The sequence below is a fragment of the Emydura macquarii genome, unplaced genomic scaffold (genome assembly GCF_026122565.2).
Source record: "Emydura macquarii macquarii isolate MOO-44397 ecotype Brisbane River unplaced genomic scaffold, CSIRO-AGI_Emac_v2 contig_2768, whole genome shotgun sequence".
In the NCBI taxonomy this organism is placed as follows: domain Eukaryota; kingdom Metazoa; phylum Chordata; order Testudines; family Chelidae; genus Emydura; species Emydura macquarii.
The window spans coordinates 1,194,875-1,266,609 of NW_027132905.1; the positions used below are offsets into that span (position 1 = coordinate 1,194,875).

At 44.4% G+C, this 71,735-nt stretch overlaps 2 protein-coding genes across 2 annotated transcripts; both read left to right on the plus strand.

The window, feature by feature from the left end:
* The first annotated feature begins 5,929 nt into the window (after positions 1-5,929).
* Positions 5,930-15,173, plus strand: LOC137165237 (hepatitis A virus cellular receptor 1 homolog). Its single transcript, XM_067566413.1, has 7 exons — positions 5,930-5,978; positions 9,210-9,554; positions 10,622-10,672; positions 11,940-12,028; positions 12,659-12,785; positions 13,260-13,299; positions 13,790-15,173. Exons 1-7 carry the CDS (start codon positions 5,930-5,932, stop codon positions 13,881-13,883), a joined length of 795 nt encoding a protein of 264 aa, XP_067422514.1. The 3' UTR covers positions 13,884-15,173.
* Positions 15,174-19,262: 4,089 nt separating this feature from the next.
* LOC137165238 (T-cell immunoglobulin and mucin domain-containing protein 4-like) lies at positions 19,263-43,589 on the plus strand. Its single transcript, XM_067566415.1, has 10 exons — positions 19,263-19,440; positions 25,764-26,108; positions 27,979-28,188; positions 28,914-28,988; positions 31,553-31,639; positions 33,131-33,250; positions 38,554-38,609; positions 39,743-39,833; positions 41,449-41,488; positions 42,743-43,589. The coding sequence occupies exons 1-10, from the start codon at positions 19,392-19,394 to the stop codon at positions 42,879-42,881; spliced, it is 1,212 nt and encodes a 403-aa protein (XP_067422516.1). The 5' UTR covers positions 19,263-19,391; the 3' UTR covers positions 42,882-43,589.
* The last annotated feature ends 28,146 nt before the right edge of the window (positions 43,590-71,735 follow it).

The window sequence follows — 71,735 nt, forward strand, 5'->3', positions numbered from 1 at the left end:
AGCTTGTGTCCTGTGTCCTGTCCCCATGTCAATCACTCTTGTATCTTTGTCCGCAGGTCTCGCGGTATCAGGCCCTCCAGTGAGAGGAGCGGTGGGTCAGAATGTCACTTTGCCCTGTAAATACCCTGTTAATAACCGAAATGACATCACAACAATGTGCTGGGGCCGGAGCCGCTGTCCTAATTCTCAATGTTCTCAGCCAATTCTCTGGACTGATGGATGGAGGGTGACAGAGCGTCTGTCCAACAGATACCAAGTAGAAGGGAACCTCGCTCAGGGGGATGTGTCCCTGACCATAGTGAATGCGGCAGAAGCAGACGGAGGGGTGTACTGCTGCCGTGTGGAGATCCCTGGTTGGTTCAATGATCAGCGGATTGATCTGGAAGTTGTGATGGAGAAAGGTGAATATAGCTTTTCTTTTTTCTGAACGTCCTTGAAGGGGTAAAAGATGGGTATTGGATAAGACTCAAATCATTTAAATGGTGTTGAACATCTTGCGATGATAAACAAATAGATGGACATTTACTTTAGACATTCAGGGAAGTAGGGGATGATTAGCTGCGAATAAGGGAAGAATTGTCATCTGTATTAAGTGATGTTTATTTTCTATTTGTGTAGTTACTGCGACTGCCACCCCGGTATCCTCTTCTGTCACACCACGCTGGCTATCAGTTTCCAGGTCAGAAGCCCCTTGGGAAGTAAGTATCTCTGTTGTCAATTAATGTATCAGTATTAAATGGAGAATCTTCCCTACAGGTAGTGCTCTGCTTTGACTGGAACAGAGAAATGTTCAGAAGTAGTCTTTTATTGAACAGCTTCTGTTGGGGAAAGAGAGAGGCTTTTGAGCAACGCAGAGCTCTTCTTCATGTCCCCTGACCTTGAAGGCTTGTCTCTTGATCCATTAAATGATATTACTTCACCCTCTTTGTCTGTCTCATATCCTGGGACCAAGACAGCTCCAAGAACAGGGCAAACCACATATTTAGTCTGTCCATATAGTTCCATGTATCACTTCTGGTAAAGCTGTAAGCTTCTATGGTCTCTAGGCTGAAACCACATATTTAGTCTGTCCATGTGCTGCCTGGGAAATACTCCCCATGGTTTAATTATCAAAAGACAAACCAACTGCAATAACAAATCTAAGAGTCTAATCCTGCAGTTCTTCTTCCATCCTTACTAAGGCAAAAAACCAGAGATGTCAAGACTAAAATTAAAATAAATATTTAACTCTGACTCGTGGTCCATGTAACCTAAGATAGCAACTTGATGGAAATAGAGCATTTTCTCAAGGTGTGTGCATCACCGCAAGTGTATTCCGACCATATTCTCCCAAGACACCCAATGGCTTTTGAAGCACATATATGCCACTAACACCCTCATGTTTTGTGTTTCAGTTGAATGTGTCGTCATCAGTCCACCCATTGGAGCCTGAATCCACGAGGACATGGATGTATGTTAGAATTTGCATCATTCTGTCACTTTTAGTCATCCTAATTTTGGCCCTGCTTCTCTTCACATGTAAGTAATTCAGAGAGAGAAATTTCTCTGACTCGACCGACAGCGTTTTGGAGGGGGATGCACTGAATGACCTTTTCCCCCTGCTGCACGGGAGATGGCCCTCCCCCAGTCATTGCTGCCCCCTTTTCACGCTGTGCTGTTGTGGGCCTACCCAATCATAAGGGCAGCTGCTTTGTGCAGCTACGGACACTGGCTTCCCTGGGCAGCTGGCCATCGGGGTCCCAGAGGAGTCACTCTTGGGTGAATTTGTCCCTTTATACTTTGAGGACCTGGGTTTAAATCTCCCTTATTTAATGTCTCTCACTTGACCCTTTTTCTTATCCTTGTTGCTTTTTTAAACCTTTTTTGTTCTAATAACCATCTGGGTTCCCTCCCACATTCTGGATAATCCTAAGGGTATTTGCACGACACACAGAAGCTGAAGAATTTGGCCAGTTACGTGCTATTCGCTTTGTCTCTACTGTAGCTATAATAAGAGGCCAATATTGCTATATCTTTGTTAGCACACAACTGTTCAAAAGAGAGCGTCTCATGCACATGCTGGTTGCTCACTTGTGCATTCTTTGGAGTGGCTTTTTCATATCAGGATAGATAAGCTTTCTTGAATTGTTATCTACAGTTTCATTAAATATGGCATGATCGTTGCCATGTGTTGTTAATTAGTAAACAAAAAATGAGCATAACTGTTTTTGCTTGCATTGTATTAAGAAGCAGATCTTTGGCTTGGAGTTCCTTATACATCCGCAAATGTTAATTATAAGTCTTGTTTAATAAGTTCTGCTGTGGTTCCCACTTTCCTCGTGAGCTGGTTGATTCCGCTATGCAGTCTGTTGTGTTTCTCTCAAGACATTGTTGTTTAGTGGTCTGGGTTTATTACACTCTCTCTAGCCCAGTCTCATTTTCCAGCTCAAAGCATGGAGGGATCTGAAGCACACTGGAAGCTGGGATCAATGCAGAGGAAAATACGTGTATGATGGACTTGCCCTTATAGATACTCTGTGTGACTGTTCTGGGAATGTCAGTGTCAGATTATGAACTTCATTTTGTTTTGTGAATATCATTGAAGGTTGTAAACCTGCATTCTGTATTATAACCTCCATTTTGTGAATCACCCTACAGTCTTTCCTGTGCTGAGAAGAAGTCTGGACAGGTGTATGCATAACTTGAGGTGACGATCAGCATGGAGGCGGTCTTTCTCACCTTATGCAGAACTAACACAAGACGGATCACACAGATGGCTGCAAAGAATTGTTGAATTGCTTATGAGTCTTCTCAACTTCATCAGCCTCTCTGAACTAAGGGGGGTGAGCACGTGAACTGCAGCCTGGCTGGGTCATGAGGTGACACACTGGGGCTCAAGACCAGGTTCGTGTCTAGAAAAACTGCGAGCTTCTATGCAGAGGGGGCCACATAGTTCCATGTATCACTTCTGGTAAAGCTGCAGGCTTCTATGGGTTCTAGGCTAAAACTTCCCCCGTCCATCCCAGGCTCCAGCCTCTTAGTTTAAGAAACCAAACCATCTTTCTCGGGATTCATTCATTTAATCATGGAGCCTATGAGTACATATGTTACCAGAGGCAAATTGTCCCTCCTTTTATTGAACGAGAGCAAGTGCCACAGTGACTGAGCAGCCGAGAAGAGGAATCTCCAATGCTCATGTCCCCCCACAGGGAACCCTGGGGATTTCTGTGGAAGTCAAGACAATCAGCACAGAAGCACTGTATCTCCACACTGACTCTGGGTTTCCAGCAACTCTCCAGCTCTCCAGATGGCAACCCGGCTCTTTCTCATATACAGACTCAAGCTGTGTATAAGGACAGCAGGATTTAAGGCAATAATACCTGCTATTTACATCATGAGAACCGTAACTAAACCCAAGACCAACAAAAAACATATAGACTTGTGCAAAAAGATTTTCATACTCAGTTGAGTACGGGCCTAATCTGGTTCCTGTCAAAGTCAATGGGAGTTGGCTCAGGATCTGATACAATGACAACTGTTGAGCAACACACAGATGCTCTTTTTGCAGCTATTTCTCAGAATGTCCCAGGTTCCCTTTATCCCTCTCACCCGTGCATGTCCCTATGATTCGCCTCGCATCTCTTTGAGGCATCATAGATTTTTCAGGAAGCAACGTCTGTGCAATATCCCCGTGCCCTTCTCCGTGAAACAGCCCTGAGTGCTATTCCCCAGCTAAGAGTGGAGGAGCAGACAGCATCAGATGTTCCGCTCCTGTACTCCACCCGCCTCCTAACAACTTGCCCGCCGTTCCCGTGCAGACAAGAGAAGCAGGAAGGTTCCAGAATCAAACAATTTACATTTGCAAGCAGATGAAAAGACTTGTGAGGCTTCAAAACTCCTTGAGAGCCTGTCTCTGATTAAAAGCTTTCTTCTTGTGGAAATCTAACAATGTGCAATTTTTAACAATGTCACCCTCTGTGTTTTGGGCTTGAGGAAGGACTTGGGTCATTTCAGTGACATTGTGTATAGTTTAAAATATTAAAGTGACTTCTGGTGGATGTAAAAGTCTTCCTAGGTGGACAGACTGTTGTAGAATTAAGTCCTTCACCCTGACCCTCCTCCCACTGGAGTCGAGGAGAAATCTGCCACTGTAGGACCTTGGTAGGCGCAGGAGCACGCAGTTTACTCAGACGTATGCTACCGGCAGTAATACAGCTCTCCAACACAGCCATGCCCCAGCTGCAATAGTGAGTGGAGGCCCAGGCCGGCCTCTACTGCCACAGCCAGTAGAGTGGTCAGTCGCCATGGTGATTTTTCTGTGGTAGGCAGTTGCTGAAGTTAAAGCTTTTAATTGGTCTGTAGCCAATATCTGGTAGCAAACAGAATGAAATAAAAGTCACTTAACTGGGGAATATATTAACTTGTGCTTTTGGTATAAAAGGAATGTCTTGGTAAGCCCCTTGTTTGCTTTTTAACCCTCGTGAGAGGGGCCTGGAAGTGTTTGTGGTCACAGCGAACAAGAATGACTAGATCCTGATCTTTGACATTTAAGCTTCAAAACCAAATGGCATATGTCTACTGGTACTGGCGCATGATGTCGGTTATGACTGAGTTTGAGCCCCTCTCTGCATCGTGGTTTCAAGCGAGCTGTACATAGCAGCGTTTCGCACTGCTCTGACACCTCAGCTAATGAAGTATCAAGGTGGGTGGTTCAGAAATATGTTTTTGTTAATCTAAATCCATGGTAGAGGTTTAATTTAATTATAAGAAATTTGCTGCACAGTCACCTAACTGACGATTACTGGAAAATTTGGGGGGCTAAGAGGTGCTATAGGTAGGTATTTTTAATTAAGATAATACAATAAAGCTTCTCACTCTGTTTATCATCTGGTAACAGCAACTTTATATGCCATTTACTGACCCTGTGAGGAAAGAGATTAGAAGCAAGTAGCATCTCCCTCCAAGATCCCACCCAAAGAATGAGAAAAGTAAACCGGGGGCCAGGTTTACAAAGGTATTTAGGTGTCTAAAGATACAGACAGGCATTTCCTGTATCCTGTTGAAGGGGAAAATGGGTTAGCAATGATCCTGAGACGTCATCCAATAGGCCGGTCATCTTTCCTGTCACTTGAGTGTTTTTAGTGACAATATGCTACAAACTCCCTTTAGGCTACTGCAGTAAAACGGCGTGGGTCATCCAGTATTGTTTGGTTGTGGGCCCTACAGTCTTCTCTGGGTGGTTCATATGTGGAGAGTCAAAGTATTTTTGCAACATCATCCAGCCAGATGGAAATAGTCAAGAATACATTATCCCCCAAAATGAACACATTTTAGGGTACTATGAATTGAAAAATCTTTGGACTCCATGAATACCAATGTTTCTCCTAGGAATTCCCTCCACTGTGTCTCCTTTTCATCTGTCTCTCTGCAGTACATATTCATGTGAACTCTTCTGCTATATCTATGCAATGTGGCTAACCAAAGGGGAAATATGGGGCGGGTGGGAGTAGGGAGAAACCTCAGAAATATTCTATACGTCACTACAGTTTCGGGGTAAGAAAGAGGTGCAGCTGAACCAATGCTGAACAGTGTGTAGCTGCAAGTGTTAACAAGGACAAGTGTTTCAGATACTGTGGTCAAGCAGGTTGTAACCGGGGCTGATGAAATGCTTCTCAGCAGTTTGCTCTTGCAGTTAAACCATGTGTGCACCCCTTGTCAGCAACAGCTAGTTGCTAATGTAGGCAAGGAGAAGTGGAGGCAAAGGCTAACCACCGGAAAAATTGAGCCTGATTAGAGCTCTGAGCAATATTCAGTGTGCTGAGTGTGACCGACAGCATTTGTGACATGAGGGAAGTGAAAATAAAAGACTGTGTCGGAAATGAACATTTTTTCCTCAGGCCCTTTAAAAGTTTGAAGAAGACAGTTCTCTGCCTACTCTTCAGTTATCACCATGGCTCCTTGTTTCATCCTGAAGTGGATCCTAATGCTCCTATTTCCAGGTAACTACAGTGACTAAGAATAACTGATAGTGGATGGTGCTTCTATAGGCAACTACTGCTTAATACTTACTGAAGTTTCCTGTAAAGTCACTGGTCATGTGTCAGTGCTGTAATTTCTGCAATGTAAATAAAAGCCACAGCAGCTCAACAGCCTTCGGTGGGACTCCTCGAGCTTTCATTTTGTTTTACAAAAAGGAAATTTCTGGGCATTATGGTAGCAAAAATAATCCTGCAAACATGACCCATGAGCAGCGGTGTCCGAAAGTGCTACTGAGAAACCGTGTACCGGCACAGAACTTCTGTTTCTTTGTATATTGTTTAGAGCTGAGCAGAGATCTATAAATCCAGGTCATCTGGAAATGTATTTAAATCCAGACCTAGTTTACCTTTTGTGAAGGTTTCATCCGTGTTCTGTCTGTATTATGGATTTTTCCTATTTGAATGAATTGAATGTTTTTAGCGAACTTTTAAAACAAACAGTTAATATGTTAGGAAGAAAAAAATGAGCTGCAACTTTGGGTGGGGGAACCAAAATTGTGACTTTTGCTGTGTCTGTCACAACAGAGCTATGATTTTTGTAATTTTACCCTGCCATAAACCATCGGCTTTTACTCACAGGCAAACAGTGAGAGCAACAGTGGTTAAAATAATATACTACATAATGTCATGAGTCCAGGGAGCTCTGCTTTAAATTAAAAATTAAAAAATGGCAGGATATGGTCTATATGCTTTAAAGTGAGATTACAAGTTCTGTCTCCTTCAGTTTTTTATTTCCAAACGTTCCTTTTTGCTAAATAGAGGTGGTATTGAAAAGTGTTTCTTTATTAACTAGTAATACAGTACGTTGTCAGAACTGAGAGTTTCTCGTACGTTGGTTTGTGGGGTTTTTTGGGTTTTTTTGGAAAATTGGTTGAGATTAGATAACACGTCAACCTTGACCAGCTAAATCAGCGTTAAAGGTGTTAAACTGTGTTTTCCCTGGGAAAAGGTCAGGATTAGATTAACAAATCTCTGCCTAACCTTGATCTTCTTTCACATACAAACCCTAATTTATAGTGGACCTGTTTGGAAAAATTGCATTGGGAAGTATTAACACACACGGCAGAGCATTCTACCCCATAGCATTAGTAGCTGCTTGAATGAGGGATTAAGGCTGTTGATACCCTATTATTTCATGTGATAAGAATTTATAGTACCTTTTATTTCAAAACCAGAGCTTCCTTTGCAATGTGAGGCATTGGAATGAGTACCCAAAGCTCCCCTTTTGGGTGCCCGGTTAAGGGCTGGCTTTGATTGACATCTGGATCATCTGACCCGGAACGTCTTTGATTAACACCCTTAATGCATTTAAAGCATGGGAGATGGAGTAAACGCACAGTATCCTGAAACGGTTACAGAGCGAAACAGTCCAGCTGGCATGGATATATGGCTGCTTCCTAAGCTCTCTGCTGTTGGCTGTATCTGTGAGAACACTAGATGTACAAGGAAACTGAAAGGATTTTTACTACTGAATTAGATGACTAGACAAAAAACTTTTATATTTAATTCACAGACTGTGTGTCTGAGAAGTTAAAAAGCAGGGTAGATTGAAAGTGTTTTGAAATCCCTGTTCGTGTGAATGGGGAAGCTGTGTAATCTGGTGGGAGTGGAGTATATTAGATTCATGGTAACTCTAAAAGGAAATGCAGGCTGATCCCATGTATTCAAAGACGAAGACAGGGTTATAAGGTGCATGGGGGATTTCCACAGCATTTTTGAAGTGAGTTCTGTATTTTTCCCGTTGTTCTATTGACTAATAGTGGGCGTGGTCATGCACATGCCAAATCGAGGCAAAAGAGAGTGAGCTAGCTCACTAAAAGGACATTTTCAAAGGGGTTATGCCCCCTAACTGGCTGCCTGGAAACACAATATCAGGTGCATGTGCAAGTTTCCGGCCCAGCATTTTTCAAGGCAGGTGGAACTGAAGATCCAGGGTGAAGACAGGCCTGTGCAGAGGAGCAGCACAGGTTTGCTCTTTGATGAGAGATGAGATTCAAAGTGAGTAGCATGTAAGAACTGCATATACTTTGTGCTGGATGTCTGAATAGGGGTGAATGTCACATACCCTCAGGGCTATCTTGAGCCTCTAGCCCAGAATAAGGGTCCACTAGCAATTTTCAAATCACAGCATCTTCAGGCAAGTGGAAGTCAGCTCTAGATGTCTGTGCCACTATTTTATCCTAGCATTGCCTCCACCAGGAGACCAGCCCATGACAGCTGCCCTATGCTAGCTCCTTGGAACAGCCGTGTTACCCTCCGCAGCCAGGGACACAGGCTGTAATCTGGTTTGTGACCCTGCAGCAGTAACATGCTCCCACCTCACGTTGTGTCCGGGCTCTGGCTCAGAAAGGACTAGGAAAGGGAGGAGAAGATTGTGGACTCAGTAGAACCCAACCAGATCCACCCAGCTAGAAGTCCAAGGTATGGGTTAGCAGTTCCTGGTACTGCAGGAGCAAGTCTTCCAAAGATGCTGTTGAGGCCCATGCACTACCCTGAACCCCTGTGAGCGAGGAGTCACGAGGGGGTCTGGAAAACTCTATCCGCACTGAAGCTGTATCATTACTGGGGTGGTTATAGTCATCACTGTCGGGTGATCTGTAACAGGTGCCTGTGAAAACCATCCAGGGACACCTAGGGGTCAGAAGCCACTGTCCCTCTTTCATTAGCATGGAGCAGTTTGAGAGCCACTGTCAGGAGCATTAGTCAGTTTATCTTCCCGCACGACCAAGCGACACCAACACCAAGACAGACTTGTGCGCCTTAACAAGGTTTCCAAACTGTCCCGAGCTCTGACAACTGAACTCTAGTTAGGTCAGGGAGCTGCACACACGGCTGCAGAGAGAACCGCCCTTACGTAGGTCGGGCAGACCAAAGAACTCTTCTCCCTCCATCTTCCTGGCTAGGGTCAGGAGGGTGAGACTGTGCAACTGCCGGGTGCACAAGTGCTTCCTTGGCTTGGACAGAACCACATCTTGGGCAAAATTACCATGGACGTGATGTGTGTCCTGCTGTCATGCTCTCCTGTTGTGGGGAGAGGGGAAACACGCACATCAGTGCACCCATCTGGAATGGAGATATGTGGAAAGCTTATAGGGACAGTGTTGTGGTGTGACTGCGATGCCAGGCAGGTACAATTAGCTTGTGTCCTGTGCCCTATCCCTGTTTCAGTCACTCTTGTATCTTTGTCCGCAGGTCTTGCAGTATCAGGCTCTCCAATGAGAAGAGTGGTGGGTCAGAATGTCACTTTGCCGTGTAAATACCATGTAAATAACCAAAATGACATCACAACAATGTGCTGGGGCCGGGGCCAGTGTCCTAGTTCTAAATGTTCTCAGCCAATTCTCTGGACTGATGGATGGAGGGTAACAGAGCGTCTGTCCAGCAGGTACCAGTTAGAAGGGAATCTCACTCAGGGGGATGTGTCCCTGACCATAGTGAATGCGGCAGAAGCAGATGGAGGGGTGTACTGCTGCCGTGTGGAGATCCCTGGTTGGTTCAATGATCAGCTAAATGATCTGGAAGTTGTGATGGAGAGAGGTGAGTGTCTGAGCTTTTTTGAAGGGTAAAACTCCTGCCATCTGATTGCGTTTCATAGCGTGTGACAGAAACAATAGAATAATGTCCTGCAGTGTTTACCATTATGAGTTTGGAGATCTACCACTACCCGGGTCTCTGCCATCACTGTAACTTCAGCAGAACCAGCGTGCTGGAATGGTGATTTTGTTCCCTTATGCCAAGGCATACATCTCTAATTAGCAGTCTTAGCACATATCACATGTAGTGGGCCGTATTTTATATGCTTCTTTCATTAATTAGGCACAAGAATCACCTCTTATAGGTCGATGTGTCCCATTCCACTCTAGAGTCGATCCTGCGCCCATTAAAAAGAGTGGAAGGATTCCCATCACCCTTAATGGGCTCTGGGTCAGGCTCTAATTCATGCAAATTAAGAGGATACTGTTGTGCCTGCTGCTACGAGACATCCCAAACTTCTGCAGGAATCCTGTGCCCTCAGCCCTTGGTGATGCATTCTTTGGAAAAGCTGGCGCTCTGTTGGAGCCAAGGCTCACCAACATAAGTCAAATTTGTACAATCAGGCCTTAGGTAATGCTGGATATACGTGGAATTTTAATCTCAGCAGAGGCTCCCCTACAACTCTGTTATCTGACAAATAACAGATTTTAAAATGCACAACTGCAGTTGTGGCAACTAGAAAATCAAAACCTAAATCTTACCCCAAGCAGATATTTTATCTGGAAAAGGTGGAAGTCCAGATGCTCCAGGACTTCTGTTGGGACCTTAACTATTGATGGTACGTGGAAGGTGGTCAGAGGCTATGGTGAGAGGCGGCAGGATAAAACCCTAAGACAGATACATTGATAGTGTAGCTGTGACTTTCATTCTCTCTCCTTTTCCTTCCCTGTATTGTCCTGCAAATAAAGGTTTCAAAGTAATTTTCTTCTTCTTGCAGTAGACCAGGCAGATAACGGGATATGGTTTTATTGCTGGTGATATGTTGCGGTTAAAACATTTTATTTCTTTCCGTTTATTGGCACATCCTGCTGACTGTTGTAATATGTGTGGTTTTGTTTTTTTAACACCAGCTAGGAACTCCACGGCAGGCCCCCACACTTACACATCTGAACACACCTCAGGTAATGTTTATCCAAATATTCAGCCCCACTGGTGTGTGTGAGCCCCTTTGTAATGGAATCCCAGAAGGGGAGTAGAATAACAAATGGACTAATACGGTAGCTGAACTGATCTGCTCCAGAGGTCAGAAGTGGGCTGGTAAATATTCTGTAAACATTACGCGCACACACACACACAGAGCAAAACTTTGTTTTAATATTAAAGCTCTATTTTATTGCTGTTGAAAATACTATTCCCTTTGACTTATGTATTCTAAAATATGGTCCCCTGTGATCTGGGAAAGTCTGCAGGGGCCTTTCACACACTGTGCAGCCCACAAAAACTGTTTTATGTTTTAATATTTATTCTTTATATTTTGCTTTGGAGCCTTGTGAGGTTCAGTCAGCTTTAACTTGAAACCAAAAATGCCCTCTTCATTCATCTGGATTTTGTGAGCTCATGTTCTCACATAGTTATATTTCTCTCTCAGAAGAGGAAGTGAAAGCTTTCTCAGTATGTCATGTGTGTCTAGCTGCAGAGGGACTTGTATGCTTACGTGTATAATGGACGCATCCATGAAGGAGTGTCAGAAAGAGACAGGCAGTCGTGTTACTTGGATGTCAGGAAAATGCCACCTTTTCCCAAGCATAGGGACCAGCTGCAGCAGACCATCACATTTAGAATCAGAGCATTCAGGAATGGTTTTCAATTGCAACAGAGGAGACACCTGCGTTTAAACGGGGCGGCGAGGGGGAGGGGACTCCATTTTTGTTGGCTGTAGATCTTCAGATAACACATTTTGAGTCTTGGGATTGGTGGGTTGGATTTATTGCTGGGGGGGTGGGGTTATTTGATAATCAAATGACAAATTCATCAAACCATTGTAGTAAAGAGATTGCATTTTGTAGCCCTGTGTTTTAAATGTTCTAAGGTGCCTTAAGCCAGGAAATAGGCACTGCATCAAGATGCTATCGCTGTGGCGTTTGCAAGTTTGTCACGCTATGACCAGCCTAAATGCTACATAAACGTGTTCTAGGCTTTGTGAAGTCTTGTATGCAACGCCACGTGCGCTTTACAATGCTGCATGGCCTATTTTTTCAGGGCCATCTAAAGCCCATCCATTATCAGGAGAGATCGGTTTAAAGAGTCAAAGATGTGGGAAAGTTCCAGAGGGGTTAGTCTGTACACAGCAAAAACAACGAGAGTTCTGTAGGAGTTGTCTAGCTATGAAGAAGGAAAGAATTATTAACTGTGCTAAGTGATCTGTTGGTTTATCTTATCGTTGCTCAGCTGCTGTGAATGCCAGTGACACATCTTCCACCATCATTGCACGACGGCCATTGGATGTCAGTTCAGAAGTCCCTGAGGGTGTTCCAACAGTAAGTGGTCAGGTCTGAATGGTGACGACCTTGTCTCTGCAGATCACGTTCCATGATGCTCTCTTCTGTTTGGCAAAGAGAAATATTTATGTTGAGCCTGTCCGTTTAGCACCTGGGAAATGGTGCTGATGCCACAGTTACCAAAAGGCAAACAAACTACAGTGACTTGCATAATGGGCTTATCCTGGAGTCCTTACTCCCTCCTTATTTAGGCCAAAAAACACCCCTACCTGAGCTGAACGGCAGTTCTGCCTAGTTACAGACCGAAGTCAATAGGAGTTGATGGCACACATCACTTCTCAGGATCAAGGCTTGAGTAAGGACTGCAGGATTTGGCCCTAAACACAGGCTTTGGGAACTAAGCGCTTTTTATTCAAATCATAAATAAAATATAAAGCAAACACATTTGACATACATGAATGGGATTTGGACATCTCATTCCTTTTAGGAACCTTTGAAAGCCCCAACCAAAATTCAGCTGTCTGGAACCTCGGCAGTGACTCAGTGGAAATAGCACCCTCGCTCAAGCTGGATGCGTTATCTCAAGTGTGTGTTCACCAGTTGGTTGCAAGGCAGATTTTTCAAGTCCTGTGTGTGATTTCTATGACTGCCCTCATATTTGTCTTTCAGCAAACTATGTCTACATCAGTTGATGAGCTGAAGAACACAGAATCGACGGAGACAGGGATGTATGTTGGAATCAGCATCTTTGTGGTACTTCTAGTCATCCTAGTTTCTGTCCTACTTACCTTCAAAAGTAAGTGATCTGAGAGAAAGGATAATCCAAGAACATGTATAGTTTTATTTCTCTGATTCCCTAGGATCTTGGCCGATGATAGATACTCAGGGGATGCTCTGTATCAACCCATCCCCATGCTGCACTTGTCATGCCTCCACCCCAGACAGTGTTGCCCAGTTTTTACCCTGTGCTCTCCTGGCCTTTCCTGCTCACAAGGGAAGCTGCAGTTGCTTTGGGCAACTATAGCCACTGCGTTCCCTTTTGCAGACTTTCTTCCCTGGAGGCTCAGGGCATGCAATCAGGTAACTCCTGGGTGAGTTTGGCCTCATGCAAATAATGGGTGTTTCACATATTTAAAGGACCCACTTTAAAGCTTACTTATTTACATTTTTGCACTTGACTTTTTCTCATTGAACCTGCTGCTTTTTTTTTTTTAATGATTTTAAAACTCTCATTCCCTTCTCCTCCTTTCTTATTCTGAATGATCCTCAGGGTATCTCCATAACAGACAGAAGCTGAAGACTTTGGAAAGGTAAATGCTATTCACTATGCTATTTCTGCTGTAGCTATAATAAAAAACTAGGTCCCAAAATTTCTGCGCCTTTGCAAGGACAAAAAGAAATGTACCAAACAGATATTCCTGGACACATGCTGATACTTCCATAGGTGCATGCTTTTAATTTGACTGGCTTTTTCATATCAGGCCAGATGACTAGAAATAACATTGCAAAAAGAAAAATTCATTATCATTGCTATTCGTCATTGCTTAGTAAACAAAAATGAGCGTAACTGTCGATCTGGCTCCTGGTTTGTATATCTTGATATTACATTAGGCAGCAGGAAGTCTTCAGATCCTGGGTGCTTTATAAAATACATAATGATTCATTATTATTGGTCTTTAATAGTAAATGGTACTATGGGTCATATTTTTCCAGTGAACTGGTTGTTTTGGATATTGGGTTTCTTGTGTTTCTGTTTTGTTCTTTATTTTTAATGGTCAGGATTTATTACTCTCTCCACAGCTCAGTCTCATTTTCCAACACAGAACGTGGAGACATCCAGAATGCATTGGAAGCCAGGGCCCATGCAGAGGAAAATATTTATACAATGGACTAAGGAATGATTGAATGCTTGCCCTTATCAACACTGTGGCTTTAGCCAGTTACTACAAAACTATCATCGCTTATAGAGCACCCTAAACTATATGCTCCACTGACCACTTTCAAGCATTGATATACCTGAGAATATGTAGAAGCAGCTAATCAAAGAGGGGCACTTGTGGTGGTGGGCAGATTAACTGACAAACTGTTACTTGTATCCCTCCAGTAAAGCAAGAGGTGTCTATAAATTCTAGGCCAAAACGTTACTTGACTATTGCGGACGCAATGCTCCCACCGTTCAGTGTAACAAACGGAACCATCAGTCTCCGAATGGGATTAATATGAGCATTTCCTTTGTTATCAGCAGCAAATTGCCACTTCTTCTATTGAATGACCGCAAATGCCACATTGCCTAAGCAGCTGAGAAGAGGGACGCTACAGTCTGCTTTCATATTTACCTGTGTCTCCAACATTTTTGTCTTTACCTTGATGCTGGATTTCCTGGGGCAGGATGACACAGCCAGAAACCATGCCATGCCAGCTGCAGAGATGACCGGGCTGTGGTGGCTCTGATGACATAGATATAAAGAGGATTTATTTATGTGACTGTTTCAAGAAACAAATGTTTAAGTGCATTTTTTGCTAAGGCAAGATGTATTTATTCTTGGTTACCAGTGCAAGTTCAATCCTGCTCGGTGCTGAGTGCTTCCAGGAAGATGCTGAAACTTCTCAACTTCTAGAGAAGTCAGTAGGACTGGAGAGTACTCAGCACTTCTCTGGAAGCACTCAGCATCTTGACAGATGAGGCTCTGTAGAATACTTACATTTTGTTGTCTGAGATAATTATGACTAAGCACGTTTTACTCTGGAAACAACACATCCAGTTCTTCCCCTGTGCCTTTTAAAAACTGACATGATTCATACCATGAACTGTGATAGTGAGGATCTCCCATTTGCAGAACTCTAGGAAACTAGAAGAAACATAGCCATCCTGCAAGAATAAATAATAAATTCCTCTCACTGCTGTTACTAAGGGGAAAGAGTCACGTTGGAAGGGTATGTCGGAGATCTTGGCAACACAACAAATGTTGTGGCAAATTCTGTTCTCCATTTACATCAGTATAAATCCACCCTAACTCTGTTGACTGTACGGAAATTTTAATTGGATTTACAGCCGTGTAAAGGGGGCAGCAGGCTGAGACAAATTCTGCTTCCCCCATACACTGTTGTAACCAGCACCTCAGTTAATGGTACTGGTATTGAACATGTGATCCCCAGGCTTTTTGGCAGAGGGATACTGCAAAAAAAAAAAAAAAAAAAAAGAGGAAGTTCCATAATGAATTGGATTGGGGGGAGCCAGCACATTTCATGCTGTCAGGCAATAGAACACAACCTTAACTGATACAAATTTGGGCCGTTCTGGTGAGAAGAACAGTTTTGCTCAGCTGCATTGCTTTCAATGGAGTTACAGAGGCATGACCTTCATTCATCTCATCGTCCACCAAGCCATAGAGAGAGAGTAATGCTGAGCAATAGATACTGTGGTGACAGTGTTGGTTTTAATCACATCATGTATTTGGAACTCACCTGCTCACAGTGTTTAGAATTTAAAAAAATAAAGGTCTAGGGTCTCTCTCCCAAAGTCTGGGTTAAGATAGCAGCAGCATCTGTCAATGAGACACACAACACAGGACGAAATTGAGTTTTAGAGAAACTTCACCTTTCTGGTCATCATAATTGTAATAGCTTCATTATTTTGCTATATCACTGGGGTTGTCAGAAAATCCGATTTATTTCACTGAAACGTTAGAATGAGCGTCTGCTCTCACACCTGCATTACTCCTGAATTACACTGGTGCAAGTGAGGTCAGAGTCTGTCTTCGAAAGTCGAGAAGTCAGATCCTCTCTGTAGTCTGACCGTGGGGTTTACAGGAGCACTTGGCACTGGCCTACCTCTGCTCCCACTGAGATCAGCTTACTGCTGACTTCCATAGGAGCAGTTAGGCCAACAATGATTTCTAAAACCCCACTCTGAAAGTCCATGGCAGAACAGGCTGTTCTTTGGATCAGCTGCGTGGTGCACCAGACTAACAATCGGGTCTGCTCGGCTCTTACCAGAAATCACCTTGACTGAGAATTGCTGGTCTTTATCTTTGTTTGTTTTTAATCAAAATTGTCTGTGTGAAGCACCTTAGAGGATCTTTGTCCATAATTCTGCTATAGGCTATTTGATAACAAAAGCTATGGTTACTGCAGCCTTCCTGTTTGTCTAGAACACAGTTAGCTGTAAAATGGAGCTCTGCTAATGTTGGGAAACAGTCTGAGATTATATTGTATGCTTATAAAAATGTGCCCAGAGTTTACTATTCCTTCTGCTTTTGCATACCAATTGCAGGACTTCTCTGATCCTCTGATACCTGGAAGTTACCTGGTAACAAGACAGGGTGGTTCCAACCTGCAGCTTTGTTCACTAAACAATTAATGCTGCTAAAAATGGAAAAGTCAATCCCCACCAAATATTAATGCCTGGCTCGGTGATATGGCTGGGCCTCGTAGCCAACCAACAACGGGCAAGCCGCAGGAGGGGAATGCTTGGAAAATTTAAAGCTGGCTTTAAATGGGCTGGCTTTTTAAGGGGTCTATGATGAATGTGGATCCTGAAGATAAATATGTCACTTCTTTCCCTCTTTTATCATCACCCTCTTTGCTTACATTGTGTATGATGATGAATCTGGTATTTTGGTATATTTGTTGTATTTAGCAGAATAAAACATTTTACATATACATTTAAAAAAAAAAAAAAAAAAAGGCCCTGATCTCTAACCCACTGTAGGCAATGCAAGTCTTTCACCTGCTTTCAGTTGACTTTGGATCCGGCCCTTAGGGTATGGGTCTACACCAAAAACACCCCAAAACTCACAGTGCCAAGTCTCAGTGTCCAGGTCAACTGACTCAAGATTGTGGGACAGGGCAGGGGATAAAAAGGAAAGATTGCAGGGCCCATGCTGCAGTGCTGAAAATAGCAGTATAGATGTCTGTGTGAGGGGGTGGGTCTCAGAGCCTGCTCTCTGAGACTCTCTGCTAAGCAGGTGTTTTGCAGTGTAGACGTACCCCTAGTGATTAACGAGAGAGATGTCCGAGTCTCACCAGCACACTAGACCATGGTGATTCCAACTGTGAAACATCATACCTCTGGCAAGAGCTTATTCAAAATTCAGGACGAGTTAATCACTTCTATTTACATCCAGACATAGGAGCGCTGAATCCAAACCAGCAAAAATGAAGTTCTCATGGACAGTTCCAATTTCCTTGTTTATTATGATATAGTGCCTAGGGGGTGCAACCCACAAGGGTGCAAGGCACTGTACAAACAGAGTAATAGGTCATGTCTGTCCCTGAAATTACCAGCTGCAAAGCAACTCACTTGAAATGAAATGTGAATGGGAAGATCAGGAACTGACAGACCCCATTTTATTTTTTCAGAGGCCTTTTTTGATACCAAACCACATACCTGGCTAGACACAATTCTCATTTCAGCTGGACAAAGAGCTCCGACCTTAAGAACAAAAGAGAACAATTTACAAAACGTCCCACTATGCAAGGAAAGCTAGATGCACTTTGCTCACAATCCCAAGTCTCTTTTTAGCCAGAACTCTACCCAAAAGCTCTCTCTCTCTCTTTAGCTACATCTACGTTACGAGCTGCGGGGCGAGGAGGGGAGTGATTTCCCTGTTTGTGTACACACACTTGTGCGGCTCTCATTGAGCTAGCATGAGCATAAGTAGCAGGGTAGCCACAGTAGAATGAGTAGGACTACATACCCCCCTGGTTTCAGTATGCTCCCATCGCTACACTGCTATTTATACTCGCACTAGCACCGTGAGAGCTAGTGCTATTGTGTGGACCCGAGCAGGGCATCACACCCCTCTCTCATAGTGTAAACGCAGCCATAGGTGTTTTCTCAGGGCCCCTCTACAAGTGCTTCTCTGGGACTTCCTTGCTACCTTCTCTGTCTGCCTCTGATTCTCTTTCACACAACTCCCTCAAAGAATATCCGGGCCCCTGCATTTGCATTCAGCCCTTCTTCCACATAGCTAAGATTCCTGACTGGTCTGTAATTTGGCTGTTTCAGCTCTTTAGTCCAAAAGAGCTTAATTGCTTTTTTACATTTATCTTGAATGGAGAGCGGCTGTTACGCCCGGTAGCCACAACAACGTTTCATCCAGGCCGGCATAACAATCATTTTCACCCCACCAGTGTAGACAGAAATATGCCTGTTGTGCCTTTAATAGTCTGTGGTTGAGAGTTTCAAAGGAGCTTAAGGGATTTAGGTACCCATATCCCATTGAAAATTGATGGGAGTTGGGTGACTATGGCTCTCTGGAGGCTTTGAAAATCCTAGCCTGTAGTATTAAACAGGTAGGCCATACATCCTCTTCGGAGACAAGCCCTGAGGTAAGTGAATCTCTGCGAACAAGGCCTGAAAACCAGAGTGCTGTAAACCCGTCAAAAAGAGCAAAATCACTTCTTTTCACGTATGTGCCTTGGTGAGAGTTTTTTGAGGAAGGGCTTGAAGCAGGTGAGGAAGTGGCTTGGTGAACAGGTTTTGAGAGATCCTCGAGGCATGGAGAATGCTGTGGAAGAAAGCTTGGAGGCAGGAGGAGGAAATGCAGGGGGCATCAAGCAGAAGGAAGGCAGCATTCGTGCAACGGAGGGGACAGGGAAACTCAATAAGGTGGCCTTAATAAGGTGGAATCTTTCGCTTCCAGATTTAGCCCAATGTGCTTCGTTGCCTCTGGCCTTCCCTGAGCAGCGGCAATAGAGTTGAGCAACAGACTGGTCATGCCTGCGGGAGGGTGGAGGGCCAATGTTTCAATAAATACTCTTAAAAACGCTCAACCCTTTAAAAAAAAAACATGGACAATAAGAATTGAAAATGAGGGTATTTACATAAAATGCATCATTGTTTTACGTACCCCATAGCTTTGCAGCAAATATGAGGATCGATGGTACCAAAAAGCGTCTAATAATAGATAGCTATAGATATGTACTCCGTATATGGATACGAAATGCCCAACTGGAAAAGAAAACCCAAACATTTGGTAAGGTCACGTTTGCCTCGTCCTATCCAGTAGGTGTCACCCTCAGCAGAGCATGCTCACTCATCATTCCATTGTGCAACAAAACATTCCAGAAAGAGACAAGTTCAGAGGCATAGACTGGGCTGAGGAGTCGTGAATGCAAGGACTTTGCTCTTCAGACCCCATGCAAAGGGGACCTAGTGGAAGGACCTGAAGAGGAGGGTGACGTGGTCAAGGAACAAGTGAGGACGGTAACTGTGGTGGCAGCATTTAGGGCGGACTGGAGAGGGGAAGTGTTCCTGCTGGAGAAAAGGAGGTTGCAGCAATGTGTAAAGCCTAAAAAAAGAAACGACACACCAGTGTGCTTACTCAGCATTTCTGAAAAGCATAAGGCCTGATCCTCTGTCAGTTCTGGTATGTGCCTGGAGTTTCTAACAGCCTAAATGGCCCGTTCCCTGTTGCTTCGCTGGATCATGCTACAGCTCTTTATAGGTGAGTGTTTGCTTGCTTTACCAGTGCATTGCTTCAGAAAACAAAGTGAAATTCATGTTGTTTTTGGAATGTTACAGAGCAAATGGTATTCCTTGTTTCTATTTATATACACGCCCCTATCAGGTTGTAAATATGTATATGACCCACATTCATTGTTTCTATCTGTGTGTGTATGTCTGTATATATCCCTATACAAATATAAGATTGTAAATATATATGTGACCTTTTAGAAAATTTTAAAAAATATTTGAATTAGTGCCGATGCAATAGAAGTTATTTGTTAATTAGTTTATTAGTTATTCAGATGTAGTATTTGGTTCCCCTTTATTTGCAAAAGTCATGTGTAGGTTCTGCTGGTTATTAAGATATTTTTTTTAAAATCTTTCTTCGGTGTTGTTGTTGTTGTTATAGAAAGCTAACTTTGCCTGCCTCCCCCCGCCGAGCTGCCATTAGACAAAGTGTGGGATTTTGTAAAGTTCTCAGGCTCTGTTCTGATTAACATCAACAGTAAAACTCCCAACGGGAGTAAAGTGGGAGCAGAGTTATAGCAACACTGAGCACTTTCAGAAATCCCACCCAAAACGCTGAATTATCCTCCACGTAAAATCTGATGCAGACATACAAGAGAGGCACGGTACAAGAAGAATTAGAGAAGTCGAGAGCCTGGGTAGGATGCTAGCCACAATTTGCAAACCTGAGTGCCTAGAGGTAGGCTCCTAAATCCCTATTTAGGCATCTAGGAGGAATTTCCAGAAGAGCCTATCTGCCTTAGGAGCACAAGTCTAACTTTTAGTGGGCCTTGTGCTCCTAAATCATTTAGATCCTTTAGAAAATTCTTCCCTAGGTGACTAAATAGGGACTTAGTAGTGTGACGGGGCCAGCCCTGATGGCTATAGGAGGGTGCTGGAAGGCATATATATCAGTCCCAGGCTTAGCAAATCCTTGTTCCCAGGAACCCACAGCCAGGGTTATTCCAGGTTAATTGGGGCACCTGAAGCCAATTAGGGAACTGGCCACTGCAGGTAAAAGCCTCTGTTTCAGGCAGGCAGGGGCAGCTGAGAGGGAGTTGAGTGGAGGAGCGGAGCGGAGCTGCTACAAGGCTTGGAGCTAGTGTGGGTGTGGCGACAGCACCCAGCCACGGGAGTTAAGGAGAAGCCCAGCCAGGCCAGGCCAGGAGACGCCAGCCCCAAAAGCCTGAAGGAGGACCACAAACAGGGGGGCTGCGGACAAGTGACCCAGAGAAGGTAGTAGCCCATGGACTAAGCTGTTTGAGGCTATCCTCGCAGGGTCCCTGGGTCGGGGGTCGGGGTAGAGGGTGGGACCAGGGCCCCCCCCGCTCCCACCCAGCCACACCACCAGCATAGCTGTAGGGAGCGCAGACCCACTGGGCCAAACAGGCCCACCTCACCACAGCAGCCGAAGCTTAGTCACCGAAGTTTGGAAATGTTATCCCCAGGGTTTGGTTAAAATGCCAGCCGGAGCGAAGTAGCTATTCTAATACTCACTATAGCAACGCGAGTCTTAAATCACTGTTGTGCAGCGAGGGAAGGATTGGGATATTGGTAGGAAACAGTGAAGAACAAGAATTAGTTTCTGCCCCTTCATGGATCCCATTGCGATTCAGCAGGCACGATAACATTGCACCAGGTGATAAGATGCTTTTTGTGGAGCCAGAATCGCACTGGGATTTGCTGCAGCCCCAGGGAATCCAAAATATTTCTAACCTGTTACCATGTCCATTACTGAACTGAGTAGGAGGCCCTAGAGGACTCTACTCACAACACCTTCAGCCTGAAGATGTTTTTATGCCTTCATCTGTGGTTGTTTCAATAATATTGTTATATGGAAACACACTTAAGGGTCAAAATGACTGTTAGTCTCTTCTCACCCGTCTTAACCTGGCTCAGCATTGTGCAGTCCTGGAACTGCAAGGTTTCGACACCACACAGCGAGAAGTCAAGCACGACTTAGCCTTTTATCCTTAAATCAGCCCCTGGAGAACCCGTTACTCAAGCTATATCTCGCTGGCGCTAGGCAAATATGAACAATAGAGCTGGTAGGGGAAAAAAATCAATATTTGTCAACAAAAAAGGCAAAGATTTTTGCAAAAATGATCAGGAAGAATTATCCCCTTTGCAACCAGCTCTAATGTACAACCCACACTAAGAACATATATGCATCTTTGTGTCCCCTCTAGTAACTAGTCTGCCTAAGAGGAGAAGTAGTACAGGTACCACCCAGTTGGAGTTACTCCTTTATATCAAGTCGCAGAAGTGTGTGCTTTTGGCACTGGAAGCCATAAGGTCAATGACCCAAAAGAGACGTTGAAATATATGGCGTGAGCTGCCAGTTATGAGCTCCGTTGTGTTTTGACCTTTGTGTGACTTCCAACATATGGGGGCAATTCATCAACGCTGGCTTGCCACACGGACTTCAGAGCTGCTCAAATAAGCAGTGACTACTGCACGTGCATTCTGGGTATAGAATCAGGCCCCAGTGGAGGTATTAGCAGTGAAGCTGAGGGTAGTATGGACAATTGCTTGCGCTACCACCCCCATACATACTCCGTGGGGTGCAGGTGGGTTTGTACTCAGGCTAGTCTGAGCTGCCACCCATGCTCTCTCCTCCCCACCCCCAGCTACACGGCTATTTTTAGCACGCTGGCTCGAGCAGAGTTAGCATGTGTCTGTCTGCTCCAACTGGGAAGCACCATCCCAGCTGCAGTTTAGACGTCCCCTAAGCTTAAGATATAATGTTACAAGCCGCAGAAAGCCCTTTGCTAATTTACAAGGTGGTTATTGGACTCAGGTTCTTCCATCTTTGTGGGTCCTCTCCGGAATGTTAGCAACACAAGAAGAAAAGAAGGAATTGAAACTCCAGGCACCACATTTTTCTAGCCCCTGTGTTCTTTGGAAACAACATTTTAGACTTTCTGGCGTCTAATTCCATTTTTCATAAGCTCCAATTTCTGCTGCTCTTAAGGATAGAGTGTGCAAACGAGAGCCTTTGTTCCTCATTGAAAGCATTTGCCCAACAGAGCTCCCTTCATGGCATGCAGGGCAGGACAACGTGATGGCAGGTGAACAGAAGATGTTCACGTCCCCAGAGCTATAGGGCTCCGACTTCCTTGCAGCTTGGCAAAGAAACAGGCCACGCCATTCTGCCTGGTCTCATTTTCTGCACCCCTGAGCTGGGTTACTGAAGACGTGTTAATGTTTTCAGCTAACTAGCCCCTCCTCCTGGCTCACCACCTTGTACCGCCAAGGCTGGGTAAGTGAGCTCCTTTGCTGTGAAACCACGGCAAAGGGGACTGAGTTCTCCATTGCTACGCATTGCATTTTGCTGTGTATACTGCATCAAGGCAAATAAATTTAGGCTGCCCTAGGAGTAAACTAGATCATCATCTTACAAGGTCTTATGGCCCATAAGGATGCTCCTCTGGGTTCCCACTAACATCATTTTGAAAGGCCGAAGCCCTTGCACTACCCTGCATTCTGTGCTGCTTTGTCTGCATTTCTGACTGGACCATTTGAATTTAGAAACCTCAATTGCCAGCGGGGTAAGTAATACCAGAGCTAAAAATGCCATCCCAATAACAAGTATGGTGGCAAAATGATACTGACAAAATGTCACCCGGGACTTGTGCATGGAAAAAACTATGTAAGCTTATTTGGAAGAATCTCTGAGTTACCTGGGAGTCGTGCTAACAGGAAAGGACATTCACTGAGCTTGCAAAGATCTGCTGCGCAGAATGAGGGCCAAGGCTGCAGGTAACAGCACCAACTGCCTCTGGTTCGCTTTGAGATAAGTAAGCTGGAGTGGGACTAGAACCGTGGGGTCATCCTGCTTCTACGGCTGCTGCAATAGCTAGATACCGGAACTGAGGTGCAATGTGTTATGGGACCGGTTCTAAGGAGACCAAGTCATGGGTGGTCTGGCCTAGTGGTTGGATCAGGGGTCAGCATCTAAACACCCAGGGTCAAGACAGTGTCAGAGCCAGAAATCAGGGCCGAGGGTCAGAACTGAAGCCGGTTCAAATGCCGGAGCCAGGAATTGAAGCCATGGGTCAGAACTGGATTACATGGAGTCAGGGAAGGCAGGAATAGGGCTGATTAACCGGTCAGGTGGTGCCGTCAATCAGACAGCTTCTCTCAGGATCCGCTGCGCTCGTGCTGCAGGCTGGCTCCTGACATCTGTGACAGATGTGCTAGTTCTCATGGCCTATGTTCAGCACGAAGTTAGAAATGACCAGGACAGAATACAAGGAAAGTAGAGATAAAAATTAACATCTCAGGGAGTACGGGGAAGAATTGCAAGGCACTGGTGAGGCCGCATTTGGAGTATTGTGTCCAGTTTTGGGCCCACCCACTATAGAAAGGATGTGGACGAGTTGGAAAGAGTCCAGCAGAGGGCAACAAAAATGATGAGGGGGCTGGAGCACAAGACTTATGAGGAGAGGCTGAGGGAACTAGGCTTGTTTAATCTGCAAAAGACAAGAGTGAGGGGGGATTTGATAGCAGCCTGTGACTACTTGAAAGGGGGTTCCAGGGAGGATGGGGCTAGGCTGTTCTCCGTGGTAGTAGATGACAGAACAAGGAGCAATGGTCTCAGGTTGCAATGGGGGAGGTCTAGGTTGGACATTAGGAAAAGGTTTTTCCCTAGGAGGGTGGTGAAGCACTGGAATGGGTTACCTAGGGAGGTGGTACAATCTCCATCTTTAAAGATCTTTAAGCTGAGGCTTGACAAAGCGCTGGCTGGGATGATTTATCTGACGTTGGTCCTGCTTTGAGCAGGGGTTGGACTAGACACCTCCTGAGGTCCCGTCCAACCCTCATCTTCTATGGTTCTATGATTCTATATACATGAAGGGGCAAATTCTGTGCTGGCTAACGTCCCCTCAAGCCAGTGGAGTTAGGCCAGCAGAGAATTTGCCCCACGACGTGTGCCCCTTCTTTTTACTCTAGTGCCTTTGGCTAACAGGCAGAATCACACCAGCCGCCATCAAGCAGGGGGGTGCCGTGTGGCAGGCAGTCCCACCGGGGACTAAAGGAGGTGGGTCTGTCTCGAGCTGCCCAGTAAAGCTGTACAAACTCACAGCCGTAGCCTGCTCTTGCGGTCTCGCGCCAGTGGAGTTACTCCAGGCTTACAGAGGTCTACGTGAGGCGTGTCCCCTTCAGTCGTCTTCGTGTTCCTGTGCAGGCAGGGGCCAGGGAAGGCGCTGGCCCGTTTGATAAATGGGGCGGGCGGTGGAGCCCGCGCTGCAGGATGAAAACCTTTGTTCGCAGACCAGGTTTCCACCACTGGCCTGCCAACGTATCTCAACCCTGAATGGAGAGACCACGTCTAGACACAAGTGGGTGATTTCTGGCCTTCCTACTGAGACAGGCAGCTAGAGCCAATTGGATCAGCATATTTGGGGAGGAGGAGAAGGCGACAGGGGGAATGGACTGAGAGTGCCAAAATCATTTAACACCGGGTCACCACATCGATGGCAACCACGTTCAGCCATGACCCATCTGGGCTGGGACTGAAATGGTGAGTGACACGCTTTTTCCTGAGGCCCATTTTCTCAGCTTTCCTGTGGAATCTGCTGTGTTCAGGTAAAAAGCTGTTTTTTTGTTCACTCCCGAGGGTAAGTACAGTTGCCTCCATTTCCATTGACATGCCAGTTGGCCGCCCAAGGGTTTTAAAAGATGGTTGCCGTCTTCTGCCTCCTTAGCCATCCCCTTTGCCAGGATGCCTGCAAACATTAAATAATTATAATAATAATAATAGAACTTTCCACAAGTCAGGAGAGATGGGAGCGTTTCCTATCTTTGTCTCCCTCCCTTCCCCCAGGGCAAGTGGGTATTAATCTCCCATCACCTTGTCGCTCCTCCTCCTCCACACTGGAGCCTTTGGCTCGGTTTTCCTCACCTTGTTGGTTGAGTCGAGAGCATCCTGGAGGTCAGAACTCTGCTCATCCCACTACAGGCTGCAGGACAAAGAGAGCCAAGGTCTCTGGTCAAGACTGGGGAGGCTGACATCTTCTTTGCTAATAGCACTTGCTTATGTGATTTCCCAGGGTATCTTGGAAGGTCTCTCAGGCAGGAGGGCTTCAGACTGGGATGAACCAAAGGGGCCACTATTCCACTATTAAAACAACATAACTAATGCAAGGTGCACGGGGGAAGAGGCCAAAGGGGCGTTCTCTCATTCTCACTGAAATATTTACCCGTAGCATCCTGGTCTCAGGATACGGTACTGCGTGCGCTTGAGGAGTAAGGCTATGTATCCAGGCAGTAAAAGTTCTTGACTTTACTTTCTCTGCTCTTCTTCCCCAGCACACAGTGTGTCTGACACGTCAGTGAGAGCGATGGTGGGCCAGTCCGTCAAGCTACCTTGCACCTACAGCGTTAGACAAGAAAGTGACCTCACTACCATGTGCTGGGGCCGGGGGATCTGTCCGAACTCTAAATGCAACAGTGAAATTGTCCACACTGATGGGCAGAAGATGGCATTTGCAAAGAATGACAGATACCAGCTAAAGGGTCGTATCACCAGAGGGGATGTGTCTCTGACGATAAGCAATGTGAACCGCGAAGACAGAGGGGCATACTGCTGCCGCATAGAGATCCCTGGATGGTTCAATGACATCAAACGAAACCTGAATTTGGAGGTTTACGAAGGTGAGCAAAACTCTCTTCTCTCTCTTAAGACAGAAATCCATTCTTCTGCCATTGAGGCTTAGACTATGTGCCTTAGAGAACAGTAGTAAAAAGAAAATTCACTGAATGACCTAGCACAGGGCTAAAAAAAAATAAAAAATAGGCCCCATCTGTCACTTTATAGCCTCAGAGCAATGCCCCAATAACAACTCTGTGGGTGACAACAGACGATCACGACGCTCTCGAAGGAATTGACACAGAAAAATGATAAAAGACAAAACACCATCTCACTCATGGGTGAACAGTTTTCACAAAGAGATCACTGCATATCTGACCTCTCGGTCCTCATCTTCAGCGGAAACCTGCACAGCATTTTCAAAAGACAAGCCTGGGAGCCTAAATTCATAACTTTGCTAGGCGCTGAAAATCATGGTCTTAATAAAGACAATGGATTTATGGCTTATTACAACAACTCATTAACCCCCCTTTCTTTGTCCGATGACTTCAGAGGTGTTAACGGGTCACTTCACCTTGAATGGTCCCTTAGAATATGTGTTATGTTAAACAATCTGTTCCACCTTGTATCTAGCTGTGACACTCCGAGTACCTTTCCCAGACCTGAAAAAGAGCTCTGTGTAGCTTGAAAGCTTGTCTCTCTCACCAGCAAAATAAAAGATATTTTACCTCTTTATAGAGAAACAGAGGTGAACTTGATGACTACTGAATATTCAAGGTAGTGGTTTGTGCTGTGCTCTAAACTACAAATGGGCATGTGCAGGGTATACAATAGTGAACAATCCTACCTCATCAGGCAGGAGCTGGGTAGGAAACAGTTTCCGATCCCACAAATATTTTCAAGAGTGAAATTTTTTCATGTCTCGAATCAGGCCGAAAAGTCAAACTCTCGAAAACATTCACAACCCAAAAAATGAATTTTTTTTTTCATTTCAGGTCAATTAAAACACTTTTGTTATGCACATTTTGAAATGTTTCTTTTTGAATTTGACCTTTTTAAGGCTAATTAGCCTAAATGTCAAAATGGAAAGGCATTCTGAACTGGAAGATTGGAATTTTTTCATTTTGAAAAAAAAATGTTTCCTTTTGACTCTTTTGAAATTTTTTGACTCAACACTTGGTTTTTTTGGAGTCAGGAAATTCATCAAACCCAATCCAGTTTCATGAACAGTTGATTTTGATGATTCAGCATTTTTGACAAAAAACTATTTAAAAAAAAAATCACTGCTGCCGCTAATCATGGGGAGGAACTAATGAAGTCCTTTTCAACCTCAGAGTCTGAAGTGCACGATCACATTACAACACCCTGGGCAGATTCGGTATAATCAGGTGCAATTCCACTGAAGTCAATGGAGTTACACCCGCTCACACAACATTAAATTTGATCTCATTGCTTTAGCACCAGAGGTCGTTCAGTGAATTTTCTTTTTTTTTTGTTTCCACACCACGAAGAAGGCAGCAGCGCGACTTGGGATGAGGACTGATCAAACGTTTTCTATCAACTTTTTTTTGACAGAAAATTAAGGGTTTTGTTTAACTAAACACAAATATTCATGGAACGTGTCTGCTTTCCTTGAAAAAAATGATTTTTCATCAAAAGATGGAAAACCCAAAAATATTCAGCTTTGGGGATTCTGGCTGTACATTTTCAGTGTTTGGATTGTCCATTTTTTGACAAAACATCATCCATGGGGAAAAATGTTTTCCAACCAGCTCTACTTGGGACATAATTAACTGGCCTTTTAAAGTACCTGTTCATCAACCTTTTTTCAGAATTTTGGCAAATAGATCGTTTAAATTCAGTAATGGTTTGGCTTTGTTTTACTCAAGTTCTCTTGAAGATGTTCTGATCCGGCTTCTCTTTATTTTGTTTCAGCACCAACTACTCCACCAACGACAACCACTACCACCCGCCCGACACCCACTACTCTGACAACCACTACCACCCTCCCAACACCCACTACTCTGACAACCACTAATGGCCTCCCTACAACCCTTCCTTCCCTGACAACCCTTCAAACAACTACTGTGTGGACTGAAGATGGCTTCAGTTTTTCCACAACAGAGCTTGTTCTCCCACCTGCAGGTATGAAAAGCAGACAGCTCTGAGCTGAGCTGTGCCATGGGGAGAGTGGTACAAAAAGGGCAGAAAACCACACCTCGATACGGAGTGCTCCCATTATCCCACCACACGCTGACTAATTATCTCTTATTTTATCTGTTAACTGAGGCATGGTCTCAGTACACTTTGCCACCGGTTTTAGTGCTGTGCTTGAGCTCTGAGCTCACGTACATACTTAAAATGAAGCACCTACTTCAGGGCTTTCCTGAGTTGGGGCCTTCATTATTAATTAGATGGCAGCACCGATAAACGACTTGCCCTTTCATCCATTCTCCAAACGCTGATTTTGGTCTTTATCACCACTTTTATCTGTGTCAATGACGTCATTTCCCCAGACTGATGTTTGCACGCAATGCTGCTTGCAGCTGTTTCCAGTCTGTACCTTCTTTGAAACTCGTTGTGATGTGAACATTTTGGAACAGATTTTCACAAATGGCCTCCAATGCTGCACAGTTAACTGCAGGCCTAATTGATTATGCCCACCACTGAATGCATTTAGATGCCTAGCCCCTAGAATTGCCAGGGAAGCAAGTTACCATAGTTAGGCACCTCAATCGCAGACATAAATGGTGCCTACAAATTTTCCCCCCACCACATTTAGACAGAGGTTCAAAATTGCACCAGCAATTTGGAACACCTTGTTTAATAAAGAATGGTCTTCATAAACATCTTATTTTGTTTTGGCTCAGTGACGACAGCTCTGATCTCTGAAAGGACTGAAAATGTCGATACTTCTCTAATGACAGAAGGTGCTCTCAGGACAGGTATGTATGATAATAATACAGGTGCAGAAGACATTTGGTCACTGGGCTTGGACCTCTGACAGATCGTCATAACCGAAAGCGTTGGCTGTTCTTGAATGGGTATCAAAGGCTCATTTATAGTTATTTAATTATCTGGAAGCAATCTGTGTCACATGTCCCTGTGGATGCTGACTCAGATCAAAATGTTACAGCTGATAAGGAAATCACAGTGTGATGGGTGAATCCATGGGGGAGAAAGGGTTAAAGGTCAGTTATGTACATTCACTCCACCTGGCCAGTAATTCGATAGTTACTTCTCAACCAGAGAGTGTGGGACTAAAGGAGGATCAGCTGATGAACTCAACCTGGACCTTATAAATAGGCTGAGGGAGATCAGTATGGAAGGAGAACCTGGAGACTGGCTGGTTCCTGTGAAGGGCCAAAGTGCCAGAGACTGGAGACCTCAGGAAGACTTAGGTTGGGTGGGACAGTGCTTGATACCTGGGCCAGGGAAGGCAGTGGAACCTCTGGCTGGGATTGAGCAGAGGGCCCAGAGGACAGGTTGATTCCTTGGGAGTTTGGACTACACTTGCACATTTTGTTACCCTGGTAGTAGTTTGAACTAGCTGCTTCTCAGCCAGTGTGCTGAGTGACATGCAAAGACAGATGGCTTGCAGGGGGTGCTGGAGATGCAAACCTCTGCAACATTGTACCCTGACACAAGGAGCGCTCTGGAGGTGACAATGCATCATTACGCACAGTTTCTACTATCCCAGAAGGGGACAGAAGGCAGCAGTTAACTATCGTAGGGTCGCTAACGCATGCCAGTCTCTGACATACTACAAAGTTCACTCACTTTGCTAACTGGAACGTGCCTAGTTTTGTTCCTGAATCCTGTCCTTATCCAAGGTGCTGCTTTCTCAGATTTGATCTGACAACAACCCAAGTGTGGTGGCAGCCACCTTCTCGGCCAACATATCAGGGACCTCGGGAACTAAAGGCACAAGCTGCTACGGCTTGTGTTTAAGAACCAAACCTCTCTAAGTAGGTGCGGCAGCACCCTGCATGGATCGGCACAAAGGGCAATGTGTAACACACGCTCACCAGTCAGTCATGCAGGGTCACTGAGGATCTTATCCAAAGCCCATTGAAGTCAAAAGGAAAACACCCATTGGCTTTGGATCTGGCCCAGAATGCTCAGCCGCACAGAGTATGCAAGCGACACTACTCAGCATCGGTCCCCTCCGTTCTAAACTCTTTAACCCCTTGTGACTATGGAAAGCAGCAAGGAGTTACAACAGCCCTCTAATAACGTCACCTCCTTTTAGGTAGAAATAATTGGGGTGCAAATTAGACCTTTTGTCTCATAATTCAACAGACTAGGCCATGCTAAGTTTAACTGCGCTTGATGCTTCCTTTACCCTGGCTGATCATGCTTCAATGGGAGCTCCCACTGCTACATTTATTTGCATATGAGCTCATTACTTTCTCGTGAGTCTCCATCAACTCGTTCATCTACTGCATATAATAATATAGAGGCTGTGATTTCAGTCATACTACACCATAGTTTTTCAGTGACATTGATTAGGAACAAAAGATGAAAGAAACGTCAGAAACTGGAATTTTTTCACAGCACAGTTAAAGTTCACAACCTGCCGCAAAGGCCAGATTAGAAGTGTGACACTCAAGACGAGCGACCTCTGGTTTCCAGTGTAAATTGCTTACTTGCAGAAATTTCAGCAAATAAGGGCTTAAAAAAGAGGAAACCCAAAGTTCAGGAGTGACATTACACCCGCAAGTCATTACTCTGACCTCCAGAAAATCATTGTTGTGAACTCCAGCTAGCGCCACTCTGTTTCCCAAGGCCCCAAGAACAAAAGATCTGAGAGCTATTCTCTGGTCGTTCACTTCTGGTAGGCACATTTTCTTTCCTTTTTTTCAGCAATAGACGATGTGGAAAGAGAACGTGGGCGTTCTAAAAACACTGTCTGTCTTTTTGAGGGAAACATTTGTTCCTGCATTGTAGCTCTCTTGCTGGTTAAGACATAGTGAATAGACGTTTGTCTGTTGTGGATATTCATCCATGCCACATAGCTGGTTTGGCCCCATTAACAGGCTTTGCACTGGATCACATCACTTGAGGAAAGAGGAAGGTCTGATATGTAGATCTGGACCCGAAGTGTATCCGAATGGCGAGCTAGAACTGGATTTCAGTCTAGCCACAAAATCCAGAGCAGAGTTAGCGTCAAACACCTCATCTCCTCACCCTGTATTTGAATCTAACTCTGCTCCGAATTTTGTGGCTAGGCTGAAATCCGGGTCTGCACTGCAATAAAAACCCCATGGCACCAAGTCTCAGAGCCCGGGTCAAGTCTACACAGCTATTTTTAGCCCTCAGCCTGAGCCTGCGAGCCTAAGTCAGCCCTCTCTGTCTGTCTCCTTCTGCGTTCCATGCCTGAAAAAGGCAGCAACAGGACTGATGAAATCACGTGTGCCATCCTTCCTCTTCTGAGTTTCTGCATTCCTAAGCATTGTTTGCTAGAGGAGCTGCTTTTACCTTCTCTTCTTCTTATGCGTTGTTTCAGTGGCTGCAGTTTCCACTGCCCAAACATCGACTTTGAGGACTGATGATGGTGTCACATCTCATGCAACAGAAAGTCCATTGGCTACGGGTAAGGAGAATGCTACCATTTGCAAATACTCCATGTTCACACGCCAGCGCCTTCCAGTGAATGAACCAAATTATCATGCAGGGTGGCTAGATTTGTTCTGGTCTGCTCTAGAGGAATCAGTGGTTAGGAATAATATGTTGTGGAAATGTGACCTCATGGTATTTGGACCTCTTTGTTCAGTGCAGCCCTGGATAACAATGGCTCTGATTTCAGTATGCTACAAATGCATGTTAACGTCCTCTTTTTAGCTTCCTACATAGGGGCTGTTCCAAAGCCCATAGATATCAACAGAAGGGTTTTCACTGGCATTAATGGGCTTTGGATCAATCCCATACAGCTTAGTTGAGGGCCCTGAGTTTAGTGTTTTGGTGGCTCTCTCGATGGAAGAGGGCCACAGGACAGGGTGGGCTGGGTCCTGTGAGATTTCCAGCCCCCACAGGACTTCTGCGGTAGGCTTGAAGTCTTGCAGGATTTGACCTGTGATTTGGAGCCATAATATCTCATGGCATTTGGCGCAAGATCTGGAGCCATGCTAAGAGCCGTGTGCTCAGACCCACTTCCTGTTTGCTGGTTTCCAGGAGTCAACCCACCCTCCTTCCCTTATCTAGGTTGCTGCAGCCTGGGCTAGTCACCCTTGAGACTGGGAAGGAATTTCCCCATAGTACCAGATTGGCTGAGGCCAGCTGGGTTTTTTGCCTTCCCTGCAGCAAATCCCAGGGGTTGGGTTTTCAGCAAAAGAAGGTCTGGAATTTCTCCCCTCCTGGGGGTCACAGCTTGGACCTGTGTGAGAGTTGTTTAGGTATCGCAACTTTTGGCAAGTGCCCAGTGCAGGAACTTGCTGGTTTAGGTTCCTGGTCTGAAAAGGTAACATAGTGGTCATCCTGAGGGACCTCCTTGCCAGGTGAGGGCATCGTGTCTAACCCCCAGGGGCAAATGCAAACTACCCCAGGGGGACCACCCTGCCAGTGTCCCCTCCTGCCTCAACCCTGAAAGGAGGAGGGATGATAGCAGGTGAGTGGAGGCACCCGGAGACCTTCCTAGTGTGATGATTGGCTCCTCCTGCAGTGGGAGCCCCCAAGAATTGGCAAAAGATCAATTGGGTGAGAGTGACTGAGCTATCCCCTGACAGAAACCTGGATGTAATTCGACCAATAAAGCTGCGGCCTGGTTAAAACTCATCCCACGGGTCCTTGCCTTCTCCCACACAGTGAGCATACCAAATACTATTCAGCCCCTTCCTGCTAAGATCTCTCGCTCTCTCTTTACTTGTCTTTTCTAGTTGCTGCAGGAGATGAAGTTCCAATTTCTTGGCTCACTTAAAGACAGCACATCCAGCATTCTTACAGCGCACAGCCTAGACACACTGAATAAATGCCGCACAGCTCATGTCAGCCAAACAACAGGACAGGCCTACTGTCTTGGGAAAACTCTGAACCCAGGAGTTCTGGGATTCTTTATAAATTTCTCTTTATCTGTTTATTCTAATTTCAGGGACTGTTCCTCCAGTTACGGTCCAGGCATCTCCTGAGGCGAGTGAAGTGAATGGTATTTCTAATGCCATATTTCCCTTGACACCTTCAGAGGACTCGGTGAAAGAGGCACTTCGTGAAGGTCTGGAGATTATTATCAATGTTTATATTTGCTGTAGCCCCAGAGATGTGGATGGTTTTGTGGAGGACACTGGAGTTATCAATGGAGATTAATTTAGTGGTATGGACAGGCAGTTTAGGAAGAAAGAGAAGTTCCATTTTTTTTATATTATCCTGCAGGAACAATAGAGAACAGGAGACGAAAGGACAGGATCCTGCTCTCAGGTGTAAATGCGGGGTAACTCCACCCAAAGCTGTATCACTGAAAGCAGAATACGACTCATGGAATTCAAATCTTTCTAATGCCCTTAGGAAAAGTATACTGCTTTATTCCTCATCAGGGATGCTCGTGGTTGGGGCAGGAAATCCAATATATATCTATGCCCTGTACCATCTGCTGGTTATATAGTTCATCTCTACACAGCCTAGTCTGCGAAGCAAAGCACAGTTCTGCAGGTGGCTGCCGGCCAGATCAGAGGCACATTTATTCCGTCTATGTTATTGTTGCAGGTTTAAATCCACAAGCCATTCATTGAGGGCAAAGTCCTGACCGCACTGCAGTCCATGGCAATACCCACCACCGACTCCGGTGCAGCATTGTTTGTCCCTGAGTGTGCCGCTTCACCCTCGGAAAGGAGAGCTGGGATAGACTAGGTGGCTGCACGCTTTGTTGCTTCTGTAGGCCGGGTGCATTGCACCATTGGGTCCCTCCATGCCCACCTCCCTAAGCCACCTGGGTGGCAAACTCCCATCCCTCGCTATTTCAGGGACTCTCTGCACCTGTCCTTCATGCCAAGGGCTCCGTGTACCCTTCAGTTTCCCCCTCCCCTCAAACCAGAGTCCCCCATCCTCCTCCCATGCCAGGGGCTCTGTGTCCCTCGTTACAGCCTCCCACCATACTGTATGCCCCACATCCGGGCTCATTCCCCGACCTCCTTTTCCTTTGTTGTTTTCTGAGTTGAGTGCAAGGCCTTGCTTCGCTCAGTCAATAACATCATCTCTTATTTCATACCGCCAAGCTATTCCTAAACGCAAAACTCAACTCCTACTTCAATATGGAGCTTTAATCAGTGTGTCCACAGGATTTAGAGACTTAACCTAAAAGACGCTTTGGATCTCTGTTTTAGTGCACAGTACTGCCTGATCTTTGACTTGTCTAGCTGGTGTTGTGAGAGTGCAATATTTGAATTTAGTTCTGGATTTGGGTGCCATGTTTTGTATTTTTTTAAACATCCCTTTTGTTTCAGTGGCCACTTTTTTTTTCCATTTGCTAGACACACTTACCAAAAATTGAATAAAAGTGCATCCATTTCTTACACACCCAAAAAAGATTGCTCTGCATATAGGGAGAACTTTATTGAAATTAAATATAACGATCCAAGCCTTTCTCACGGCTACTCCTGGTATTTCTCTCTGTTTCAGTGCACAGTACTGCCTGATCTTTGCATTGTCTAGCTGGTGTTGAATCCTGTGGTATTCTGCCTACTGGGGGAATATGTCTCCTGATGGTTCTCATTTACTTTAGCAGCTTCTTGGATAATTGGTACTTTGCCGAAGGCAAAATTCTAACGTGATTTGTTTCAAGAGCCTCTTTAATATAACGAAGGAGGAATTTATGCCAGAAATTAGATGATTATTGCTTTTTGATATGGATAGGAATCCAGCATGGACAGACCTGACCCAGCCAAGGAGGAAATGTCGTTAATGTGTTATTATGCTGAGTACATCATTTCACAAAAGGGCTGCCCCGCTGATGGTCTAGCTGGAACACTAAACAGAACTGTGTGGGTATCAAGAGCAACCATCAGCGAACAACACACCACTCTTTTAATGAGTCACATTCACACACACCCATGTGAAGAAATTATGACTTACCACTCCCAAGAGCAAAGTGAAGTAGGTTTAAGTGACAAAATACTGAAGGGTAGTTGAATGCTATTGAATAAATAAAGAAGGGCCAATTTTTCCCACTGACTTTACTTCCATTTATCATGCTATTGCATTGGGCCCTTTGTGAATGCATGTGTTCAATGCAGTACATTGATTAAAAGCAAACTGTACTTTAATCATGGTATAAGTTAAGGCTAGTACATTGCTAGTTTCTGTATTAACTTTAATGTGGCAGCTTGGAGTGAAAGGGTGGGTGGAGATTGACCTCTGTGACTAAACAAAAATTTCAAATTCTGCGGGCTAAATTCTCAAACCTAGCCAGCTAACCTGCATGTACAAGTCCCATTTCCCCACCTAACTGAGCACCTCACTTCCCATGTAAGCAGGCAAATTTTACATTTCCATGCATAATTTAGGAGGCCAGTTTTAGCAAACTGCTCCCTGCTATTTTAACAACAAGCACCAGTCAGCATTTCAGTCATTGTTGTATATTCCTGCAAGAGCGGCACCTGGTTGGAGGTGTGTTTTTCTGGAAATAATGAAATCCAAGGTGGTGGAACGCAGTAGCCTGCAGTTGGATAAGAATTCTAGACCCATGCTCCAGCTGATAAAACCTTCTGTATTAGGGGGTGCCCAGTCTGGAAGCAGAGGAGTTGTAAGTCAAGTCAGAATCGGGTCCTTTTTTATTAGCTACCATTCCACTGTTCCACTCACATGTTTTCTTTAAAATTTTATTTTTGTTTCATTCAAGATAAATAAAATAAGAAACAGCTCCATAGGGAGCAAAGAGGACAGAATATAATATCAGAAGTACCAGGAAAATTGCATTCCACATTGGGAGATTTAATATACATAAATACGTGGCTTTTTAATATAAAATGTGAGTATATTTAGCACAGTAATTAAATTCTAAAGAACAAGATTTCCCTCACATCCATCTAAATCTTCATTAGAACGCTAAATAGCAAATACTGAGGCTATCTCGTTCACCACGTTGATTGGTTTGAGTCTGAAAGGGTAGTCGGTTAATCTACCAGTTAGTGAAGTCCCACGCGCACACACCTACCTCAGATGTGGGTTTAGGGAGTCCGTTTCTATGTACGAGTGAATGTGAATGTGACTCATTCGGGCAGCAGCATGTTTTTGCCAGTGTAGGTATGTGGTTGCTCTTATATCACACATGTACCTTCAAAGCATGATCTGTAATGTCACTGCAGCAGGCCTGTTTGTACGTTAAAACGCACAGCTCAGTGACACGTTGATTTAAGTGGACTGCTCTTTAATCACAAAGGTCCCAATCCTGCGAGGCATTTAAGTGCCTCCTGGGAAGGGCTTAGTGGTCTCAACTCTAAGACTTCAGCACTTCGCAGAAGTGGGTTCATTGTAAATGAAGGCCAGTCCACTGCTAGCCATGTCAGGATTTAAAATGCACTGTGAACATGGTTTAAATACGAAACGAGCAAAGAAAGCTTTGCAAAGCATTGCACTTTGTGATGCATCAGAAATTCACTGTGTTGGGACACAGCTTCCTTATTTTACAAGCTAAAGAAAATACATAAAAACAGCCACACTGGGTCAGACCAATGGTCTGTCTAGCTCAGTATCCTGTCTTCCAGCAGTGGCCAGTGCCAGGTGCTCCAGAGGGAATGAATAGAACAGGGTAATTATCAAGTGATCCATCCCCTGTCATCCAGTCCCAACATTTGACAATCAGCGGTTTAGGGACACCCAAAGCATAGGGTTGTATCTCTGACCATCTCGGCTAATAGCCATTGAAGGAACTTATCTAATTATTTTTGCACCCAGTTATAGTTTTGGCCTTCACAACATCCCCTGACGACAAATTTCACAGGTTGACTGTGTGTTGTGTGAAGAAGTACTTCCTTTTGTTTGTTTTAAACCTGCTGCCTATTAATTTAATTAGGTGACTCCGGGTTCTTGTGTTATGTGCAGGGCTAAATAACACTTCCTTATTCACTTTCTACACAACAGTCATGATTTTATAGACCTATCATATCCCCCCTCAGTCATCTCTTTTCTAAAACGAACAGTTCCAGTCTTTAACCTCTCCTCGTATGGAAGCTGTTCCATACCCTTAATAAGTTTTTATTGCCCTTCTCTGTACCTTTTCCATTTCTGATATTTCTTTTTTGAGGTGGGGTGACCAGAACTGCATGCAGTATTCAGATGTGTGGGCATACCATGGATTTATACAGTGGCTTTATGATTTTTTCTGTCTGATTATCTATCCCTTTCCTAACGGTGCCTAGCAGTCTGTTAGCTTTTGCATTTTGCAGCAGTTTGCAGTTTCATGTCAGGCTTTCTTAACATTGCTTAATTCTTTGGGTTATGTGTTGCTTAACAGCAAGGGAGGAAGGATTGCCAAGTGCTTTGGATACTAACTTCTGATTCAGGAATCCAGGGTTCAATTGCATGCTCCACCAAAAACTTCCTGTGGGACCTTGGCCAAGTCACTTAGTTCCTGTATCTCAGTTCCCCATTTTACAGATGGGGTTAATACCTCATCCCTATGTCACAGGGGATTTGGAAGCATAAATGCAGTAAAGATTGTGAAATGCTCAGATATCAGATATGCTCACAATCAAAGAAGGTGAAATGCCCAGGAATGAAAACCATATAAATACTTAAGGTAAATAGATCAAGCTGCAACATAATTGCAGGTGGATTTGTGGAAAAACACCTGACTCCATAGAGCTTTTCTGTGATATTTTTAATCTTATCAGCATCTTCAAATTCAGGTGATAACACATAATTCTAACAGAAATTAAACTGAGTGGTCTTATACCTTATTCACCACGTCTGATTTATTGGCATGCTCACCGGAGTGAAAATTTCGTCACAGGAAAGTAAGTTGTTTCTTTGTTGTTCTCTCATTACAAGAAGTAATTGTCACTGTTCACACACTCTCACCTTCTAATCAACGGCTGTGAATAGGCCTCATCTATCTTAACTGAACTGACTTTGTTAGCACTTGCCCTCCCCATTGTTGTTTCTCACCCTTGGATGTATAAATATTCCTCCGATCTGTGGTTTCCACTTCTTGCATTTGACAAAGTGGGTTGCAGCCCTTGAAAGCTGATGCCTGCAGAAATGTGTTAGTCTTTAAGGTGTTATTTTTGCTGTATACAGACTAACACGGCTACCCCTCTGGAACTTGTTCTTTCTGCTATTCTTCACTGTTTTAGCTCCTGTGACACTTCCCCTTCTCCTGATGAATACTGACGTATTTCCTGATGAACACCTGACGTTCCTTAGCTATAGATGAGATTCCTCCTACAGTGTAAAGCTTCTTTTTTATTTGGGGCCTGATTCTGATATGCTCACACTGAGTAATTCTTTAGTCCACAGATTTGACTTCAATAGAACCCAGACTTGGCCCATGCTCATTTTATTCTCTGCTTTTTCTGTTATCAGAGCCTTCAACAGATTCAAAACTTCAGTCAGAGGAAAGTGTAGATAATCCAAACCAGGTAAAACCTCCTCTAAATCTCAGAAGCAGAACTGGGCAAAATTTTTCATGCAAACAGTTTTTCCACCCAAAAACGCAAGTCAGGATGGACTGAAACCATTTATGAATTTGGGTCACCTTTGATGACTTAATTTGATTTAAAAAAAAATTAAAATCTCTTTTTGGAAATGTCAAAACATGATGTGTTTTTTTTGAGAAAGACATAGCATGTTAGAGTGTAAAAAATTGTAAGTTTTAAAACTCTGGAAAACAAAACAACCCTTCCCCCCAAATTTATTTTGAGTTAAACTAAATGAATTATTTTATTTTTATTTTTCAGTTTAACACCAGAACCCCAAAATCTGCTATTAGCCTGGCCCTGCTCAGAAGTGTCTGATTAACTGGCCAGTCAGTCATTTATATAACATTTTATGCTATGTGCACACTTTCCGCAAAGTACCATCGTAGGCCATTTAATATTTTTACATGAGAACATAGGAATTCCCAGACTGGATCAGACCCATGGTACATTTAGTCCAGAATGCTGTCTTTGACAGTTTCCAGACCTGAAGCAGAGCTCTGTGTAGCTCAAAAGCATGTCTCTCTCACCAACAGAAGTTGGTCCAATAAAAGAATTACTTCGCCCGCCTTGTGTCTCTAATAGCCTGGTACTGACATGGCTACAACTCTGCCTATTGTTGGTTGAGAGAGACAACCATTTCATAATGGGGGCCACAGATCCGGTCTTGTGGGTTCAGATAACAGGGGACCAGATCCAAACTGCCACTGGTCTGGGATTTGCTTAACCCAAACCCACCCCAGGAGATTTTGCTAAAGCAAAACTATCTATAGTTTTGCCAAAATTCTACCTTATGCAAAATAAAAATAAGCTTAGAATTATTACAATACATAATCCAATGGCCTTTCCAAACATACCACGAAGTTGCATGTAGAATTCCTGATTTTTCTCTTCAGTATTCATGAGGAAGGCTCAGAAAATCCAGCCTGAAATTTACACTGCAAGCTACTGCTGACTGCAGACATTTCAGAGTCCTCATCAGTTAGACCAACCAGACCCTAATTAAACTTACCAGAGAAAAAGCATAGTTTAAAAAATATATATATATTTGGTTGCTTTCCCTCCTTTCCCCTTAGCACCCAGAGAATGAAATTCCAACAATCGTCATCTGCGTGGTGGTGACAGTCATTCTGTTCTTCACATCGCTGCTGGTGATATCATTGGCAGGTAAGTGCTGGAGGGGAGGTATCCATCTTAATGCTCTGCATTGGCTGCTGGTCTGATGTGGATCATTTTTACGTCTTGTCCACCAAACATTGAATTGGTGACACCCAGGCAGATGTGAGCTATGCATTTGATCTTGCTGCTCATTACCTGAGTGCTTTTGATTCTTGCTGCCTGCATACGTGTGAAAGCAGTTCGGTCTTATTTAGTGAAGACTGTGCCAAAAGTGGGGCCTGGTCATAACCAACCCACCACGGAGAAGGAATTGGCTTCTAACCCCATGCTAGTTTTACACAAACATAGCACCATTGTCATGAGAGCGAAAGTAAGAGGAGAATCGGGTTGAAGATACTTTGGGGATGCATAAAGGAAGGCTGATGTTGAACTGCAAATCCAGAGATGGAGAAACTGATGCTTAAAAATATGTGCTTAATAACATAAGTAATAGCATTATTTTACAAGCAAGAAAAAGAAAGGGTTGGGATGCAGCGTCTTGCTTGGTGGGTATCAGTTACATTTTGTCAAATGAAGAACAAACTAAAGAATTTGTTCTTGGAAGCAGTTTAACGTATTGCTATGTACAGTGGGCCAATTCTGCTCTCAGTTACAGCAGTGTAATCTGGAGTGACTCAACTGAAGCAGAGTTTGGTGACTATCCAGAGCCTGTTTCTCCTCTCACTGAACTAAGTTGAGTATTTCCAGTGGCGTTAACGGCTGTAATGGAAAAGCAGTGTGAAAAGAGAATCTAGTCCCCAGTACTTATTACTTATCAAATGGATGTTCAAGTCCAGTGAGCGAGCAGGTCTCGCCTTGATTCCAAATGTGAGGAGAATCCTGATGAATTATCAGCTAGAAAAAGCCAGTGCTGGGAAAGTTACACGTGCAGTGAACCTGTTTCACTCCAGAGCGTTATTGGTTCCATGCAGTAGTGTTAGTTCACCCAGTTTAAGACGTTTTTAAATATTTCAGTGGACTTTATTGCCCTGGGGATAGTGTCACTCTGCTCACTTGGTGGAGGTTTGCTTTCCAGGTAGGACTGGGGATAGTTTAGGAGGAATTCACTGCTGACAGTGATGTGGTAGGAAGCAATTTCTAAGGTAAGGAGCCAAAGGCTGTTCATCACACGTGCATGTCGTGGCCCTGATTCTGATCTTGCGGAAACGGGTTTAGCACTCGTATAAATACATTGAGTTTACTGGCACTCCAGACACAGGCTGGGTACATCTACACAGCAAAAACCTCAGTGGCACCAAGTCCCTGAGCCTGGGGTCAACTGATTTGGACTCACAAAGCTCACTTTGGGACTGAAAATAGCAGTGTAGACGGTCAGGTTCCAAGACCCTCCCTCTCTCCAGGTTTCAGAGCGTGGGTCCAGGAACGTCTGCACTACTATCTTTAGCCCCACAGTGCGAGTCCGGCGACCATCAGTTGACCCAGCTGCCTTTTTTTGCTGTGTAGATTTACCTTTAGATCAGGGCAAAGCCCACTGACCCCTGCTCAGCTGCTACAAACCTTGCAACATTTGAAATATCTTTGTGTCCAAGTGCGTTAGAATTTCATTAGAATAATGGGTTTGTTTTTCCTTGTCATATTCAAATGAGCACTGCTTTGTTTCTAGATAAACGCTCGAGGAAGTATCTACTGCATGCAATAAAAAGGTAATCTGTTTTAGAATTTCCCAATCAAGGGTCCAATCTTGATCCTACTGAAGCCAATACGGGATTTGCCATTGATTTGCAATGGGAGCAGGACAGATTGCATGTGCTGTGTTTGAAACAATGAACTTCAGAGCACTTCACTCCAGACAATCAAGCATTGCATCTTAGAAATTGCACGTCATGGAGTAATAAATAGAGAGCCAGAACACTGAAGAACTGCTAATGGTGTTGCTTGATGTAATGTAGTGATTCCAGTTCTGTGAACCATGTAACCCATTTCAGGATTTGATCAGACACCTTGAGGAAATGGCATATAAGGACCCGACTCACCTGTCATATAGGTGTAAATCAGGAATAACCCCCTTGGTGTTACACTGGTGTAAACTGGAGAGAGAAGTGAATCTGGTGTGCACAACTGGTCTGGTTCTCCTCTGATTTACACAATTTTTACACCAATATAACTCCATCTACTTCAGTGGGGTTACTCAGGATTTACACCAGAGCAAGTGAAGAAAGAATATGGCCCATTATTGTGACCAGCCAGGAAAACGGTTTCTTCTACTGACTCATGACAACATAAGGGTTTCATGTACAATCCACAGTGAAGAGGCATTCATGCCAAACAGGGGAAAGAGGATACTGTGAGTGATGAAGATCTCAGTGGAGGAGTGAGGCACCTCTAGTTCTTCCTTCATAAAAGGGGTTTATCTCACAGCCAACATATGGCTACTGTACAGTAGAGCATCCTCTTCACCTCCCATTGATGCAGATAATGTATTCATTTCTACACAGACAAGTGCATGTAATCCTAGCGTGTCACAATGCATTTTGGGAGTTGAGATTTCAGATCCTTTCACCATACTCTGCAATGTTGTATTGCTTAGCCAGAATAGAGGATGGTCTGAGAGTGCATATAACCATTTCTAGAGTGCTATACATGGGAGAAGGGGAAATTTCTTTTCTATGGTGATCAGATTACACCTTCAAGCATGAGACTTGAAAAGCCCTCTCTTAACCTGCAGATTAATGTACATGGTCCAGATACTCAGCTGGTGTAAATCGGCATTACTCCATTAAAGTCAATAGTTGATGCCAACTTACACTAGCTGAAGATCTGGCGCAATGGTTTTCTCTTCCCCCAACTTCAATAGAAAGTTGCCCAGGTTAAGATTAAGTTTGGATTTCAGGATTTTGCCCACCACGATGTGGCTCTCTGTTTGCTACCCCATTAGAAATCTATGCTTCTCATTACAGCTCAGATTCATCTGGAGAGCCTGAAGAAATTCTCGGTGAGATGGAAGGAGAGAATAATCCTTTGACACCACAACAGACACCTGACTGCCATTCAGTGTCATGCGAAACATATCACAAACCTGTGGAATCCAGCATCTAAAAGAGGCTCTTTCATGCTATGCTGGAAAATAAGGATCCATTCCTTACTAACCCTGCAAATAATGACGGGTACAAACCAAAACCCAGATCCAAACACCTGAACTGCAGGGAGTTTAAAACCTAGAAGCAGATTTTACTCCATGGTATTTAGGCACCTAACTTCCAATGGATCCTTTGAGGTTCTGGGCCTTTCCCTCTTAAGTCATCTTTAAAACTGCTGGATAAAGATGCCGCAGCTAGAAGCTATTAAACCCGTCACTCAGAATTCCCAGTCTCTTAAGCCCCAACCTGGAACTGCTTGCTTATGAGTAACTTTAAAGCACATGAGTTATCTCGCTGAAGCCAACTGGACTACTCAGATGCTTAGGGTCCAGGCCTTATTTACTAACAGCAGCCTACGTATCAGGTTCTGTATTACTGCTGGAATAAATAGCCTTTGCCTTTCCCTATATTTCCCTAACCTGACTGCCTGTGATGTGAGCCATAGGCAAGAGAAGAACTCACTGGGATGATGAATAGTTTTGCAATATCACAAAACCAAAACTTTAATTCTGATCCCTTTTGCATAATCAAAGAAAAATTAGGAGAGGCGGGTGCTGATGGTCTAAATCAGATGGGACCAAATTGTGGGCCAGCGGCTACTTGTGTTCCTTGTGAATGTCCGTTCTGGCCTTAAGTGTGCCTGTGTTAATTAAAATGTGTATGTGATGATCAATTGAAAGTGTGTTCCCTGTGCCACACCCTGAGACTTTTACACTGAAGTGTGTGAATCATTTACTCCCACTGGGGCTTTCCCCAGCCCCCGCTACCCACAGAGGGGCGGACACCCAAGCAGGCTTCTTGTGGGTGGTTTCCATTCCCCATTGCATGGCCCACATGCTGTAAAGGAAGCAGAGCAGAGTAGCCACTCCGAATTACTGGCAGTAGCCCCCTGGCCCTGGAGAAATGACGTATTCAGCCCCGATTCTGGGGAGGCTGGGCTGTAAATACTCACCCAAGCAAAGCCCTGATTATTGGCTCATTTTACTAAAGGTGTGATAGAGTGTGCAGCCCACCGGGGGAATGAAAGGGTTAATCTGGGTCTGAGAGGCCAGTTATGCCACCTGGCTGCAGCTGCTTAATTGGTGATCGAACCCAGCTGGCTCTGCATAAAGACAGGAGCCCAGGGCCCTGAAAGAAGGCAGTGAGGAGACTAGTAGGTGGGAGTTACCGGTCTTGGACTAAAGGCAGAGAGCTGCCCGGAGCCAGAGCTGGAGAGTTTTGAGCCAGGAGGAAGCCTGGGGCCAGGGGAAGCCGGAGGCAGTGATGGGAAAGCCTCAGGGGCACTTGGACTGGAGTTTGAGGGGCTGCGGAGAGGGGGAAGAGCTCTGCAGTGCCTTTCTGGGGACTAGATAAGTGGCGCTGCCCAGAAGACACAGGATTGGAGCTGCTCCTGTAGCTGACCCTGACACAAGGGGCAGGACCTTGAGCTCTGAGGAGAAGTCCTGGGATGAGTTGCTTGTTACAAAGAGCCCAGGAAGGAGCTGGGGAGGGAAGCTTCCTGAAAGACAATGGTAGGAAGGAGCCTAGGCAGGGGCAAGGAGTCTGACAGAGCTGCCCACGGCTGCGTGTCCTAGAGTCCCTGGACTAGAAAGGGTGGGCCTGGACTCCCTCCCCAGCCACTGGGAAGGCCACATGAAGCCCCTGACATAAGGGGATAAGGACGACTCGGAGCCCAGAGAGAAGGGGCCAGGACCACTGGGCCCAGAGTCAGAGGCCACAGACTTCGCACGAGGTCTTGAGGTCCTTTGTTGAATGCTCCGTTACCCCGGCAGGGGTGGGGTTACAACCTGACCTGGCTGGGGGGCTGAGTTGCAAGAAGAGAGACCCTGGAGTGCTGTTGCCAGTGGGAATGAGAACAGAAAGAGCTACCGTGCCATGCCCAGCCGGGAGGGAGGTGCACCCCGGTGAGTCAACCCTTCTACAGGGTGACACAAGTAGTCAGACTTTGGGGCTTGGGCCCGGAAAGCCCCTATGCGTGTCACCTTGTTGCTTTCCATAGGTGTTCCCATGAGGCAGGCATGCAGATTGGCCCCTTTCAGTGCCACCAAAACTGAAATCTGCTCTCTGCAGTTTTTCACCACTAAACGATGGAGAGGAGGTGGGGGGAGTAATTTTCAGACTTAATCTCCTGTGTACGAGAAGCTAGTTTCACCCAGCCGGTGAGTGACGGTCGGCCGTTAGGTGTCTGACACAAGGACTGGCACCTAGAGAACTATAGAATGAAACAAACACTGAGCTTATTGCCTGGGCGTCAGCTCCCCGTGGTATTACATTGCAGGAATAGGACAATATTGCAGTTTATCACGACATGGTCGGTTTTGGGATAAGGTTAAATCCTTCTTTGTGTACATCCCTGAAAATGCCGGCTCACCAGAGACTATAAGGGAAGCTGTGCACTATTAAAGTTCTCCTCCAGTCAACTCCTAGAAATTGCACCCCCTGTATATCTCAGGGGCAATCCGGCTGGTAGCTTGCTGTAGAATGAAGGGCATAATTTTTCTACGATGATCACCAGGGAGAGCGCGTACCCCTGTTCACATGGTGCTTTTGCCTGGCTGTCTGTCAGCTAAATTTGTGCGTGCACTTGTAATCAGCTTGGCTGGCCGATAAACTGGGATCCATTTTATCCTCTCCACTTGACAGTGAAAGCGGGTCTGCAGTAGATAGTCCTAGGCAGAACCGTCCTGTGATTGAGGTAAAAAGCAAATTCAGGTGCAAGACCACAGATTAGGCAATGAAAATTTTGGGTCTCAAAGGAGAGGATCATGAATGGAGGGTGGTACAGCGAGAAGTTTGTGGTTCTATGAAAAGGTGAACGTGTGGCGTTCTTTTGTTTTTTAACTTCAGGTGGTAGCTATTTTAATGGAAAATGACTTTCTGGAAATGGCATTTCAGTGGAAGAAATGACTTCCTTGAATTGACAGGGCCTGATTTATTTCCCTCCCCCCCATTTTTTTTATGCCCGTTTCATTGCTCTGCTGTTCCACCTTCTTCAGGGGCATGGCAGGCAGGCAGAATTGTAGTAACAGAGTGGAGTGTAAGACTCAAAGGTATGTAGGCAACTTAACTGCTGGGCCAAAAGCCTCAATTCAGAGTCCGCCCTCCAGTAAACACATCATTTTGTGCCCTAGGCTGGAATAACTGGGCTATTGCAGCTGAGCCATTTATGGGGAGCTAACACTGCACCTGGCATGATCTGCCTGGCTCCAGAAAGTGCTACTGAGTAAGAAACACCCTCTTACGTTTCAGGAACAAGGAGGCATTTTGAAGCAATTCCTTACACAACAAAAGAATATCTAGGAGCCCCAGCTAATGGAGTCAATCAGTTTTTCATTTCAGCCAGGCTCTACCAATTAAGGGCTGGGCCAGGTCCTCAGCTGGTAAAAATCAAAATCACTCTGAGTTTAGTGGCGCTCTGACTTCCATGACGTTATGCCGATGGACACCAGCTGAGGTCTGGCCAGGTCTCTGTGATGACTGTTGTGTTTATACATTTTGGGCACTGCACTAGAATTGATGGATTTAGAAGCCAACAAAGTCAGTTTGATCTAATCTGCCATGAGCAACTAAATCCCAGAAGTGCCACAGAGAAGCTAAAAATAACTTAGGTGTCTAACAATTCCTCCTTCCACCCCCATCCCAACTATTTACTCAGTCTCAGAGCTGAATTTACAAAGGAAATCACAAGCAAGGAACCTGGCTGGAACCTTAATGAAGCCAGGTGGGACATATTTAAATGGAAATGTGTTGAACTAATTCATGAAGCGTTGATACCAGCTGTCTGTGCATTTAATGAAAAGGTTAAAGGAAGCCTTTTGAGAAATGATGAAGGAAGAAGTACCTTTCCCTAAAGAAAACAGAAACCTGAGGAATTCACGTCCTGAGCAGAGTAGGAAAAAATCAGATGAAAGCAGCAGCTTTTGGAAAGGAAAGTGTCAGAAAATGAGCCATAAGCATCTGGAAACTTTATCCGTTGTTTTTAGAAAGCCCTTTATCTCGGCGAATAATAAAGATCCAGCGAAGGAGGATTAGACGTTCAGGAAAATATAAAGCAGCGCTGCTAGAATTACATTGAGCTGCTGCTTTGAAACCCTGTGGCTCCATAGGAAACAACAACTTACACTGTCCAACATCTGTGATTGCCATGAAGGGGTTGACTTGGGAACGGCAGCTTTCAGAGGAGGCTAGAAACGTTTTAAGCTGATTGGGGGCAGAGGGGAATCTAATATAAAGTGCCTCTTCATTGAATAAAGGTCTCCCTGTGATGAGCTCTTGGAGAGATGACACTACTCCCTGGTGTCGCTCCATTTCAGTCTCTTGCCCCTTCTGAGGTGTCTCTGGGTCTTTCCACACCCAACCTCAAGGGTCTCTGCCCACTTACCACTTCTGCTGGTGGCTGGCAAAAATGGGGCTCCCTGCTTCCCCCAGGAATGAGCGCTTTTGCCTGCCTGGCCAAATGTCTTGCTTCTACAACTATCCATGCCATGGGCTGTCGCAGGAACTGGGGGCCATAGACATCCAGGTGAGAGGTCTGCACTGCTACAGACTTGGCACTGACAGGCGAGGTAGCAGTTCTGCAAAGGACCTGGGGGTTACGGTGGATAAGAAGCTGGATATGCATCAGTGTGCCCTTATTGCCAAGAAGGCTAACGGCATATTGGGCTGTATTAGCAGGAGCATTGCCAGCAGATCAAGGGAAGTGATTATTTCCCTCTATTCAGCACTGGTGAGGCCGCATTTGGAGTATTGTGTCCAGTTTTGGACCTCCCACTACAGAAAAGATGTGGGTAAATTGGAAAGAGTCTAGTAGAGGGCAACAAAAATGATTATGGGGCACATGACTTATGAGGAGAGGTTGAGGGAACTAGGCTTGTTCAATCTGCAGAAGAGAAGAATGAGGGGGGATTTGAGAGCAGCCTTTAACTACCTGAAAGGGGGTCCCAGGGAGGATGGAGCTAGGCTGTTCTCAGTGGTGGCAGATGACAGAACAAGGAGCAATGGTCTCAAGTTGCAGGGGGGGAGGTCTAGGTTGGATGTTGTGAAGAAAGTTTTTCCCTAGGAGGGTGGTGAAGCACTGGAATGGGTTACCTAGGAAGGGGGTGGAATCTCCATCCTTAGAGGCTTTTAAACTGTGGCTTGACAAAGCCCTGGCTGGGATAATTTAGTTGTAGTTGGTCCTGCTTTGTGCAGCCGGTTAGACTAGATGACTTCCTGAGGTCCCTTCCAACCCTCATCTTCTATGACGCCGGGCTCAAAGGAGCAGCCAGGTGCATTCTCTTACTTTTGACAGCAGTGGAAAATTCCTGCAGTGAAGGAGACTTGGCGGCTTCCTTTCCTCACCTGCTGGGTCCCTGGTGATCAGTGCAACTCCCACCCTCGCCTGGCCAGACAGGAAGCAGGGGCAGTCAGAAGGTGCTCTGCAGTAGTGCTGTTCACATACTGGAATTTCTGTTCCATGGGAAATTCAGACACTTAAAACACCTTGTTCCAATCTGGACCACCAAGCCTAACCTTCCCATGAAAAGAGAATTCTGCAAAACTTGGATTTGGGGCCATTGAAACATGGTGGTCTGGTGTATATGATGCTTCATATTTTAAAACTAACATTTAATAGAATAGTTGAACAAAACGGAACATCACCCTGTTGCTAGAAAACATTCTAGGCTTTTTCATCCAAAATAATGCATCCCTGCAAAAGGCTTCAATTTCGACTCAGCTGCATTTTTCAACAGAAAACTGGTCCATCCAAAACATTTGACCACCTCTACTCTGCAGCTGCTCATGCATTCCATGCCTTCCCCTTCAGCTTCCTAATATACCCACTTCCTGCTTTAACAAAGATGTGATTACAGCCACTGTGCTTTGGTCTTCTGAGTGTGTCACCTTCCATCTCTGCACCAGCCCAGTGGAAGGAAATGTGGCAGCCTGAGAGCTTTAAGAAACTATCTTGTCTTGGCTTGTCAGCAAGCCAAGCGGTATGCTGCAACATTGTCACGTGCACACTGGCAGACCACGGGATCCCACAAGACCTTCAACATCACCATGTTTAAATTAGAAAAATTATCGTCAGGCTTTAATGCTCCCCTGCTAACCTGCACTGCTGAATTTATTGCAGTGACGATGGCATTACATCGGGAAGCTGTAGTTGGACCCACGTCTGTTCTGATGTGTTTAGATTCGGTGTCAGGACTAAATAGTATATCTGGGAAGCCCTAACGGGAGGCTGGCTCTGCTTCATGAAGCAATGTGATTAATTAATCAAGGATTTAGCATAGTAATCTCACATGCACTCCAGCACTTGTGAGTGATGGGTCATTTTGATACAGACAATTTTTAAATTGGCTAAAGGAAGTCTGAAGTAAGGAGATAATGTCCTAACTATACTGATTAGTATGGAGGAGGTATAGAAATGTAATTAAAAACGGAAGTATATTGAGGAATAGGATTGGATAATCGGAAAACAAGGAAAAACCAGTGCCTGGCTCATCTGCATTTTTAAGATAGAACTAGGAATCCCCTAAGAAGAAACCAGAGGAACAAATTAAAAGATCATTTTAAGACTAATAAAAGACCCTTCTTAATAGACTTTATTGTCGCCAAAAGCTCCATGGTCCCTTTCCACCTTGGTGGTGTATTTCATTACTTTTCTGCATTTGGTTCCCAGCCTTAATGGTCTCTTCTAGACACTTAAATGTGGGTTTCAAGTGGTGAACTATAATTGAAGGTTAAGAAATAACAAAGGAGAAAAGCGTGTTGCTGAGGGTGAGCACATAGGGAACTAGGCGCCAGAACGAACGCCATCCTGCGAGGTGGGGAAGGAACGGACAAATGCATGCAAGAAAGTGGTGAAGATGTCCAACCTAATTCAAATGGAAGACATTTTTCACACGGGTGACAGCAGGTGGCACAAGCGAGCTGTATAAACTCGGCTGAGGAGCTGCAGGGATGATTAGGGTAGACAGATAGATATCACCACACCCACTTTGGCTTTGTTTGACATGTTTTCCCCTTTTATAGGCCAAAACTACATACCCAGTTTGGCCCAAATTCACATAGTTTTTATCAATCTGAAACTGCTTTTTTGGGGGGAAGGGAGAAGACCAAATAAACTCTTCATCTAAGAGTCCTCACCCCACTCTGCCCCTGAGGCCATGCCTGGATAGGAGTGCCCTCCCTTATTCAAAGAGGGCTCCAGCGGAAGGGTCCCGGCTGATAACAGCTACACCAGCATGGCACACAGAGATGAGGTCTCTTGGGAAGGTTGGTGCCAGGAGTTGCTCAAAAATTTGCTATAGCTTTTGCAATGCATTGAGGGGATTGTCAAAGTAATTTGTCACAAAACCAACCAAAACTCACTTTGTGTTTTAAATGTCTTCACAATTCCTGAGTGAAAGGTGAAAAGCAGTATTTGGGGTTTTGGGGTTTTTTTCGTCTTGAAATAGTGGTAAAATGCCCAACTTCTGTGTCTTTTATTTCCTTTATTTAAGAGAAAACAAATAACACTGACTTTCTCCCTTGGTGAAAACCAGTGGTGGGGAGGGGAGAAGTAGCCTTTTGGGTTTCCCCCTACTTTCTTAGTATTTTTAATTTTTACTACAGTAAAACCCTTATTTCCCCAAGGAAATATTCCCATTAGCAGGCCAACTGTAGTCCCTGATCGGTTAGGTCATGATCAGTAACCACCCCTGCTCCTTCCTTTACTCCACACAACGCCCTCACCACAACTTACTGTCAGAAGCCAAGAGGCAGCCAGAAGGGATCATGGAGCACAGGTTTAATATGCCAGGGCAAGATATGCTGCTTAACAAGCAGGCTGCTGGGTTTAGAATTCTGTGGGCTTTGAGGATGCTCAGCACCACTCTGGATCAGTCCCTTGTGGTGGGCACTGTTATGTATCTTCCAGCCGCTTTAAGCTCAGTGTGCGTTCAGGGCCCTGTACATCATCAGAACCAGATAACAAATCGCGCATCGTCTGCTCTGTGAAATTTATAACTCCATGGGCCTGAGTCTCCTCTTCTACACGCTGGTGCAAATCAGAAGTGATTCCATTGATGTCAACAGAGTTACACCAGTGTAGAAGTGGAAGGAGAGGAGAATCAAGCTCTTGATCTTTCATTGGGTCAGGCTAATTTCAAAGTACACCAAGAAACAATTTTCTTCCCCCCCACCTCGTTATTGCTGCTAACACTGGAGCACAGCTTCCTGAAAGCAACCCTTTTCATACCTTGATATACATCAAATCAGGATTAATGGCTTCAAAGTTACTCCCGCAAACTCTGGAGCTGGTATCCATCTTAGCCAAGCTGTACAGTAGATAATACGCATCACACGTTCATGTGCATATTTAATGCAAGGCAGAGAATTTCTAGGGAGAGATCTATAGCTTTTAATCCAGTGATGAATCATTTATGGGATTGTGGATTATTCACTTTGCATTGAATTAAATTGTCTGTCTTAGACAAAACAAGACCCCCTGACATGATGCGCATCATAGACCTGGCTGAGTAATGATGTATGTTGCCAGGATGAATTATTTATTGGACTTTTGGATCACTTGCCTGGTAGTGAATTAAGCAGTTTAATTTTAAATCTGTTCATATTCATTCCTAAATACATACAAAGGATTTTGTGGACATGAAATCATCTTTATTTTCTTTAGTCTGCGTTGAATTATTCATGGAGCGACCTAACTTTGCATCAAGTCAAGCTTTCTTTTAGTGAAACAAAACCCAGGTGCCTGAGATGATTACCTGGCACAGCTGGCAATCCACCTGGCTTAGCTCTTGAGTGGGAGAGGAGCACTTGTGAAGGGCTGAGCTCTTGATTTCTGACTTACCTCTAAAATGGTTAGAATCTGAATGGGAAAGACTTCTGGGCCAGATTATCCAGTGGTGTCAATTGATAATGCTCCACTGCCACACCACGTTACATCAGCTGAGGGCTTGGCTCCTGGATTCACTCCCTCAATGCACAGAGCTCAGACTGGCGTGCTCTCAAGTCTTTGCCCTTGTGACATTGAGCCCATCGGTCCCCCTCATCCTGTTAAATCAGCTCCCAGGAAATCACGGTCTCGGCTGAGCTGGGAGTGGAGGCTGCTCTGAATTCCAGCTAGCATTTGTGTCCTTGGCACATTATCTATCTAATGTAGAATCTGATGAGGTAATTATGGAAATGCACAAATCGCAACCTCCTGAATACCATCCTGGTGATCCATGTTCTGAGAATACATAAACACCGGTCATTTGTAATGTGGGGGGAGCAGTTAACTTTGTTATAGATCTTCTAATTGCATCAGGCTGGGCTGAATTCTAACCTGAGTGATTTGAAGAGAGGTTTGAGGACCCCATCCTGCACACCCGAAAGATCAAAGGGGATTGCATATGAATAAGAGCTGGTAATATGAGGCCTTTCATTTAACAACTGGTTTGAGAGTAGATCTAAACGAAATAGCATTGCTGGGGTTCTCGTTCCAGCTGATAATGCTTCTAAAACCATTGTTAGAAACACAGAATGTGCTCCCGCTACACGCCTCAGAGCTGATGCCGCTAACACTGACATTGTTGGTAATTCTGCTATTCTCTTTGGTGGTAGGACTCCCTGTCTTATGCTAGATGTCCTCCATCAGTTATGGCATCCTAGCTTTAAAAATAAAACCTCTCTTTAATAATATACATCTAAGACTGCACTGTCCATTATAAAGAAACAGTTAAAAATGCACAGTGCTGTGTCTTTGATAAAAGGTTAGTCTGCCAATTAGGGGCCAGATCCCCAGCTGATGTAAATCCGCATTCCTCTCTTGGCCCCCAAACAGTCAAGGCAAGGTCATTCATGCTTTGGTCTAAGGTGTGCCAAGAATACTTTGCAGTTCTCGACCATCTTTCATCTGACTACTTCGGTGTTTTATAATCATTCATTAAAGTCTCGCGAGAGTGTTGAGAGACTCTAATGAATGATTGTAAAGCACCTTAAGTATTTTACAGATAAAGAAGCTAGGGTTCTGAGATGATCAGAAGCATGCTCAAAGTCATGGCATAACTCAATGATAAAAAGTGACAGGAGAACTACGTCATGTCTCATCTCCTTTCTCCAGGTCAACCACTACGTAATTTAAAACCCAAAGTGGGAGAGGATTCTGCTCTCCAGTGTTTTGAGATTTATTATTTAGGGAGTGGTGTACTGCTAAGCATCGGCATCTCTCTTGGAGTGGAGAAGGTAAAAGCCAGGAACGGTTTCCTTGGGGGGTGCGAATTGGTGCTGACTGAGTGCTGAATATGGCACCTGTTACAGGAGTGATGTACAGGGAGAGCTCTGTGTCTCTAGATAGTCAGTGCTCAAGAATATGCAGCAGTTTTCCTGGGTTTTGTAGGACCAATAAAACATCTTGTTGTGTACGCTGCAAATAGTTCCTCATGTGCAACTCTTTAAAGCAGCTCTTAACAGCACTTATTTATCAGAGGCTCTAGCTCTTATATCTAGGCATTTTCCTGCCTTACTAATTGTGAGTGATTGCATGTGCTGTCCCAGTCTCATTACTTCTAGCTGCCTAGGGAATGTGCCCCGGCAGAATACAACATTTTCATTTATATTTTCCCCGACAACTTGTAGTTCCAGCTGTCCCTCTGTCCATGGGCGGAAGAGAACACTCACCACTCGTGGTCTTGGGCGGGGCCCAGATCTGTTGGGGACTCTCTCAGTGATTGCCAGATGAAGGGGGATGAGAAGATGTAATCAGTAATTTTGAAAGAAGTTCTTAGAAGGCTTAGTATCAAGTGTTATTTAAGAAGATGGGACACAACACCCAACATCCTCCTCTGTGCTCAACAATTTAGGAAGCTTTATTTATTTATCCCCCTTGATGCTGTCTGGGAAACGCCCAAATCATCCATTTTCTTCGTGGCTACACCGGATTTTGTAAAGCTTTCCCATTGTCATGGCTGGCTAATATGCAAATCCAGGAGCTGCCTTTTGTGTTACTCACTTTGACATGAGGCTACACAACTCTCTGAAGCATCTTCTCGCATACTAGGCCTTTCGCTGGTCAGGGGTTGTTTCAGGGTCCAGGGGCAGGGTTCAGCAAACGTTTTTGTTTGCTACTACTTTTTAAAATCTGCCCCCTTCCCTGTTCTTTCACAGAAAAGGCTAGGGGAGCTTAGTGTAGCCAGGAATTAGTTTGTATCTAGCACCTGGCAGAGAGCACCTCCAACAAACCAGTTCCCAGGGCCCACCTTCGACCACGCTGGGTTCTTAGCTCCATAGTGACTCAGAGAGAAGAGAGACTCACCCTAGCACTTATCACAGCAACTGGTGTTCCTTAAAGTTGTCTCTGCCACCGCTTTGGAGACCAGACAGGCCAACGCGACAAGGGAATGGGGCTTTATTTCCTCTATGGGTGACCTACACTGGGATCTTTCTATCCCTTTGGGGTAGTTTACTCTGGTATCTCCTTGAAAATTAATGATGGTCACACAGGGGAAGTTGTCCTGGACTTTCCTTAATGGGGAGCTGCTCCTCTCCTTGGCCCTAACCCTGGGGATAAGCATTCATCAGCCAGAATTCAACGGAAGTAAAAATTCTCCAGTGCTAATGCTGTCACTGGAGCTGGTTTATAAGGTATGTTGAGTAGTTAGCACGAGAGAGATGCCCAAGGAGGGACATAACGATGAGTCTAGAAGCGGGGGGGGGAGGGGAAAGCAGACCATTTTAAGTGTGCAGCACATGCTTTCATGTATCAGAGCGGTGCCAAGTATTTAATGCCTGCATAAAAAGGTCAGATCTGTGAATTTATGAACATTAGCTGGAGAAAGCAAACAGAAAATCTGACCTGGCTTTACCTTCGACCGAGTGAGGGTCGCAAGTGGATAGATAGTAAGACCTCGAGAAGGTGATTGTTATGACAGGGACTCCAGGCTCATGTGGGCTACTGTGGGGCAAAAAGCCCAGGCTCATCTTTGGATTTCTCCCGTGGATGTGCCTTTGTAGTATTAAAGGGAAAAAACCCGTCTCTGTATCTCTCAGGTGCTAATGCTGACCGTATTAGTATTTCCTATTGACTCTCAGGCCCAGCTCTTGACAGGGATTTAGGTTCCTAACTCCCATTGACATCAGTGGGAATTAGATACCTCAATACCTTTTTAGCTTCTGGGACTCAGCCAAGGAAGTACTTTGCTGAAAAAAATCACATCCCTTGCTTTATGATAAATCCTGAAGGAAGCAAACGTAAATACGATGCAGTGAGATTCTGCCCCCACAACACCCACTCACTACAGCTTCTCCGAGCCCTTAATTAACTCCCTTCCTCTGCACTTTGCGAGCTTGACTGGCTGAACGTCGTTCCGTAGGACTAGTATTCGCCAATTAACTTCCCCACTCCGGTTTTTCATCCACTTCCCCAGTATAGCTGAATTTTTATGCAATAATGATAGTGTGGCTCTTGCCAGAGTGATGTCTATAGGTTCACATATCTTGATGAAGAGAGGAACATTCCAAGACAAAATGAGAGAGTCATGATTTATTGCATATAAACAACTCCCTGTATCTTATTATCATCGGCATGAGAAAGCATGGAGATTTAGATTAAGCTTTATAATTCACCTTGAAATTCATTGTATCACATACCTCTTGTAAGAACCAGATTTTGAGTTATACACAGAACCCTATTAAACAGGTCCTCATTAAACTACACCACCTTATAAATTCTTCCTGGGTTTTGTTGACAGTACACATCAAACACAGACTGTTAAGAGCTGTTCATTTTCCTGGTAGTCTATGATCATAATACATTACATGACAAAATAATGTGTTTACATGACAGATTTAATGCCTGATCTGCTGCATGAAATGCCTTTGAGCACCAGAAGATAAGAGAAAAATGTAACATTATACTTCCAAGTGTCTATTAATTCTTAACTAATAATAAATTACGGTGAAAGGATACTGATAGAAATGGAGGTGAGAGCCCCATGAACAGTGGAGGAATTCATGAGGCTTGCAAGACCTAATAACTACAGCTAAAATGAAGAGCTCTCTGGGCTGGGAAACTGCTGAAGAAGCCCCCAAAGTTATTGCTGTGCACCCAGTGAGACTGGTTCTTTCTTGTCAGCCTGAAAGTCTCCATTGGACTTGGTGAAAAGCATATTGGGATAAACCTACCAAACAGTGGTGTCCACAAGAAATCCTGACTGCTCCGTTCCAACAGAGATGCTGAAAAGAAAGGTAATGTTCATGAGAGAGAATTTCAGTGGTATTTTCTTAGGGACAGTCAGTGGGTCTGATTCTCAGCTATCCTATCTTTGCACATGTGCTCTCTGTATTCTGGGTTGGTGCCTAGAGCCAAGTTAGAACAGCACTGAGGTTGCTCTAAGTTACGCTCTGCTTCCAGGGGCCCTGGGAAGCAGAGAAGAGCTGTAGTGTAGCACAAGCTGGGCACACATGGACAAGCCCTCAGCTTGCCTGTATGCTTGGGACAGGGCACAGGGCCAGTGTAGAACCCTTGAGCCAACTCTACACTGGCTGCAGGGGGGAAGGAGGGGGAGACCCCTCCTCCACTGGGACTATTTTTTAGAGAGCCATTTCCACCCACTTTAAAGCCCCTCTGGGCTTGCCAGAATGGTGTAGAGTGGACCTTGCTGTCTGAGTTACAGGGCAAGCTGCACCACATTAATAGGGATGAAGGGAACGGGCAGGTGTTTAAATTGGTATTGCCCCCGAATCAAGGGGTGTAAAATAGCATCACCCCTTTGGGGTCCGTGGAGGCACCAACTAAGAATATAGCCCCATATCCTTTTCAAAGCCTTTGGAGGTAGGCTCATTTGAATCATGACCAAAGAATCAAAGTCACTAAACCTCAACATCCGTATTTTTAGACATTCTATTGCTCATGCAATAGTTTAACACTTAATATTACATCTGTAGCCAGCAACAGGTGCCTTATTCAACATCAGTCCTTCCCCATGGGAAGGCTGTCGAGTCCGTCCCCTCTCACTGATGAAAGCACAGCCCCGTGGTGTCTCACAGCTCAGAAAAGCTCAGTCCTGCCATAGTGGAGCAGTTCCATGGCTCCACACCTGGCATTTTTCAGAGCAATATTCAGCCACGCTGCAAGTTTAGAATCTGAGGACAGCTGTATCGATTCATCTTGAAAAAGAGTCCCAAACTGCATGTTTTATGGCAAGTCTGAATTGGTACGTGTGCAAACAATGCCGTAATGATGACATACAACCAAAGGGAGGATAATAAACCTGTTGGCACTTTCTATTTACTGAGGGAGTTTGTTTGGAAAACAGGCGCGCAGGTTCCTTTTAAACTGCTGGTGGCTTCCTTCTTTTCAGGTTTTATGGCTTTCTCAATTACTTTATTCATCGGCCACAGGAGGCTTTTATTTGCTGATAAGGGCTGTTAACCAGTTGGAAAGTCAGAACAATAAAGTTATACAAAATGCAGCAAACTATGTTGTCAGGTTCAAGCAGATCCTGTCAGGAGTGAATGAAGCCCAAGGGAGAATGTTTGGTTTGATGTTTTTTGTTTATTTTTTTAAGAGGAAAGTGCCTCCTCTCTGGTAGCCAAGCGGAGGAGTGAAATCACAAGAAAGCAGTGAAATAAGCTACCTGCTGCACGCTGCCAGGGCCTGTGGGGTGTATGGTAGGCACAGATGAGTTTGCGCTCCTTGTTCTGTTTCCTCCTTTGCAGATCAGTGTTTAATGAGTGACTTAAAGAGGGTTGCGTAGTGGCTGAAGCTTTGTAATGGAAAGGGTTAGGCTGCAGACTGCTTTCACCTTTCAATGCAGGGGAGTCTGCCTGCCCAGGAAGGGGGCAGTTGCCTTTTAGTGTTTCGGGAGGTTAGACAGTGAGTTTCTTGTTCCCTTTTAAGGTGACTTCATAGTAGCTTGCTTTATTCTGGAGGGAAAGTAGTAGTTTCTGGGGAAAATCATATGAATGGGGGAGACTTTTAAAAGTGTAACTGGAAGCAAAGCACCCAACACCCATTGACTTTCAATTAGACTGAGACACCTAACTCCCTTTGGCTCCTTTGAAAAACCCAGCCTTTACTGATGTATGAGCGGTTCATAGACAGCTTTGCAGAGTGATCCATCTCAGGCGACCTGCTTCCTATCCTGACACTTCCCTTCACTAGTCTTTGCATCCAAGACGTCCAGTACAACCAACATAAATAGCCTGCCTGAGCTCTTCAAAAAACCAAGAAATGAAAAAGCAAGGATCAGGGTGTAAGGGTCTTTCGCCCTGTTTCCTTTTGGTTATTTTCAGATGCGATTGTCATCCCAATGGGTAGCTTCGGTTGGCAAACTTTGGAGGCTGCACCTGCTTTTGGTTTATTCTCTCACTTAACCAAGCTAGAGAAGTGATTCCACGGCTATCGCTAATTGCTCTTTAATTCTGAGACATGGGTACAGTCTGAAGTGTTATGGGGAAGGTTCTACTTGACTGGCAGAATGAGTGTCAAAAATTGTGGCTGAGTTGTGGACAAGCCATGGAAAACTGTGGAAAAGTAATAATGGAACCTTATTTGCGGTAATAAAGTCCATCACTACTTTCCCGTGATTTTCTGCTGTCAGCTGCCTGAGGCTGAGAGCAGGGGGCTCCCGCTGTCAAAATTTCAGTGGAAGCCTTATATTGCAGAATCTGCCATTTCTGCAGTATCACAAAGGTTTTAGTTATGGTCCTTTTAAGGCAGATGAAGGCAAAATAAAATGCTTTTAAAAAAATGTAAACAAAAAAACCTGACACCTCCCCCCTTCAGTCACTAGCACGGTACATGAGCAGACGTCAAAACTGTAAATACAGTGGTCAGCCTTGTAAGCATCTCAATTTAGCCTTGGATATGCACATACTATTACCTCATTACTGGCCCTGCTCGATACGCTGAGCATTTCTATCAAACTTAAAGGCCTGAACTTGAGCAGTTAGGAGAGACTAACTATCAACTTTTTACTTTAAAATGCAACATAGTCAAACTACGCTTGAATTCTGTTGTTGATGTATTTTGTAATGCCTTTCAGTTCACCTTCACACATCAGAGGAAATCAGCTTTCTTCTGCTCACAACAGATGAGAAATTGTTCATGGGTATCCTCATTTGAACATGAACAGTCTCTCCTTTATCATCTTGCTTACAATGGAACCGAGAGAGGGTGGTAGATAGCTGCCCACTAAATTACGTTAGTCTGAAGAAAGCCACGTTCACCCATACTCAAATATTAAGCAAAAGCTGATCTCACTGCCTGTCGAAAAGCCCACAGTGATGTGACTGCCTTCCTCTTAAACCAAATGGGCTGGGGCTGCTGTTGCTGTTTGCACCAACTGATTGACTTCCCCCCTGCCCCAGATGGAAACTGTTAGTTCAAAGCTCCTTGCAGTCAGTTAAAAAGCCCAGATCTTCAAAGGTATTTAACTGCCTTACTCCCACTGAAATTGATGCTTCCTTTTGGTTGCTCAGGGACTCCATGTAGATCTAAACCATTGGGATTTCAGATTATGCTTTTATTGGACTGGCGACCTGTTAATAAATTGAGCATCTTATAAGATGCAAAGCTGGGTGTGGTGGTGGAATACAACTGATTTCTTAGAGAAGCCCTAATATGTCCTCTATCAAACACTACTCTCAATAATTTTTCTCCTGTTGTCTGAGAAAACAGAGGCAGCTCTTTTAAATATTACTCATTTTTCATCTTTCCTGAATATGCCCTAGCATCTTTAAATGCGCTTTTGCCCTGTATTTGCTCTTCATTAGAGAACGTCAACACTCCAATAATTTCATGTATAACTCCATAGACTTTTAAGGCCAGAAGGGACCATTATGATCATCTAATCTGATCTTCTGCATAACACAGACAAGAGAACCTCGTACAGTGATTTCCTCAGAGTCCTCTCTTCAGTAGCGTTACGTTGATGACAGTAATAGCTTTCTGGGCCGGCTATAAAAGTAAGGTTCTGACCACCTGTGGTCACTAAGAATCCCCTGGCACTTTTCATGTGAGTAAAGGAAAGATATCAGTTAATCCCAGTTGCCCTCATCACATTCTACATTGAGGAGCTACTTTCTGCCCACTTTATTTCTTCATGCCGTTACAACAAAGCAACTGTTGTGCACTGTTGCTGAGTGCTGTTAAACAGCTGCTGCCTTTCTCCTCAAAGGTGTCTGCGTTTCAGTGATGGCTTTAGCAATCTCATTATGTGGTTCATATCTATTTAGGTTTATAAAATGCTTTCAAATCCCTTGACTGATAGACTGATCTAAAGAGACAGATATAAAATATGTATGTAATTATACAATTATACAAAATATATTCAGTAAGTAGCAACATACTCCTCAGATGATGGTGATGATTATTGGACAAATATTTATGACACTCAGTTGTGCTGTTTTTTTTTTTTTTATAGTATGCCAATTTCACTTACAAACTGTAACACCCAAGTGTTGTATAATGCTGGTACTGAAATTAGCTGTTAATTCTCGTGAATCAAATCCTTTATGATAGATTAGCATGATATGAATCCACCCATTTTTCAGAGACTTTGTGCATAGAGAGACGGTTATTACTGTGATGGTTTTCGCTTCACCACCCCCAACGAAAGTTTGGGATTACCTTGGGTGGTATTCAATTTTCAAAGGGCGATCTATCAAAGATTGATTCAAATATTTGTAACTGGTTCTTCTGCATAAATATTCCCCAAAGTGAGGTAGAACTAGATTCGATATATTGTATTGATATCTGCTCTACTTCAATAAATCTGTTTGTATCCTGGAAATACGATGTAAATCTCTTAACGAATGAAAGCCAGAAAATCCATAAACTGAGAAGCGGGCTGTGTCATTGAATCTATACCAGGAATGACATGGTTAGATCTGGTGAGCTGATTCAAGATTTATACTTCTTATAGAGTATAGTAGCCTTTCAGGGTGGCGGAGAGATGACTCCTGTGTAGGAAACATGCCTCTGTCATCACTAATCCAAATGATATATTCCCATTATATTTTATTGTTTCATTTCTGTTTTATACTGCCATGATGGGTTAACTGTGCATTTCTGATAACACAATATATGACTCAGTTGTCTCAAATCACCTTTTGGTATTCCAGTGTATGCATTAGCACAGTTGACTACCTTCTGTCTACTGACTTAGTGCTGATAGCTCTATTTTCCCTTAATGGCTCTCGCATCCCACTCATCCATTAAACGGTCACATTCTGCCTGAATGTGAAGTAGGCTTTTCTGTGCCTTCTCTCTGTCTTCTTGTCATCCATAAATGTCATCAGCAAATGCCATGGTTTCCTCTGGATTTCCATTCACAAGGAACACATTTACTGGCTTAAAACGTGCCATCCTGCATGGCTGTATCTGGGAAAATTGAGGACAAATGCTCTTTGTCCTCCTTTTACGCTACCTTTCCTGACCCTTAAACTTTTCAGCCAAAATTCCATGGCCTCTAAGGAATTATCAAGAAGAGGGACCACAGTGAGTCATGTGCAGGTCTCCAGTACTTGGACTGTACTCCTGAACTGCTCTCCATTTGAGCATGTATACATCATTTACACTGTAAACTCTTTAGGGCAGAGATTATCCCTTGCCCCTTGCTGGTCCAGTGCCTTGCACAATGGGACCTTTATCTTGGTTGGGGTCTCTAGGCATTATTGTAATGCAAATAAATATAGGCCCCAGCACCGTGATGTCGGCCTGATTCCTTTTATATTCTGTTAGTAAAATTGGTATTAATAGAATTGGTGTTGGTAAAAGGATTTTATTATGTTAGTAAGTATAAGATAATGTTCCAATGTAATGGGATAAAAATGTAATAATTTTTAGTAAGTATGAATGAGGAGTGAATGCAGTTTGAGTCTGCTGAGATAAGACGGTGAGGAAGTAATTGCAGAGGTAATGGTTCTCAGCCTCCAAGGGCAGGAGGGAGAGAAGATGCATTTGTTTAAAGAACTTTTACAACCCAGATGGCCGAAGATCAGGATAACCCCAGAAGACAGGGGAGAAACAGGAATGAAAGAAGAATGGGAAAGCTGTCACACGTGCGATATCAAACGTCATTGACGATTACATCAAACAAGGAGACGATCTGACATGACAAAATCCATAGACCCGAATGGGGATGGATAAGTATAAAAATGGGGTGAAGAAACCTGGACTTTGGGCTCGTTCTCCAAACCCCAAGGAGCATCGTGTTGTGACCGACAGAGCCTGGCTCCATCCTCGTGTCTGAGTCACCTGGCCAGTGATTCAGTTCGAGCAACACAGAGGCCGGTAATTATATCCCTCCTGCAGAACTGTGTGTGTGTGTGTGTGTGTGTGTGTGTGTGTGTGTGTGTGTGTGTGTGGGGAAGTGTGTTCATGTACATTACAGGCGGAGCCCCACCACCAGAGTCTTTCACCCCCAATCTCATAAACACCCTCTGTATAAATAAATAATAATAGTACATTCAGTCTTTTCTAGTCGTAAGTCTGCATCTATGGAATAAACACCCTCTGCTCCAGACAGACAGGGCACAAGCGCAAGGAGTAGCTGTGCTGTGCTGTGCAGTGCAGTGCTGTGCTGTGCTGTGCTGTGCTAAGTGAAGGAGCAGACAGGAGTACAGTGTTGCGAGGAAGAGCGGAGGAGTCCTGAGAGAGGTACTGGGCCCAGGGAGACCAGGGGAAACCCTCCAGACAGGCAGGGCACAAGCGCAAGGAATAGCTGTGCCCTGGCAGGGCTGAGCTAGTCCCGCAGGCACAGGGGCCTGGATAAGGAAGCCCAGTCCGGGCAAGAAGGAAGCAGGGCCTGAGAGGCCAGAAGGACTGAGGGGGGAAAAGTAGCCCAGGGGAAAAGACTGCAGCTGCGAGCACGGTGCCAGCAGCTCACAGCAGCTATTTACAGGGCCCCTGGGCTGGGACCCGGAGGAGCGGGTGGGCCTGGGTCCCTACCCCCCTCCCTGGGGAGACGGGGTGACTGGTGACGCCCTGGCCCACCATAAGAGGTGAAAGCCCGAGACCCACTAGGGTGAAGCCGGCCACCTGCCGCAGGGGTGCTGTAACCATTTGTACGGTGGGGGTGCTGAGAGCTTTTGAACCACACTGTAAACTCTGCACAGGACGGAAACCACGTCAAGCCAGGAGCACCTGTGGCATGAAGTCTGTGGTGACGAGTGACAGTGACGAATGTCACTTTGCACATTGCCACCCTGACTTCTGTGCTGCTGCCGGCACAGCTCTGCCTTCAGGGCTGGCTGGTGGCGTATGAACCTGTGGGGCTGGGGGGAGAACGACTACAGACACAAAGAAGGGGGAGTGATCAAATAAGTCTGAGAACCACTGCTTTACAGCTGGCAGAAGCTGTCCTAGCTAACAGTTTGGTTTTATGCCATGCCGTAGTCCAGATGGGTCAGGTCAGGACAGGTCAGGATTATTGGTATTACTGGTACAGACGAGAATTGAGACTCCTCTAATGAATGCGGTGTCAGAGATCCTTTGCTCTTCAACAGGCTGCCTCTTATAGGATCTTAGCCTTTCTCAATAGACCAGCTCAATCCGATGAGGGATTAACACAATCCTCATCTCCCTGGGTTTTACCCATTGCTTCCCCCTCACTGGCTGAGATGTTTTAAATGTTTAACACTGTGGTGTCTTTCACATCTCCGAGGGTGACAAAATCTTCCCTGGCCAACGCTTCCTCCAGGTGCATGAAAATGATGTTGCATTGGCATATGGATTATTTTTGCATGGTTTCACATCAGACAACAGCTGGGGGACAGGCTTCTTCGAAGTCAAAGTAGCACAGACACAGGGACCCATTTTGTCAGCCTGGCAGGATGCCTTTCCTCCTTCATCTTCCTGGACTAGACAGGCAAGGAAAATGCAGAACTACTGGCCTACACTGACGTTTCTCATTCTACTTTCAGACCTCTACTACGCATGCTCACTCAATCAAAAACTTCCTTGGCTGGATTCACTGGACAATGGTAGCTACATCTCTGGTCTGGCTCTCCATAAACAGTTGGTGCTACAAAACAGTCCCTTCTTCCTCTCCCGTTCTCTGTACTCCTGATAATAAAAGTAAAGGAGCTGGTACACAGCACCTTCTTCACTGTGGCAGTAGGAGCAATAAGAACCATCAAGTTTTTAATTCTCCTTTTATTTTCCAGCTCATCGAGCATACTGGCCAGGTCTTTATTATCCCTATTTGGGCTGGAAATGAGGTCATGATGTCCTGACACCATATCCTCTGACTCTGTCGTTCAGAATTCTGCCACCTTCACTCCGGTTGTAAAGACGGCACTATTTCAGAAGGAATGCTAACTTCCTCTTCGGTGTTTTGTGCACCAGCTCTAAGGTCCTGGAAAGTGCCACACTAACTTCTTGCATTTCAGTTTTCATCTGCGGTGTCTCCGTTCTTACTCTGGACTTCCAATCGCTTCCCCTGTAATCCCCTACCTTGCCTTGTAATTGGCAATTACTACTTTTATGACTGCGTAAAAATGAAGATTTTCAGCTATTAATTTCCCAATGTGACACTTTCTATACAAATATGTTCAAGTGGAACCACAAACATCTCCAAGTTCACCAGCATGTCAAACTCTGAAACTGGACTAAATAGGTCCAGAAATATTCAGGCACTCTGAACTCAAGTGCAAGGAATTCATAGGCTTTCCTGAATTTCCAATGACAATGGTCAACAGCAAATTTTAAATGCCGTTTCCAGATGATGTCTTGTGAAAACCATACGTCTTGGAATAAAGCAGCTGTATTGGATCCATAAATTGTCAGTGTGCTACAGTTAGAGGGATCACTACATTCATAGATTTTTAAATTGGAAGGGACTGTTGTGATGAACTAATCTGACCTACTGCATAACACAGGCCATAGAATTTGACCCAGTGACTCTTGAATCAAACTCATAACTTCTGGCTCCGCTCAAGCATCTCTTTTTAGCTAAAGACATTCAGTCTTGATTTAAAGACTTCAAGTGACGAAGAGAAACCACTTTCCTAAGGAAATTGTTTCAATGGTTAATATCCTCTTTATTAAAAAATAAAAATAAAAATGACACCTTCTCTAGTCTGAATTTTTTTTAGCTTCACCTTTCAGCCACTGGATCTTCTTTATGCTTTTTTCCCCTGCTAAATTAAAGAGCCCTCTGCTAATAAAACCTTCTCCTTGTAGGTACTTGAGTCATCTCTTAACCCTCTCTTGGCTAAATTAAATAAATTGTGCTTCTTTAGTCTCTCTTCCTGCAAGGAAGGTTTTCTGGAAGAAGAATATTAATGGTTATGCCCAGCTGCATTACATGAGAATTCATGGTCTAGAGATCAGTAAGAAGCAAGTGTTTACATTCTTGGTCCCCTTTCTGATAACAGAAAATAGATTTGCTGGAGGAAATGAGGGGAACAGCAGGGGAACTAGAATCCAGTCTTCATCTTCTCAGGATGGGTACTTAAATATGTTTCCTTCTTGCCTGTCTTCATGACTCAGATTAACAGGCAACTAATGGAAAAATTAATCAGAAGCTATTTCATCCATCTCCTTCACAGAAAGGCAGGTGAACATTAAACTACCTTAAACATTAAATTTTTATGATCAAACTGAGATTCCATACAAATACAGTTAATTAAAGTTTTAGAACAGCATATTACTTTAATTTATATGGGAAGCTTGACTGAATGTGGACCCTAAAGAGTTGAGGAAATGAACCTTAACTTTCCCACAACCTGTTAGCCTTAATCTGTGCAAATGGGTTTCATTTCATATACGGCTTCACAAATGCAGTTCATCCTTCATGAAATGGCTATTGTGCTGGAAAGCCGGATCAAAGGTGACTGACTACAAAGTTTTTGAGACATAGCACTCAACAGTCTGGGGCCAGGAACAAAGAGCCATCGTGAATAACCTACCAGGAAGGACTTTCCTGGAAACGGGAGCAGATCAGTAGGTTTGCACCAAAAATGAATGCCAAAAATATCTTTTAATCCATTCCCAGGTCTCTTTCATTTCCCCATTCTCCCAGCTCCCAGCAATTATTGCTATTTATATTGCACTAGGACAGAAGAACACAATCAGGACTTCATCGTACTAGGCAATGAACACTCAGGTATAACAAAAATTTGGTTCTTGCCCCGAGAGCTTAAAATCTAAGTAAATCTGCTTGTCTGAAATGGCAAATATTTGGGCGAGTTTGTGCAAACTCTAATTCATGTGAGGGTGCTCTTACGCAACAGCGCTTTACGTGCATGAGTAAAGGTAGTGCAGCCTTGTCCTCCAATTTTAGGAGATTTGGGAGACTGGGTTTTGCTGGTGGGGCTGAGTGGATCCCATGATTTTTAGCAATCTCTAAGAAGGACAAAAATGCTGCTTGTTATTTTAACAAGAGCTTCCTGTGGAAATGAGATGCTCTGCACTTGAGTTAGTCATTCACTTTCTGGGCAGAGAGGCACTACGGCAGCATTGTTTAACCTTTTGAAAAATGTGTCTAGAATTTACATCTGCAAGTCTTTGTACTAGGAGAGATTTATATAATAACTTTCAATGTTGCCATCCTTCATGATACTGATATTTCTCCTTGTGGAGGGTTGCTGAAGGGTAAGTACCTGTATTTAGATCTCTGTGTCTATGTCTACACTGCAATGTAAGCCCAGAGTTTGAACTCAAGCCTAATCATCCCCCCGGTGTCTGTCTACACACAAATTGCACTAACCCATGGTCCCAGGATCCAACAGGGTCTGAGCCTGACTCAAGCTGGGACTCAAGGTTTGAGTCGTATTGCTTTGCAATGCAGACGCAGTGCCACTGAACTCATGCTCTGGGAGTCTGTTGAAAGGATCCCACAATCCCAAGGGCTGACTTTCTTTGTCCTCTGGACAGCCAAGTTTGATGGACAGCCAAGTTCTCCTATACTGCACCATGAACAAAGGGCTAGAGCGGCCACATCTGGGAGGGTGCTAGGAAGTCTGGGATATGGGCGATTGGACTTGGGCCCACATAATGCAGCATAGGCCCAGAAGCCCCAGATTGGGACTCAGGGTTCAAGAATTCCTCACTGAGTGTAGATGCTCCAGCGCTAGGTAAACAAACCCAGGGTCTGCTAACTCAAATTCTACTAACCTGGGCTTACATTGCAGTGTAGCCAGACCCTGTGAGTGAGAGAGAGAGAGAGAGCAAGGAGAAATAATCGGTAGTAAGAATCGCCCCCATCTACTGAGGATATGGTAATAAACGGCGACTTCTTGTGGAATAGCTTCGTTGTGCTTTCAGTTCGGCCAGAGGCATGCAAAGTGAACAAAAACCACGCCAAACTCGGAATGAACCAGTTTTATTATGCAATGGGCATTACAGTGAGTGTTTATGGTGATGCATTTAGCTTTTGGCTACAGTTGTATGGAGCAATGTAACTTGGTTTTCTGTAGTGTTTTTCATTACCCGAAGGGATCAGATCACATGCTTCAGGACTTAACTTACCTCTAACTAATGGAGGTTAGGAAGAAAACTTCCCTAGGGGCAGGTCATCCCATAACTGCCTACTACCTGATTTCTTGAACCTTCTTCTGAAATCTCTCCTACGGGCTTCTGTCCGAGACAGGTTGCTGGATTACCTTCTGATCAAGTTTGGCAATTTTGGGTTCTCTGTTACACAAGCCCTTGTGCCGTCATTGAGTAAGCATGAATTTGCAAGCACATCTGACTCAGCGGGTACCTATCGAACCCAGTGTGCACACGGTTATATGCCCATAGAAAAAAGCTTTCTCTGGGACTTTTTGTGCTACACACACTCCACGGCTAGAAAAATAGAATGAGACCAACACATATCACACTGTTAGCACAGAAATGCTATCATGGCTTTTTGTTTTTGTCACTCTAAAGTGGTTTGATAGGATGTGCAAACGCTGCACCAGTTGAGAAGGGGTTAACTAGAGCTCTGTTAGCCTCACCTTGTTCCAATAGGAGGGTGTGCCCGGCTCCAGGAGGAGTTAAAAGCAAGGATTCAGTTGGGAAGAGACCCGGGAAAGAGGTGGTCTGGAGTTTCCCCTCTGTGCAACTGGCCTGACAGGAACCAGGTGGAGAGGGAATCCTGGGAAAAATACAGGAGTGGCGTTAGTTCATGTAGTCTGCTGTAGAAAAGGAGCAAGACTCCACTGAGGTAGTAGTCCTCTGAGTTGGCATTCGGCAGAAGAGCAAAGCAATGGGGAGAACCTAAGATGAACTCAAAGTTCAAGCCTGGGATGGGTGGAAGTTACTGAGTTCTGTATTTTTGTCTGGTGTTTGGATTTTGTTGAGGGACTCTAAGCAGAATCTCTGTGAGCCGCTGTCCTGGAAGAAGAGGAAGACTGGGCAGGAGGGGCAGAAAGACATGGTGGTGTTTGCCATTATTTTGTTGGATGTTCTTTGTTTGGGACGTTGATACCCCAGAAGGGGTGGAACTGTCATGTCATCTGGCCAGAGGGCCACGTCGCCGCAGTACAAGACCTCTGAAATCCCGAGGAGGGTGGAAGAGAGCACAGCACGGTTGCTACAATGCCATGTCATGCCAAAAAGGGGCACTCCCAGGAGGTGAGCTGGAAGTGCACAGAAGGAATCCATGTTCTATGTGAAATGTCACTACTAGACTACAGATAATCACACACAACAAAATATGCAGTAGCGGGATTAACAAACCCCACATTATGAATACACGTCAACAGTATTTGCACAGTATTACATTCTTTTCTCAGGAATAAGATGGTTAGAAAACCATTGCCACCAACTTTATCGAGTAAAACAAAAGTTAGGGCTCTTTGTGACAAGGGCTGTCTCTTGTATGTGTTTGTACAGTGCCTACCACAATAGGACCTTAATCCTGATCACACCTACAACACAATAAGTGTTAAATGACTAATAATGATAGAGACGTTTCTTGAAATATAGTATTCATTCAACCATTGGGTGCCACTATTTTCCAATATTTCAAACAGCAGAAGCAGAGCAGAGGCTTCATTCCTTTGTTCTTACCACTCCCTCGTATTTTGGGGGTGCAAGAATGTTTTCACAACAGCAGTGTAGTTTTGTGCATATGGATGATAATGCCAATAAAGTGCAAGAATGAACTCACTTTTTTTCTGAATATCTTTGAGGAGAAAAACACTTATGGTAAAGTATGTTTCTAACCAGACACCAACTGCATTATTTATCTTGGGTAAACCATGGATAAATGTTTCCTCCCGCTTTTATGTACATGGGGACTTCACAAGAAATTTACCACTGAAGAGCCTTCCACTTAATGCAATCATGGGTTAATTTGATCCTCCATTTAATTTGATCAAAACCTTCATGAACCAAATGATTTGTATTAAAAATAATACCGCTACCAATTTATTCCAATCAGCTTTAATCTCTTTAGGCAGGTATTGTAGGGTAATTCAATCACAGGTTCTAAAAGATTACGATTTAATTTGTAAGAAAGGCTAAATCTCTGAACTCAGTATTGTAGACAACAAAGAGCCCAAGGAAGTTGCATGAATAACTAAAAATGTTCACCGATCAAAAATTATTTTATTCAGACTCCTGGTTCTGCCACTGACCTGTTCTGTGACCTTGGGCAAGTTATTGCACTTCTCTGTGGCTTGGTTTCCCCACCCACCTTTCACCTGCCTGGTCTATTTAATCTTTAAGCTCTTTGCCGCAGGGATTCTCTCTCTCTATGTATGTGTATCGGGTCCAGCACATGCAGGTTCCAGTTTGGTGTTACTGTAATAATAATAATGCATAAGCACTCCCATGTGCTGTGCCTGCCAGGTCTGATGTGCAACCTTAGCTCCACCCAAGGGATGCATTTTAAAGAAGACTAGATCACAATAATGAAGCGCTAGATCGGCAGCAGTGCAGTATATGTACACGGCTGATTGTCTCCAGGAAACTCTTCCATGTAACAGTTGGAATAAAAAAATCTTAGCGGGTCATGGAATCCCCAAAACCCCAAGACCTAAAAAGAAGCAGTTTGTTTGCAATGGTAATATAGGTGTCCCTCTTCAGATGCGCCACCATAGACCCGGGAGAGTTAAAATAACATTTACATTAAAATGGTCACACTGTGACATTCCATCCATGGTAGGGTGCAGACTTTAGCACAAGGCTCTAGGCAGAATATGACCATCTAAGATAATCTCCTCACCATCTTTTCTGATGGCCTTTGCTACATACATCTCTTCTCATGGTTTAGCCAAACTGTTTCCACATTAGCTATTCCAGGTTGACCTTTGGTTTTGACTAGTTACTTTACCTACTTTTTTTTACTCTGTTTTCTCACATATGCTGCTGCTGAGCCGACATCTGCTCATGCTTTTGTGTTCTGGTTTTGGTTTTTGCTCAGTGTTATGGGGAAGGGTCTGGGTTTCTGCTCTGAAATCTATGGACATAATTCTTCTTTTATTATGTAAATTGAGAGGAAATAGTTTGTACTTTCTAGAAGCCAAGTTTCTATCCCACTTTACATTCCACCCAGTTTTCAACCTTCTCTTACGACTATGATACACGTTTGGTTGTTCCACCAAAGAGCTGCTGTAACATTTCAGGTTACATTCACATCATAATCACACAACTGAGAATTATGGTTTACATGGGAGAGGCAGTAGCATTACATTCTTTGGCAGCTTTTACAACATTTGTAGCAAATTCACATCTCTGTTCCAGGGAATTAACTAGATTAACAATAATTAAAGAATGTATTTCAGGTTTTAAGAAATACATTCGCATGTGTGCGTGCGTCCTAGCTTTCTTACTGCTTGTTAAAGTTTCGTTAGTTGCTGGAGTCAGCAAATGGAAAATTGCATTTTTCTGCATTGTACCTTGCTGGGAAGAAAATTGTAAACATAAGTAGTGAAAGAGCCTTGCGGGAAAGACATTATACTTTCCTTTTTAATATCTATGTCTAAAGGACATTACACCCTGCAGTGACCCTCTCCCCTGCTGATGGAGTGCATTTCCTGGAGGTCATTTATTCCTGTATTTGTTTACTTTGAAGCCCACCTATCTTCTTGAATCATGCACAAGCACTTTTGGGCCCAGGAACCCTCTTTTAATTAGTTCGGAAGGCAGCCAGGGTTCAGTGCTTTAATCAATTTCAAACTGCTGAAGTGTGGCACTCAAAGCCTGGTACTGAGAGTCAGGGGTCCACCACGTGTGATAACGTTTATTGTTCTTGCAGCAATTTACACTCGGTAAGAAGCGAACAAGGGATAAACTAACAACAGGCACCAGTGGGAAGCTGTCAGACCCCATCCTAATGCTTCTTCTTTCTTAATACCTTCCAGATAATTAGATCTATATGCCTCACCTCAGTCTGGTTTAGTTGCCGCTGGGACAGCTTTTTTTGTTCCTCTCAACTTTTTCAGAAGTGAGGCTGGATTCCGCCATTCTCACTCTGTTGTAACTTACTCAGTGCGTAGTCCCTACTTGTGGAGTAAAGTGCTATTCAATGTGTGTAAGGATTGAATAAATAAACTCAAGCAACTGTATTGCTGGGCTCACACTGATTTCTCTCTCGTATATATATATATATATATATCTGTCTTATCCTAGGAGATTTTCCCAGTAGAGAGCCCATGTGCATGGCATTCATAAACATGCTTATTCTTTGAGGAAAAACTGAATTATTCCTGCCCTTTATTTTTGTTTTATGCCAATATTATTGGTTACATGAGATGGGAGATTAGGTCTATACATGGTTCCTAACGTGTCCTTAACTCTCCAGTGAGATTCAAAAAAGACCATATGAAAAGATCCATGAATTTATGAATTACAGCAGTTCTAGCCTCTTCACTGTCCAAACCCCTTCTGTCCAAGACAAGTCAGTGA

Excerpts from the sequence above, each read along its gene's own strand:
- LOC137165237 (XM_067566413.1), top strand. The coding sequence starts at position 5,930 with ATGGCTCCTTGTTTCATCCTGAAGTGGATCCTAATGCTCCTATTTCCA. Across the intron at positions 9,555-10,621 it reads GGAAGTTGTGATGGAGAGAG|CTAGGAACTCCACGGCAGGC; the intron begins GTGAGTGTCTGA and ends TTTTAACACCAG. Across the intron at positions 12,029-12,658 it reads TCCCTGAGGGTGTTCCAACA|CAAACTATGTCTACATCAGT; the intron begins GTAAGTGGTCAG and ends TTTGTCTTTCAG.
- LOC137165238 (XM_067566415.1), top strand. The coding sequence starts at position 19,392 with ATGGCCCGTTCCCTGTTGCTTCGCTGGATCATGCTACAGCTCTTTATA. Across the intron at positions 31,640-33,130 it reads AGAAAGTCCATTGGCTACGG|GGACTGTTCCTCCAGTTACG; the intron begins GTAAGGAGAATG and ends TTCTAATTTCAG. Across the intron at positions 33,251-38,553 it reads GAAAGAGGCACTTCGTGAAG|AGCCTTCAACAGATTCAAAA; the intron begins GTCTGGAGATTA and ends TTCTGTTATCAG.